The sequence below is a fragment of the Vitis riparia genome, unplaced genomic scaffold (assembly GCF_004353265.1).
Source record: "Vitis riparia cultivar Riparia Gloire de Montpellier isolate 1030 unplaced genomic scaffold, EGFV_Vit.rip_1.0 scaffold418_pilon_pilon, whole genome shotgun sequence".
Lineage (NCBI taxonomy): Eukaryota > Viridiplantae > Streptophyta > Magnoliopsida > Vitales > Vitaceae > Vitis > Vitis riparia.
Genome location: NW_023269676.1, coordinates 146,389 through 218,477, shown reverse-complemented (window position 1 = coordinate 218,477; position 72,089 = coordinate 146,389). Strand labels below are relative to the sequence as shown.

The following is a 72,089-nucleotide window of genomic DNA, read 5'->3' as shown; positions in this document are numbered from 1 at the left end:
CAAAGTAGCTATACAAGAAGCTTTTGACGAACTTTTTGCTACAGAAACCTTAATTAGAAGAGAAATTATAAAATATTATATTGATAATTTATATGCTAGCTCATCTAATTAAAACATATTAAAGATAATGAACCCTCATCTACAAACCCAAGAGGTAAAGCAGTTAAAATTTTTAGTAGAGACACAATTAAAAATAACAAACGAAGTATTACAAGAACAAATTCAGAAAGAAAACCAAAATAATATAGATATTTTAAAAGAAATCCAGAAAAGACAAATAAAATCAGTAGAAAAACTAAACACAGTCTTAGGAATTGGAAAAAGAAGTTGGGAGACTTTAAGAACTATAACTTGCTAAGAAATATAGTATTATTAGAGGAACAAAAATTAAATAACCTTATAAAACAATTTGAAAACTTTAATTTAGGAGAAAAACCAATAATTAAAATAGAAAGAAAAATAAATCCTTTTGAACCAAAAAATCTAGCAATAAAACCATGGAAATAGTAGAAACAATAAACCCTAAAGATAATGTAAAAGAATTTATTGAAGAAAAATTAAAATATGCAGTAAAGGAAGTAACACCTTACAAAAAACAATTAGTTCAAAATTCTAAAATAACTAGATTTTTAAATCAACATACTATAAGTTCAATAGGAAATATTGTATATTTTGACTTAGTATCTCCATAAACAAAACACAAATTATTAAAAAATAAAACCGATAAATATATGCACTTAGAAATAATTTTAATAGGAATAATAGGACTTCATCGTAAAGAAATTGGAGCACTTATAAATATTAACCTTTTAAATACTAGAAATAATACAGTAGGACGAGCCCTTTTAGCTAGTGCAGAAGTTAATATGAACCAAAATTACGCAGTCATTGGCTGTATACCTCAATTTTGTATAGATCTTAAGGAATTCACAGAAAAAATAAAAATAATTGTAAATACTAAAGGTTATGATATGGAATTAGGAAGTAAGAACCTTAGCATAGCTATAGGATTTATAGGAAAAACTACTAATGCTTTAAGTTTAAAATGTATGATGGAATCTGATGATATAGTAAAAACTTTTGGAAGTAAGACTGTAAATATGATAGAAACAAAACCCGTAAATATAGACTATTTAATAGGACGAGAGTGGGAATTACCTCAAATAAATAAACCAGTAATAAAATATCCAACATCCAGTAGCTTATATGAAAACCAAGATGGAAGTGCAAGTATAATCTTTGGAAATTATAAAACTGTAAATGTAAAGGTAGAGTCAGATAGTGAGATAGAAACTGTAAATGTTATACAAGAAGATATTTTACTAAACATTGAGACAGTAGAAAACCTATACAAAAACTTAGAGTTAGTAAATATAATGTTAGAGGAATTTAGCAATCCAACATTACTAGACGAACAAGTAGATCAAGAAAACTTTGTTAATATAATATGTAAAAACTATGCAGATGACCAAATAATAGAACAACTTTATAAAACCAATTTAATAAAAAAACTTATAGATATAGAAATAATAAATCAATTTACTATTCAACCAAAAGTTAAAGAAAACATAGAAATAATCTCAAACGAGTCAATAAATACAATAAATGAAGAAAAGGAATTTGTAAATGTAAAAAGTGAAATAATAAAATATAATAAGCCGTACAGCAAGCCAAAAGGACTTCAATGGAAAACTAAAACAGAACCTTCTAGTTATTTGCAACCAATATATGAATATGGAACAATATTAGATATAGATAGTGCTCAAGATCTTAGGAAAACCATAGAAAATTGGGAGCAATCTTTAAATTCAACAGGTGTGGTAGTATCCTTTGAAAACCAAGAAGAAATTTATGAATTTTGTAAAAGCACCCTTAGAGGAACTGTGCTACAATTTTTTAGAAACATGGAACAAAAAAAAAACAATTATTTTCAAGAAGTTAGAAATAATTTTAGCATATCTGTATTTATAAATCTAATAAAACTTTATTTTTTGGGAACAACTCAAGAAGATGTAAAAGAACCTACAATTAATATACCTTCATAAGTTAGAACAATTGAAATTATGTAACCTTTCATATATTAGGGAATATGAACAAAAATTTAGGAAATATGCAATCCTTGCTAGAGTAGATAGGACCCCTGAATATTTAAATAAATATATATTAAAAATACAAGGACCCGTAGGACTTAGACTATGGAATGAATTTACAACCTCCGAATATAAAAACTCTCCTTATATAGGTGCTAGAATAGAATTTGTAAAAAATTGGTTAGAAAGAGAATGTGTAAGCATAGGAGAAAGAAGTCAAATAAAGAAAAAAGACATAAATCAACAACTTTGTAGAAAATTACATATAGGCAAAAACCTAGATATAGGATGCAGAGAATATAAGTTTAGAAAACCTAAGAGCTATAATAAATTTTTAAGAAGAAAGTTAAGAACCTTTTATAAAAAACGACCATGTCAGACAACATATAAAAAAACTGGAAAATTTTGGATAAAAAGAAAAAGAACCTCAGAGAGAAAAAGACAGTGTAAATGTTATTTGTGTGGTTAGGAATGCCATATAAGACCTGAATGTCCTGAACTTAAAAAACCATTAAATGAACGAAATAAAAAAACCCAAGTAAAAATAAACCTAATAAATGAGTATCGGCTAGATAGTGAAGAAGAGGAACTTATCAGTGAATCAGATTTTGAAAGTGAAAATTCAAGTGTATATAGTATAGAAGATAGTGAAACTGAAAAAGAAGAAATTTGTATGATTATTGAAAAAGAGAAAAATCAAGCTAAGAAAACCCCTTTAAATTTAGAAAACCTTGTATAACCTTTAGAGAGTAAAATAAAACCTTATAATATATGGAAAGATTTACAAATAATAATCAAGGGAAAAAATTCAAAAGAAGAATAAGGTAGTTGTTCAAAACCTAAGGAAACAGAAGAACCAAAAAGTCCTGTAAAAGAATCAATAAATCCTGAAAAAATAACCATACAAACAATAGAACAAGTAAATATGGCAAATAAAGTTAAATATATTATTTTTCCAACAACAATTAAATTAAAAACCATAGAATTAAAGGTAGAAGCAATGTTAGATACTGGAGCCAATAAAAACCTTTTACTTGAAACCTTAGTACCTCAGGAAGATCAGCAAACATTAGTTCAACCAGTAGAGTTAATCCAATATAATCAACAAAAACTAATACTAACCAAGTATATTTCAAACGTACCAATTATAATTAATAACATAACCTTAGTGTTGCCCCAAACTTATCTTGTACCTACTATAAGTTTATATCCTTTTATTTTAAGTTTAAATTTTGCACATTCTTTACAAGAAGGGATAACAATACAAAATAACCAAGTTAGTTTTCATCCTAAAACCACAATTGTTTATACAAACATGGAAAATGTATTAAATAAAAATCATAATGTAACATCTCATCAAATTAACAAAGTAGAGGCACAAAAGAATAGCATAATTAATGACCACTCAGAACAATTAAGAAATGCAAATAGATTAAAAAAACCTTATATTAGAATATAAAAAAAAAATAGGAATTATAGGAGAAGACCCACAAAAACATTGGAATAAAAATAAAACAACCTATAAAATACCAATTAAAAACCTAGATTTAACAATAAAAATGGCAGATATAGCATGTAATCTTATAGATACGAAGGAATAAAAAATTCAAATAGAAGAACTGTTATAGAATAACCTCATAAAACCAAGTTTTAGTCCCCATAGATCCTCAACTTTTTTAGTTAGAAACCATAATGAAGAAAAAAGAGGAAAAACTAGGATGGTTTTTAATTATAAAAGATTGAATGATAATACATATGATGATGCCTATGAAATTCCAAACAAAGATTCTTTAATTAATTCTATTCAAGGATGTAAATATTTTTCTCAATTAGACTGTAAAAGTGGATTTTGGCAAATTAGATTAGAAGAGGATAGTAAACCATGGGCAGCATTTTCATGTCCTTGTGGATTATATGAATGGAATGTAATGCCATTTGGACTAAAAAATGTTCTTCAGATATTCCAACGAATGATGGATAATATTTTTGGTAAATATTCTTTTGTTCTTGTATATATTGATGATATTCTTGTCTTTTCATATACTCTTTAGGAACACATAAAGCATTTAGAATTGATTTTTGAAAAACTAATTAGTCATGGATTAATAGTAAGTAAAAAGAAATTGAAATTATTTAAGACTCAAATAGAATTTTTAGGATTAGAATTAGAGGATGGACAAATAAAATTGCAAGAACATATAGTACAAAAAATAAATAATTTTCCAAATAAACTCGAAGACTTAAAAACCCTTCAAAGTTTTTTAGGATTATTAAATTATGCTAGGCCATATATTAAAAACCTTAGTAGATTAGCTGGACCCCTTTATAGTAAAACAAAAAACACAGGGCAGAGATATTTTAACCAAGAAGATATTAAACTTATATAGAAAATAAAAGAACTTGTGAAACATCTCCCAACCTTACATTTACCCTTATAAAATGAATATAAAATAGTTCAAACTGATGCTAGTCAAACAGGATGGGAAGGTATACTTTTAGCAGTAACTAATATAGGAGAAGAAAAACTCTGTAGATATTATAGTGGAACTTTTAATGATTATCAAAAGAACCTTAGTTCTATAGACTTAGAAATTGAAGCAATAATATTAATCTTAGAAAATTTTCAATTATATTTTAACCAAGAGCAATTTACTTTAAGAACCGATTGTGAGAATATTAAAAAATTCTTTGAAAACAAAAATTCTTCAAAATTGTCCACCAAAAGATGGATAAAGTTTCAAAACTCTTTAATTGGTTTCAAACCTAAATTTGAACATATTAAAGGAAAAGATAATATATTAGCAGATTGGTTAAGTAGACAAATAATTAATAACGTTGATAATATTAATGATTGATTTCATGATTACAGCAACATGGCTAAAAGAAAACCTACTAAAGCTAGAACCTTTCAATATGGAACCATATGTCTAAACGAAGTGTTGAATCCAAATCTGAGGTTTAACTCTTTATTTTCTCAAAACCGTTTTGAAGAACATAAGGTTATTGTAGATAATTTTTTGTCTCTAAAACCACAGAGTTTTCCAAACCAAAATTTAGAATACGCTTATGAAAAAACAGTGTCAGCTTTAGCCCGACATTTACAAAACCTTCAAAACCAACTGATTGCTTTAGAAACCCAAAAATTCCAAAACCTCAAAATCCAAGAAAATCAGGAAAAACTGATAGAAGATTTGAAAACCAATACAGTGTCAACCAATCAAACTAGTTGTTCGAACAATCAACCTGAAGTAATTAGTTTAATTAAGAAATCAGCTCTTCTGACTAAACAATATGAAAAGCTTGTTGTTAAAAACCTAATTGGATTTGATAACTACTCTTTAGTCAAACCTTTTTCCTACAAACTCAATATAACAAAGTGTTTAAAAATCAAGAACTTTTGTATAAACATTTTAGAACCAAAAATGTTGGGATAAAAACAAGGTATATGGCATATCATGACCCTGAATTTTTCTTTGTTATAGATTTACCTTATGTAAATATGTCTGTTATAAATAGAGAAATTTTTTATTTAGTACCGCAGCTCATGGATCAGGGAATTTTAAAAAATGTTTTTATGAACCATATATCTCAAATCCCTGAAAATTTCCCATAAAAATTGACAGATATTTTAACTTATCTTTTTAAAACCAAAAAACATATAGTTATTTCTTTTGAAACCATTCCACATTTATTTCAAACCAATGGATCCGTAGTACCAGTCTATCATCATGTATATATAAAACATAATAAAGAACCACTCATCCTTCAACAAGAACCAGAATGAGAAATGACCCGTTCAAATGAATTTCCAGAATTTTTTACTCACTTTAGAGCTTTTCAAATCTATGATCTTAGACCAACCCGGAATAAATTATTTCAACTTATTGGTGAAACAAAAACCATGTCTATATGGAGAGTAAGAACACATTATTGTTCCAAAACCTTTTATATATATATATATATATATATATATATATATATATATATATATATATTATTTATGTGGGCCAATAAATAAAATAAAATAGAGTATAGATATAAACAGTGTTATGATCCCTAGTTTAAAAGGAACGTATTTGCTATTTTACTCATATCACATCACTGGTAAGGTTTAAGCTCTTTGTAACACATTGTTTCAAACATAGAAGACTATAAACCCCATTGTTGCATTCCAATTGATATAGGTATGTCTTTCTATTACTTTTCTTGATGATTTAGCATGAGATTCTAGCATGGTGAATAAAGTTTTTATTATCTATTAATTTTCTAACTAGTGGTATCAGAGCCACTCATGTTGAATCATTCATGAATCATTTAATAATTTATTTAGTTATTTATTAAATTTGATTCTTGATGGGTGGAGGCCATGAGCATGATTTCTAGTCTTCCACACTTTTAAGTGATGTTTTTTTTTATGTTGTAATTAAGTTTTTTTTCCATAATTTTTCCTGGAAAATCAAAGTATTTTGTGCAATAAGGATTTTTTTTTTCCAAGAAATTTAAATGTTTTCTGTTGTAAGGAATTTTTTCCATAATTTTTTTCTCAAAAAATCTAAGTGTTTTGTGTAGTAAGGATTTTTTTCTTAAATTTTTCTATGAAAATTTGGGTGTTTTTTGAGAATTGTTGGGGAACGAAAGAGATGGTTGCATGATCATGGCCTATAATCTCACCATTATTCGTTTTACATTATTATCTGATAAGTTATGGAAACAAAATTAGTTATTATCTTTTAGTTGTGAACAACTGGGCCTAAGCCTATTTATTGTGGAGTTATTTCTTTTAAGCTTTTGGGTCAAGTGATGGATTTGGGTATGGTTATTGGGTTGAGTCAAGTGATGGATTTGGGTTTAGGTTATTAGGTCAAGTGAGGGTTTGGGTTTTTGGTAATTGGGTAGGGTTGTGGTTTGATCGACCCGATTTCACTTTGATTAACCCACTTTGACTAACCCAATTTGACTTTAACCAACCCGGTTTAACTAGCTCGATTTGATTTTTTTTTAAAAAAATTCTTTCTTTGCATGATTAAAATCCAATGTTTCAATTATATGTTGTCAAAGCGACCTCTATTATGTAGATTTATTTATCTTGAAATATGTGGATTTTGTTAAGGAATTGCATAAAATATATCTAAATTTATGCGAAAAATAATCGGTCTAAAGGAATGTTATTTTTTTTTGCTAGATCATGGACACATGTAGTAGTAAATATGTGATGATTTTGGTATTTTTCATGCATGCCATAAGTCGATCCAAAGAAAGACATATTATTGGCAAGATTTATTGTTAATATTTATTAACTAAATTTTTTTTAAGAGTACTATTTGCAAATTGTTATTTCTATCTAAAGACTAAATATCAATGTTGTAGTAGGTATATTATAAGGGCCCACCTTATTGCATTTTATGTCTTGTATATACATGTAGTTAGTGTTTATTTACATCATATGTGTATAAGTAAATGACATTGTTGTTAATTGTGAGTTTTTTTTTTTTTTCTAGATATAGTCAATGCTTCTTCTATATCTATAAATTTGAACAACATTCCAGTATTCAATGGCACTAATTTCAAGAAATGGAAAGAGCACATCACCATTATACTTGGGTGTATGGATCTAGACTATGCGATCTAGACTAAACAACCTCCCGCTCTTACTAATGACAATACTGCATAACAAAGGGCTAACTTCGAAAAGTGGGAATGTTCTAACCACATGAGTCTTATGATTATGAAGCATTTTATTCCAAATACCATTTAGGGCGCAATGCCTGAGGAGGAAAGTGCTAAGAGTTTCCTGAGCCAAATAGCAGACCTATTCACTAGAACTAAAAAGGTTGAAATGAGCATTATTCTTGGTAAATTCATTTCAATGTGATAAAAAAGCAAAAGGAACAGAAAGGAGTACATTCTGGAAATGTTTAATCTTGTTACTCAACTAAGGGCACTAAAGTTAGAGTTGTTTAATAACATTCTTGTGCACCTGGTCTTGATCCCTCTCCCTACACAATTTAGCCCTTTTAAGATAAGTTACAATATTCAAAAGGAAAAATTGACTCTTAATGAGCTCATTGCTTAGTATGTGTAAAAGGAAGAAAGATTAAAATAAGAGAAGATAAAAAGTGCTCACTTAACTACTTCCTCTCATGACAATATAGCCAACAAGAAAAGGAAAAAGAATAGCAACAATAAAGGAAAATGAGTTGCAAACAATGGGTCTTCATAGCATAAGGAGCAATAGAAACATGATAAGGTCATCACTTGTTTCTTTTGTAAGAAAGATGGATATATGAAGAGGGATTGCCCTAAGTATGTAACATGGCTCGTAAAAAAGGGTAAACTTCTCAACTTTGTTTGTTTTGAAGTTAATTTGGCTTACCAAATCACACTTGGTGGATAGATACAGGTGTAACAACTCATATAAGTGTGACAATGTAGCGTTATCTAAGGAGTCGAGTTCCAACTGATGCTGAAAGATTTGCCTATAAGGGAAATGACAATAAAGCTCTTGTTAAGGTGTTTGGTTTATTTAGATTGCAATTATTATCTAGTTGTTATTTGGATTTAGATGAGACTTTTTACATACCATCAATTAGATGGAATTTGATATCTGTTTCTCATTTGAACAAATCTGGTTAATCTTGTTCATTTGGAAATGGAAAGTTTAGTCATTTTCAATATTCAAATAAGATTTGTATTAGTTCTTTAGTTGATAATCTATATAAATTGGATATTCATGTCTCACATATTAATGAATCATTGCATGCAAGTAATTGTGGTAAAAGCACAAATTCAGTTTGGTTCAATGCCTAAGGAATGAAATTGAGAAGAAAGAGATGGAGAACACTCATTATGCGTCAACAATGGGAAGTCTCATGTATGCTCAAGTTCATACATGTCCGGATATTGCATATGTAGTTGGTATGTTTGGCAGATATTTAAGTAACCTAGAAATGGCTCATTAGAAAGGAGCAAAACGGGTTATGCGATATCTACAAAGAATAAAAGATTTTATGCTCACATATTGGAGATTTGATCATTTAAAGATCATGAGGTATTCTAACTCTGACTTTATCAATTGCCTTGATAGCAGAAAATCCACTTTTGGCTATGTTTTCATGTTGGTTGGCGTAACTATGTTATCGAAGAATGTTAAGCAATCACTCATAGCTACTTCCACCATGGAAGAAAAATTTATAGCTTGTTACGAGGCATCTAATATGGCTGTGGAATTTTTTCAATAAACTACGTATTGTTGATGTCATTGAGAGACTATTAAGGATAAATTGTGATAACAAAAATGCAAAATTGTATTCTAAAAACAACATAACCTCTTCAAAATTGAAGCATAGTGACATAAGGTTTCTTGTTGTTAAGGAAATAGTTCAAAGTCTTCAAGTGTCCATTGACCATATTAGTGATTACTACTCAAAAAGTGATATTTCATAGCTTGTAATTAACTCTTTTAAACACTTTTAAGTAGTATTTATCACCTTTTAACCCAATTAACATATTAAGGACCTATGCAATCAATTCTAATCAAATTGTGTTAAGTTTTGGTGTTTTGATAGCTTTTTGATCACCAAAGCAATCCGAGATTGAGGAGAGATTCTTTGGAATCCATGGCAAAGCAATGGAAATTAAGCTCAGAAACATGAAGAACCGAATCTTTGAAGTCCTTTGCCATAAGCAAATCCGGAATACAAGGAGTAAAAGATGTCCGGACAGGGCGTCCGGATAGGATGGCGACGGAACAATGATCCGGACAACATATCCGAATAGAATATGCTATCGTCCAGGTGTGATGTTCACGAGTGTCGTGTGCTTCTCTCTGAGGGAGTCCGGATAGGGGAGCGCGCCACATGTCCTCTTGGGGAATTCGGATGAAGTTTATCCGGATAGCCTTGTGCGCTCTATGTCATCCGGGAGAGGGGTCCCTACACCTTGCACACGCAGATGGTCCCCCTTGCGCGGCATAGCTCATTCCACCCGGGGAAGAATTCTATCCGGCCGACTTTCCACCTTCTCCGGATATTTCATATCCGGAATTCCGTGCGCCGACATTTCACATCAGGAATTCCGTGCGTCGACATTTCACATTCGGAATTCCGTGCACCGACATTTTACATCCGAATATCTCACAACCGGATGGGAGAGGCGGACGTTTCAACTTCTCCGGATAGACATATCCGGATCTTCTGATAGCGCTTACCCAGAGAGTTTTCTCTCAGTATACAGTACCGCGGTGTTCTCCTAAAGCTTCCTGATATTTCCGACCAACATCTTGAGATATTTGCCACCGACTAAGTTAGATTTTTTCTCTCAAGATATTTTGTGTAAATTTCTATTTTCTCCTTGTAATCAGTCTAAGATATTATTGGGATATTTCTTAGAAAATATCTTCTCTATATATATCTTTGAACCAATGTAAAGAAAGAAGATCCATCGGAGATCCATCAGAGACGGATCCTTTGTACAGTTTTGGAAGGAAGTAAAATACAGAGCACTTGCTCTGCTTTTCATATATATTTTTGTTTTCTCGTTCTTTTTATTTCTAGCCAATCAAACTCTGAGGATTTTTCCTCAAAGGATGAGGGGCTAGGCTCTTTGTCTCTTGGAGTAAAGAAAGTCGGGTAAGTTTTCTCATGCAGAAATTGGAAGTTTTGTTATTTTAGTTTTTAATGAAGAGAAAGTGTGACTCGTTAATGGTTTTTATCTTTTTAGTTAACTTAAAACGCCTTTAAATCACCTGGGCCAACACTTGGTAAGGCCAGTGGTCTCCGTCCATTGAGATACACTAGTTTATCTCTTGCGAGCCTTTGGGAGGTGGTTTAAAGGTAGGATTTTCTAGAATAGCCAACACTTGGTAAGCTTTTGGACTCCACGGAGACATCCATTAGTTATCTCTTGCGAGCTTTTGACGGGTAATCCAAGGTTAAAGATCACCTTGAATGGCAAATGCTAGGTGAGAGGCACGAGCCATTGCAAGGTGCATCAGTGAGAGGGATTCATTAAAGGGGAGCATCTGTACCGCACCGATTAGAGAATTAACCATTTGTTAATTCTCTAATGCAAGGAATAGAAACAAGTGACCGGAACTCTCCTTTTTGTATGAGGAACCTGAGCCTAGTAATCTAAACTGCAAGAGACACTTTTCTTTGTAAGTAAAATCAGTTACTATTTTTGGTTAGCTTAAAAACCAACCTTTTCAAACATCTTTATGTTTTATTTTAGTGCTAACCTTGAAATGAAAAGGCACCAATTCAGCTCTTGAATTAATATCAATTGTGAAGTGAAAACTCATCCTAGTGAACGACCCTAGAGCCACTATGATATGCTAGCTAAGTGTCACGGACTTAGTCGATCACTAAGCTCGTGCGGCACTTAGACAAGCCAAGACACTTGATCTTGCTAAGTCAGCCTTCCTCCCAATGCTTAGCTTGCTAGGCTAAGACACTCGTGACTCGAAAGCTTAAGAAGCTTGGTAGGCAACTCCTTAAAGAATGGAAGCTTTCTATTACTCAAAGAAGCCTTTACAAGTGTTTTGGATGCTCACTTGCTTGGTGCCTTGGCCAAATGAGGCCCTCATCTATTTATAGGCACCATTGGAACTCTCTGGAACCTTGGAGGGTTCCTTACAACTCAAGACTATTCTAGAATGTCCTACACCATTCTAGTTACAAGCCTATATACAAGTATATACAAGAGTCTTCTAGACTTCTCTAGAACCTTCCACACCCTTCCCACTCTAGGAGTCTCCAGAAGCTTCCTGGCTCTATATAAGGCCATGGGGAGGCTCATTTGGATAAGCTTGTGACACTCTCCCCCACCTATGCTGCCGACGTCCTCGTCGCGCCTTCTGCCCGGAACCGCTCGATCTGCTCCTGGAACTGCCATAGTGCTTCTGCTGGCTCCCAGCTAGCTTCGCTTTCTGGTAGTCCCTTCCATTTCACTAAGTATTCCGTAGCAGGAGGTACCCCTCGTCTCCTGACGATCCGGTCTGCGAGGACGTGTTCTACCTCCTTATCATAGGAGGTCACGACCGCTGTAGGTGCCCTCTTGGACAACCCTCGGCTTGGATCATCCTTGTCTCCGTGATAGGGCTTCAAGTAGCTTGCGTGGAAGACAGGATGAATCTTCATCCTCGGTGGCAGCTCGACTCTATAGGACACCTTGCCGACCTTCCCAAGTATGGGGAAGGGTCCTTCATATCTCCTCACAAGGCCCTTATGCACCGGCCTTAGGGACTTGAATTGTTGAGGAAGGAGCTTGACAAGCACCATGTCTCCGACCTTGTACTCCGTGTGTCGTCGCTTCTTGTCAGCCCACTTCTTCATTTTCTTAGCGGCCTTGTCCAAGTATGAGCGTGCTATGTCAGCTTGCTCATGCCACCCTTTTGCGAACTTGAAAGCCGCTGGACTTCTCCCCGTGTAGCCGATCGTTAGAGTGTGAGGAGTTAACGGTTGCTGCCCTGTGGCTAGCTCGAACGGACTCTTGTTAGTCGCCTCACTCCTTTGTAGGTTGTATGAGAACTGGGCTATATCTAGCAACTTAGCCCAATCCTTCTGGTTGGCACTCACGAAGTGCCTCAAGTATAGCTCCAATAACGCGTTCACCCTCTCGGTCTGCCCATCCGTCTGTGGGTGAAAGCTTGTGGAGAAGTGAAGCTCCGAACCCATAAGCTTGAAGAGCTCCGTCCAAAACTTCCCAGTAAAGCGCGGGTCGCGATCACTGATGATAAACTTAGGCAACCCCCAATACTTGACTACGTGCTTAAGGAATAGCCTCGCTGTTTCTTCCGCCGTGTAGTCAGTCGGGGCTGCTATGAAGGTTGCATACTTAGAGAACCTGTCCACCACTACTATGATTGACCCACTGTCCTCTGACTTGGGCAGCCCGATGATGAAGTCCATGGTGACGCTGTCCCATGGGCGCTCCGCTATGGGTAGTGGCTCCAACAGGCCTCTAGGCTGTCGTTGTTCCACCTTGTCTTGTTGGCACACAAGACAAGTCCTCACATAGGCCTCAACCTCGTCCCGTATCTGAGGCCAATAGTAAGCCGACTCAAGTAGTGCCCTTGTGCGTCGTTGCCCAGGGTGCCCAGCCCACTTGGTGTCATGGCACTCCTTGATCAGGTTTCGCCTTAGGTTCCCCCACTTAGGCACGTAGAGTCGTCTCCCCTTGGTGTAGAGTAAGTCGTCCTTCACCCAAAACCGCTTGGTCTTTCCTTCATGAGCCAGGGTGATGAGGCTCTTAGCCACTGGATCATGTTGCAACCCCTCCCTTAGAAGATCCATTATGTCTCCTTGGGGCTGACTCGTGATAGACGCTAGCTCGGCTTTGCGGCTTAGGGCATCGGCCACATGATTAGCACTTCCTGGCTTATACTCCAGCGTATAGTCGAACTCGGCCAGGAAGTCTTGCCACCTAGCTTGCTTGGGACTTAGCTTCTTTTGTGTTTGGAAGTAGCTAGTGGCAACATTGTCGGTCTTCACTATGAAGTGAGACCCCAGAAGGTAATGCCTCCAAGTGCGCAAGCAGTGGACGATGGCAGTCATCTCCTTCTCCTGCACCGTGTAACGCCTCTCCGTGTCATTTAGCTTGCGACTCTCAAATGCGATTGGGTGCCTCTCTTGTATAAGGACTCCCCCAATAGCAAAGTCTGAGGCATCTGTGTGTATCTCAAAGACCTTGGTGTGGTCGGGTAGTGCCAACACTGGCTCCTCAGTCACAGCCTTCTTCAGATCCTCAAAGGCTTGTTGGCACCTTTCATCCCACTCCCACACCTTATTCTTCTTAAGAAGATCAGTGAGAGGTGCGGCCCTTGCTGAATAACCCTTTATGAACCGCCGGTAGTAATTAACTAAACCAAGGAAAGATCGGAGTTGAGGTACCTTGGTTGGTGGATCCCATTCCTGGATGGCTTTTACCTTGCTGTTATCCATCATCAGCTTGCCATCCTTGATGCGATGCCCTAGGAAGCTCACCTCTTTCTTAGCAAATGAGCATTTCTCCTTCTTCACGTACAGCTCGTTCTGCCTCAAGATCTTAAAGACCTTCCTTAAGTGTTCTACGTGCTCCCTCATAGTGTTACTATAGATGACTATGTCATCCAAGTATACCACCACGAATTTGTCCAAGTATGGGTGGAAGATCTTGTTCATGAGGGTGCAGAACGTTGCTGGGGCATTGGTGAGTCCGAAAGGCATCACTAAGAACTCATATGAGCCATACCTGGTCACACATGTGGTCTTTGGCTCATCTCCCTCCGCAATCCTGACTTGGTAGTAGCCTGACCTTAAGTCCAGCTTTGTGAAGTACCTTGCCCTTCCAAGTTGATCGAACAAGTCAGCAATGAGCGGGATGGGATACTTGTTCTTCACCGTCACCTTGTTGAGTGCCCGGTAATCTATACACATTCGTAGGGACCCATCATGCTTCTTTTGAAATAAAACCGGTGCGCCATAGGGAGCCTTGGATGGTTGGATGAACCCCGCATCTAGTAACTCCTTGAGTTGTCTCCTTAGCTCTTCCAGCTCGGGTGGTGCCATCCTATATGGCCCCATAGCAGGGGGCTTGGCTCCCGGCTCCAACTCTATCTTGTGATCTTCCTCTCTCCTAGGAGGAAGTCTCTTAGGCAACTCGGGCGGCATCACGTCCTTGAACTCATCAAGGACTCCCTCTATTTCCTTAGGCATGGGTTCTCCCGACCCATCATCCTTTTCTTCTTTCAGGGTCGCGAGGTAGGTCACCTCTTCCCTCTTTAACCCCTTCTTTACTTGCATAGCGGATAGCATAGGGGTCTTGAGCGTACCTTCAGTGACCGTAGGGACCATGCATGGCTTCTCCTCCTCTAGGATAGCCATTGAGCGTAGGAAAGGCAGTGGCACGGCCTTCACCTTCTGTAGGAAGTCCATTCCTAGCACCATCTTGAAGTCATCCATGGGTGCCACTGTGAAGTCAACCCTTCCTTCCCACGAGCCGATATGCATAGTCACCCCGCGAGCTACTCCATGTGATGGCTTGGCAGCTGAATTGACTGCCTTGAGCCATCCTCCTTCTTTGGATGCTTGGAGCTCCAACCTTCTTGCCTCATCCTCTGAGACAAAGTTGTGGGTGGCACCTGTGTCCACCAGGGCCTTGGTGGTCTTCCCATTGACAAGGGCTTCCACATACATCAGCCCTTTGCTTTGAGGCGTCTTAGGCAGCGGCTTGGCCTTAAGGGCATTTAGGAGCTGCAACGATCCCATCTTAGCATCGCCTTCCTGCTCCTTTTCCTCAATCATAGCATTTAAAGCCTTTCTCTTGGGGCAGTCCCGTGCCCAGTGCGGACCATCGCACAAGAAGCAATTGGTCCTAGGCGTGAACTCCTTCCGCTTGTCCTTGCCTTTGCCATCCTTGCCACTAGGGCCCTTGCTTGACCCTTCCTTAGAAGTTTGGCCTTTCGACCCCTTGTCTCCCCCACCTTTGGCCTGGTTACCCTTTGATGGTGGCTTGGGCTTGGAGGAGTCTCCCCTTCTATAATCCACCAAGGACTCAGCTACTGCCATGGCCGTGGCTAGGTCTTGGACACCACGTCTCCTCAACTCATGCTCAGCCCAACTTTGTAAGTTATCCATGAAGTTGAACAGTAGCTCCTCCTCGGCCATGTTAGGTATCTCAAGCATAAGAGTAGAGAATTCTTTGACATACTCACGGATCGAGCCCGTGTGCTTGAGACGCTTTAGACTCTTCCTTGCTAGGTAAGCCACGTCTTCGGGATAGAATTGCCTCTTGATCTCCCTCTTAAAGGCGTCCCAGGTGTCTATGGTGCACGTCCCTCTCTCTATGTCGGCAAACCGTCGACGCCACCATAGAGTAGCATTATCAGTGAGGTAAAGGGTCGCGGTGCGTACCTTAGTGGCTTCATCCGTCAATGCAATTGCCTCAAAGTAACGCTCCATGTGCCACAGGAAGTTGTCTAGCTCCTTAGCATCCCTCTTGCCACTGAACGAGTGTGGCTTGGGCACCTCCACCCTTGGTGCCTCATGAGTGGCCATGACTCGCGCTGACACCGCCGTCTTGTATATGGCCAACTCTTGACGGATTTCTTGGTCTCGGGCATCCATGCGTGCAGCCAAGGCCTCCATCCTTGACTCCACACTAGCGAACATGGTCATGACCTTGTCTTGGAAGGACATGAACTCCTCGTGCGACACCGGCTGAACTTGTGAACCTAGCACGCCCTCGCGAAGGTCTTGGATCTGCTCCCTTAGATCCTCCAGGCCCTTCTCCATGCCTTGCTCAATCAAGTCCACCCCTTCCCGGGTGTCCGCCATGGCTAGCTCCACCTTGGCTAGCCTTGCCTCCATGTTGGCTAAGGCGTCACGAGACTTATCCTTCCTGCCTCGGCCCCGTGCGGTATGCTCCATCTCCCGTCCACGGGTTTGCTCGCTAGTCTCCTCCACGTTAGAGCCCGACATGCTTCCTTTGATTATGCCCACCTCTTAACCGTGCTCTGATACCACTTGTCACGGACTTAGTCGATCACTAAGCTCGTGCGGCACTTAGACAAGCCAAGACACTTGATCTTGCTAAGTCAGCCTTCCTCCCAATGCTTAGCTTGCTAGGCTAAGACACTCGTGACTCGAAAGCTTAAGAAGCTTGGTAGGCAACTCCTTAAAGAATGGAAGCTTTCTATTACTCAAAGAAGCCTTTACAAGTGTTTTGGATGCTCACTTGCTTGGTGCCTTGGCCAAATGAGGCCCTCATCTATTTATAGGCACCATTGGAACTCTCTGGAACCTTGGAGGGTTCCTTACAACTCAAGACTATTCTAGAATGTCCTACACCATTCTAGTTACAAGCCTATATACAAGTATATACAAGAGTCTTCTAGACTTCTCTAGAACCTTCCACACCCTTCCCACTCTAGGAGTCTCCAGAAGCTTCCTGGCTCTATATAAGGCCATGGGGAGGCTCATTTGGATAAGCTTGTGACATAAGGCTATCCTAATACATGGTGTAATAGGTTATAAATTTTGTTGATTACTCTCTTCTGAGGACCATAATCAAGGGACACCAGCTAGACACGAATCAAATGACACCACTGTCAGGGACCATTGAGAGGACATGAATCAGCTGAAACACCAATTGGAAACGAATCAAATGGCGTCGTTGTCGGGGATGGTGCCACTTTATAGTGATATGACCTTTTCAGAGTACTTGTGATCTTCATCACAAGTTTGGTGACTTTTCTTTTCTTTTTACTAACTCTTTTTATTTGTTTTTGTTTCTTTCTTTGTTTATATTTTAGTATACCTTTTATTTAGTTTTTAGTTTACCTTAATTTTTTCTTAGAATTGTTTTTCTTTTATTTTCTTTTGTTTTCTCTGTTTTTAATTCTCAAATTGCTAGTTGTGCATGCCATATTGAATACGAGATAGCAAAGGAAGCCATGAACTTCATAAGATATGCGGTTGAACTTTCAAGATGATGGAACCAACCGAATGCTCGAAATATGGGAAGAATGACGTCTCAACCTAATGCTAAGAGTGAGATGTATATTTTGAATAATGGCATAGACATGAAGGCAAAGATTGCAGCTATGGCAAGGAGATTGGAAGAGCTAGAAATAAAGAAGATGCAAGAAGTGCAAGCCATCTCTCAAACACCATTGCAACCTATGTCTTGTGCCATTTGTCTATATTATAAGCACTTGGTGGATGAGTGTCCTACCATTCCAACAATGAGAGAAATGTTTGGTGATTACAACACCTACAATTCCAATTGGAGGGACCATCCAAATTTCTCTTGGAAACCACAACCACCTCAGTACCAGCAACATGCTCAAGCACCTCAGCAAGCCTCAAACCTTCATCAAGCAATAATGAATCTCAGCAAGGTTGTGGGAGATTTCATTGGAGAACAAAAATCCATCAACTCTCAACTCAGTCAAAAAATTGACAGTGTAGAGAATAGGATGGATGGGATGAAAAATGACTTATCTCAGAAGATAGATAATCTCCAATACTCAATCTTAAGGCTCACTAATTTGAACACAGTGCAGGAGAAGGGTAGATTTCCTTCTCAACCTCACCAAAACCTTAAGGGTATCCATCAAGTGGAAGCTCAAAAGGAAGAATCTTCAATTGTGAAGGAAGTTAAAATGGTTATCACTTTGAGGAGTGGTAAAGAGGTTGATCTACCCACATCCAAGCTAGAGCATGAGGTAGACAGTGAAACAGAGAAAGAAAAGAGGGAGGAAATCAAAGGAAAGAGAAAGGGGAAAAGGATAAAGAAAGATGACTATATAGATGAAAAACCACAGAGGATAGTCATCAAGGAAGAAATGATGAAGAAACACATGCATCCGCCTTTCCCCCAAGCTTTGTATGGAAAAATCATACTGAGCAATTCTCAAGTGAGGGATGCAAACTTCATATGGGATCCAGGCAAGCTAAATCAGGATCAAATTTTTTTATGGACTTAGTCTTTCTAAATACTAGCTAGTCCATACCTTTTTGTTTTATTTATTACTTGTTTTAATTTTGATTTCAAATGCTTTAATTTTGATTTCAATGCTTTAATTCTAATTTGTTTTGATGTAACATAGGCTTTTATATTATCAAAATCAAGAAGAAGTTATGGTCGTTTGAAGACTATGCAAATAATGAGTTGAAATGTCGCATCCGCACCCCATTTCGCCATTGTAGGACACAATTTTTGAAGCACTTCCTGGGGCTCAAATTATGCATACCATATGTCATTTCAAAGCTTGGGAAGTCAGGAGTCCAATGCTTCAAATGGTGCGCAATTTGGAGTTGAAACGAAAAAGTTATGGCCATTTGAAGACGAACCATGCAACCATGCATCTAAAGAGGAGAGCCCCGCGCACCCTGAGATCACGCACGGAACCTCTTACTCCATTTCTTACCTCCTAAAACCATCAAAGCCCATAGCTCCAGCTGAGGAGACTATGACATCTAAGGAGACTACCAGAATAGAGGTTAAAGTCCTAATCCAACCCACTCAAGAGGCCACCACAAATGTATCAGCTCCACAGGACCCTACCATTACTTGATCATCTCTTTACTTTTTTGTATTTACTTATTATATTAGTATAAATAATTCCATGTTTTGATGTCTTATATTCTGGGATTGGATGTATTACTGATGATACATCATATATAAACATCATTTTTGTTTAAACTTGGCATTTTTTTATTTCCTCTACTCACTAACTCTTTTGTTTTTTTTTTAAACATGTGGTTTCTCCTATACGACTTAGACTCCATGTCACTAAGGAAGTACCACTTCCTCCCTATTTTTCAATCGCTTGTGTCACATTGAGGACAATGTTCAGCTTGGTTGGGGAGAGAGTTGAGGAAGGAAGTATTGTTAATAATGCTACGTTATTTTGGCAATTTAGTTGCTTTTTGCTTAATTTTAAAATTTTTTAAGTTTTTATTTTACTCTCAATGGTTATTAAGGAAAAATTTTCAAAATGAAATGAGAGAAATTGAATTTTTGTTTTTCACTTGACTTAGAGTTTGTATTATGCTTACTAAAGTTGATGAATTGTTGAAACTTTTATTGAATTCAACCTTAGTTCTTCCACTTTAAGCTATTCACACACTGTGCACAATAGGTTCCGATTATAAGATGAAAAACTATTTCCCTCTTGACTTAGGAAAATTTTAGACTTGGTACCTTTGACCTCATTTAATAGTGTTGGGACACCTTATAAAAGGCCAATGAGCCTTTGAAAAAAGAAAAAAAGAAAAAAATGGTTTACTTGCCTTGAAATCCGAGCAAGGTCCGAGGGGTATATGGTGAAAATCTTTAAAACCTGGTGCCCTAAGCCTTCATTGGTTGGGAGTCACCGACCTCAATGCTCGTTACAAGGGTGAATAGGTGGAGTTTAACATACTGTAGGTGCTTGGGTATTAAAATTCATTCTCAAAAGCCCGGGATAAAATCCGAGAAGTTAGTGGTTGAAAGATCCTTAAAGCTTGATGCTCTAAACCTTAATTGGTTGGGAGTCATCGATGGACCCCCGTTACATGGACAATTTAGAAAAGAATACCTTTAGCCTTGTACTCCTACAATGAAAAAAAATTGTGAAAAAAGAGGTGCGTTCTTAGCCTATTGGAGGTTGATCAGTTTACTAAGCTTTGAAAAAGAACTAGGTTGGGGGGAGAGATTAGTTCAACATACTATATTCGGAAACTAATAAATAACACTTAGATTTTTGTGGAAGAGTAAGGTTTGACCCTTTGGGAGTGGAAACTCTTTTAAAGCTTAAATTTGCATAATGTCTTCTCTTTATGAATTATGATTAGACAAGTTATTTGATAACTCTTGTTGAAGTTTGAGTTTTATTTCTTTAATGTTCCATGTGAGAGTTAGATCATCATGCCACTTGAAAATTGTTTTTTGATCAGCATGATGTTGTAAATTATAATACTGTTTATTTTTATTTTTCTCTCCTTCATTGCTAAGGAACTAGCAATATGTCGGTTGGGGGGAGTGATTACTACTCAAAAAGTGTTATTTCATAGCTTGTAATTAACTCTTTTAAACACTTTTGAGTAGTAGTTATCACCTTTTAACCCAATTAACATATTAAGGACCCTTGCAATCAATTCTAATCAAATTGTGTTAAGTTTTGGTGTTTTGATAGCTTTTTGATCACCAAAGCAATTCGAGATTGAGGAGAGATTCTTTGGAATCCATGGCAAAGCAATGGAAAGCTCAGAAACATGAAAAACCGAAGCTTTGAAGTCCTTTGCCATAAGCAAATCCGGAATACAAGGAGTAAAAGATGTCCGGACAGGGCGTCCGGACAGGATGGCAGCGGAACAATGATCCGGACAACATATCCGGATAGGATATGCTATCGTCCGGGTGTGATGTTCACGAGTGTCGTGTGCTTCTCTCTGAGGGAGTCCGGATAGAGGAGCGCGCCACATGTCCTCTTGGGGAATCCGGATGGAGTTGATCCGGATAGCCTTGTGCGCTTCGTGTCATCTGGGAGAGGGGTCCCTACACCTTGCACACGCAGACGGTCCCCCTTATGCAGCATAGCTCATTCCACCCGGGGAGGAATTCTATCCGGCCGACTTTCCACCTTCTCCGGATATTTCATATCCGGAATTCCGTGCGCCGACATTTTACATTCGGATATCTCACAGTAGGATGGGAGAGGCGGACGTTTCAACTTCTCCGGATAGACATATCCGGATCTTCTGATAGCGCTTACCCGGAGAGTTTTCTCTCAGTATACAGTACCGCAGTGTTCTCCTGAAGCTTCCTGATATTTCCGACCGACATCTTGAGATATTTGCCATCGACTAAGTTAGATTTTTTCTCTCAAGATATTTTGTGTAAATTTCTATTTTCTCCTTGTAATCAGTCTAAGATATTATTGGGATATTTCTTAGAAAACATTTTCTCTATATATATCTTTAAACCAATGTAAAGAAGGAAGATCCATCGGAGATCCATCAGAGACGGATCCTTTGTACAGTTTTGGAAGGAAGTAAAATACAGAGCACTTGCTCTGCTTTTCATATATATTTTTGTTTTCTCGTTCTTTTTATTTCTAGCCAATCAAACTCTGAGGATTTTTCCTCAAAGGATGAGAGGCTAGGCTCTTTGTCTCTTGGAGTAAAGAAAGTCGAGTAAGTTTCCTCATGCAGAAATTAGAAGTTTTGTTGTTTTAGTTTTTAATGAAGAGAAAGTGTGACCCGTTAATGGTTTTTATCTTTTTAGTTAACTTAAAGCGCCTTTAAATCACCTAGGCCAACACTTGGTAAGGCCAGTGGTCTCCGTCCATTGAGATACACTAGTTTATCTCTTGCAAGCCTTTGGGAGGTGGTTTAAAGGTAGGATTTTCTAGAATAGCCAATATTTGGTATGCTTTTGGACTCCACGGAGACATCCATTAGTTATCTCTTATGAGCTTTTGACGGGTAATCCAAGGTTAAAGATCACCTTGAAGGGCAAATGCTAGGTGAAAGGCACGAGCCATTGTAAGGTGCATCAGTGAGAGGGATTTAGTGTTTGAACCCATTAAAGGGGAGCATCTGTACCGCACCGGTTAGAGAATTAACTATATGTTAATTCTCTAATGCGAGGAAAAGAAACAAGTGATCGGAACTCTCCTTTTTGTATGAGGAACCTGAGCCTAGTAATCTAAACTCCAAGAGACACTTTTCTTTGTAAGTAAAATCAGTTACTATTTTTGGTTAGCTTAAAAACCAACCTTTTCAAACATCTTTATGTTTTCTTTTAGTGCTAACCTTGAAATGAAAAGGCACCAATTCAACTCTTGAATTAATATCAATTGTGAAGTGAAAACCCATCCCAGTGAACGACCCTAGAGCCACTATGCTATGCTAGCTAAGACTATCCTAGTACATGGTGTAATAGGTTATAAATTTTGTTGATTACTCCCTTCTGAGGACCACAATCAAGGGACACCATCTGGACACAAATCAAATGGCACCACTGTCAAGGACTATTGAGAGGACATGAATCAACTGAGACACCAATTGGGCATGAATCAATTAGTACAAACTTTTTTATTACGGAAGGATTTACCACCTAAAGTGTTGCATGAGCATGTGGCTTATATTGGTATGATTCATCTTGGTGATATGCTTGTCTAGTAGGAGTTTATTAGTTGATATTCATTTGTTATTAACATGTTTTTTATTTATTTATCAAACTTAAGTATTATTCTTGTTTTGTTTATTGAAAACTCAAAAAAAAAAAATTATATTCTTTTAATTGCAATTGTGCATAAAGTTTGAAAGTGTGTTGTTTAACTCTTATGAGTTATAAGTACGACCAGTTGGAAATAGTCATGATATGGGATCATATTACATAAAATTTCCATGCTACACATCTATATTTGATCCATGTCATTAATTGTATTGATATACTGGTCATTGATAGGTCTAGTTATGAAAATTATGACAAAGATCGCTTTGATCCTATATTGATATTATTGATGGACCATATTGTTTATAGGTGTTTACAATTAAGATACCAAATATTGAGCTCATTAAATTTTTTGTAATGTATAACTGTTTGATGACATATGTGGCCCAAGTGGGAGATTATTGGAAAATTTTTCCAATTATGAGCCTACATATTAACATTAATTGTACATGTGTGTTATCTATTATTAACCTATTAAAAGTGATTAAGTAAATTAATCCATTTATTAGGCTTATAACACTACTACAAAAAACAAAAATAATAATGATGCTTTCTTCTTTGTCGCTTTAAAAAAATCGTCATTATTTATTATTATGCCCAAACATTGGCACTTGTTTACTATGATGCGTCTACAAGCATCCTTGATATGTATAAATTAAAGAATGTTGGCGTTTATTTTAAGTTTCATTGGATATATAATATTTTTGCATTCTTGGCACTTCTAAAAAGCGTCATTATCCTACCTAGTATATATATTTACCTAAAACATACCTAAAATTTCCACTCCCTCCACACGTTTTCGCCACCCACCAAAACACAATTTCCCTTTGCAAACCCTGGAATTTTGCATTCAGAGCATCAAAAACCCTAAGTCTTTCACTTGCCTAGGATGTATTAGTGGTCAATTATCGAAGTTGTGTTTAGACTTTTCCTCTGTGAAGTAACTAGAAGCAAGATGAGATTTAAATGTTTTCATTTCAACAATAGAAGTAGTTGGTCAATGTAGTTGGGATTGTAAGACAAATTGAAGTGAAGAGTCCACGATTGGAAGAGTAAGTTTTGCACATGCACGGTTTCTGGTGGGTTTTTCTTCTTCCAATCTAAACCCTAGTTTTTTTCTTTCATTTTCCATTTAGCCAAACCCTATTTTCTCTGAAGTAGTGAGAAAAATAACTCCAATTGTTTAGAAGGGAAACAACTTGGGACCAAAAGACATTTCATCGTCTCCATCCACTTAGAGATTCAAGGTAAAGTCCCAATTTTTTCTTGGTTTTTATTAATTTTATTAAAAATTATGTTAATTTTTTATCACCTTTGATATTTTTATGGTTTATTAAATAAAAATGTGTTACGAACCAAAAAGAATCCTATGAATCTGGTTTATGTCTCTTAACAAAGTAAAACTTAGTATCTTTTGACCAAAAATTTTGGGTATGAGTTAGGGTAGATCATGCCTAAAGGTTCTACATATGGGGCTCTTGGCAAGATGGGCCAATCTTCAGAGTGGTTCCCATATTAAAAGTGCTATGGAATTATCCAAGTCGAATTCTTATATTTATATAAGGTATTTGAGACCAAGACATGAGGTATTTTTTAGGGTGGTTAGGTGATGGGGATAGGGTGTTATTTACTATTGAATAGCTCTAACAATGAAGAAGTCAATGTCACTAACAATTTTATTGGTTTTGTGGCTTTAAAGTTAATTGAAACAGAGGACTTCATAATCAAATATGTGGGTTCTTAAAACCTTTTAATTTTTATCATTGGAGCCTTGGAAGTGAATCAAGGTGTGATAACTAAGGGAATTATGATACGAGAATTGCTCTATTAATACAATCAACCATGGAGTAACATGGCCATAGATGTTCATGTTACTATCATCAAAACATCATGCAAAAAAAGTTTTAGTAATTTTCCTTGAATACCTAAGTACCCAAAGATAGCACTTTTTTCTTAATCAAAGTTTTAAGATAATATGTTGATCTATTTAATGTCTTCTTCTTAAGTATCTTACATTTCCAGCATTACTAAGAGGCATATTGGAGATGTTCCTACTAAAATGTAGGGACCCATCCCTGATGACACGTGGCACAAATCCATTGATGACACATGGCACGCGATCCTATCCGAAGTATCCTCATCCGGATTTCCTCAAGAGTACACATGACGCACTTCTCCTATCCGGACTCCCTGAAAATAGAAGCACACAGGACTCGCAAAGCATCACATCCGGACCGCCGCCATTTCTCATCCGGCGACCTTTCATATTCTATCCGGATATGTTTGTCCGGATCATCGACCAAACTAAGCATGCCTTACTACGTCATTCTGACATCCTGTCACAATTCACATTCTGACGCCTGCAGAGTGAAAAGATAGAAGTGACGGCAAGTCACTTCCCACGATCTCTGACAGTCACGGCGCCTCCCACGATCTCTGACAGCCGCCCGTAGGGTGAGGATGTCCTTGCCACCACCTAGTGGCATCATGGTAAACCAAAAAGCCTTCCATCATTTATGGAGGAGAGAGAACTTCTGATACTATATATATGAACCTTCGCACGAAGAGGGAGGTAAGCTTGCAATACCTAGTAAAAGGCCAACTGATTATTCTCTCTAACCATGGCTAACAAAACCATCGGAGGGTGTGTCCGGACACCCTGTCCGGACGCCTTTTGCAGGAACAGCTGAACCAGAAATCTATATTGATTAAGATCGTACGTCCATCCATTTGGCAACTACGTGGATCATCAAGGACGCGAGGCCTCAACATTGGCGCCGTCTGTGGGAACTTTTTCGCTGATTCAGTCACCAGCAAAAATGGTCACACCTTCCCAAAACCGTTCATCTGGTAGAGGAGAGGAAGATAATCCTGAATGGCGCCAAGCCATCGAAAGAAGGCAGTTAGCAAGCAAGCGACAACTACAAGCTCTCCTCCAAGAGACGACAAGGTTAAGAGAGGAAAATGCAATATTACGTATCCAGGCATCATCGATGGGGTCTCCCCGTCGTCAGCATTCAAGAGGCCAAGTAGCCAATTCAAGACCTCACCCAAAGTAGATATGCCCTAGAACAGTGGAACCAATCCCTGAAACATGCAACGCTGGGCCACACGAGCCACACACACCCATTCCTCGAGCTCCCCGTGAGGAAAGCTCAGACTCCACTCATTTCTCATCAAAGAGACAACATGACAGAAGATCCCAGTTGTCGGGCGCTATGCATGCAAGATTGGGCCCCCAGCAACCTGGCAGGCCAAGGCCGCCAATACCCTCCACACGGGGTGTGCACCATGATCCTACGGTCACCCCTATACCACAGAGCGTTCCCCCGCACCATGACCCCTTGGGCACCCTTATGGTGCAGAACGTTCCCCCGTACCAAGCAGTACGACAAACTGGGAGAAATCCCCCAAACGAGCCACCCATTGGCTCCATCAGCAAAAGGCTAGACGACATGCTCTCCACTCCTTTCTACTCTCATATCATTCATTACGAGCCCCCAAGGGGATTCCTCGTACCAAAATTCTCCACATACGACGGGTCCAGCGACCCCTTCGACCATATCATGCATTATCGACAGCTCATGACTCTCGATATAGGCAACGACCCACTACTGTGCAAAGTATTCCCCGCCAGCTTACAAGGGCAGGCCCTCTCATGGTTCCATCGCCTACCTCCCAACTCTGTCAATAATTTCAGAGACCTTTCAGAAGCCTTCGTGGGACAATACCTATGCTCCGCTCGGCATAAACAGAACATCAGCACCCTGCAAAACATAAAAATGAAGGATAATGAATCCTTGAGGGAATTCGTGAAGCGATTTGGCCAAGTTGTCCTACAAGTGGAGGCTTGCAGCATGGACGTTGTCCTGCAGATCTTCAAGCGAAGCATCTGTCCAGGCACCCCATTTCTTGAGTCACTCGCTAAAAAGCCTCCTACGACGATGGATGACTTGTTTCAACGTGCGAACAAATACTCAATGCTCGAAGATGATGTACGGGCAGCCACCCAGCAAGTCTTGGTTTCCGGACAACCGTCCAAGGGTAGTACAGAAAGAAGTGCCAAACTTCCGGATAGGCCAAGGCCATCAGATCGAAGGCAGGAAGGGCCAAGTCGCTTGGAGATGCCACCCCTTACACCCATTTCCATAACTTATGAAAAGTTTCTCCCTATGATCCAAGGCATGTCCGATTTCAGGTGGCCTAGACCCCTCGAATCGGACCCGTCCAGAAGGGATCATAACAAAAAGTGCGCCTACCACAAGGAGCATGGCCACACAACGGAGACATACAGAAGCCTCCAATATTTTGTGGAAAGGCTTATAAAGGCAGGACACTTGAGGCAATACCTCCGCTCAGACGCCGGAGGCAGAGGCGCTTCCTAAAATCATAACTCTGGAACCTCCACGGTTCCAACTGCTCCCAAAGCCGTCATAAACTACATCAATGGAGGCCCATCGGATGAGGAGCTCAATTCCAAACGAAAAAGGCAGAAATTGTTGTGAGAAGCAATGGTGCGTGAACGTGTCAACTCCATCCGGCCTGGGATAACTAGGGAGGGCCCCCGCCCCATAGACGGAACAATCACTTTCCCACCAGTAGACCCCACACGGATATTGCGGCCACACCGTGATGCCCTCATTCTATCCTTAGGAATGGACAAGTTCGACGTAAGACGCATCTTAATTGACTCAGGCAGCTCAGCCGATCTGGTGCAAGCATCGGTCATAAGCCACATGGGACACAATTTAGTTGGTCTCGAAAACCCTGGAAGGATTTTGTCCGGATTCAACGGGGCATCAACTATTTCCTTGGGAGACATCGTGCTGCCAGTCCAAGCTGGCCCAGTCACTCTCAACGTTCAATTTTCGGTGGTACAAGATTTATCACCCTTCAATGTTATCTTAGGGCGCACATGGCTGCACTGCATGAAAGTCATCCCCTCCACGTATCATCAGATGGTAAGCTTTCTTACTAAGGATGGGCAAATCAACCTGTACAGCAGCCAGCTAGCCGCCCGCCAATGCTACCAGATAGCAAGAAAAGCAGGGACCAGTCAGGAGAATGAACCCCTCCTTGAGTCCACTCGCGCACTTTACCAATAGCAGTCACTGTGTCCGGCGGACAGAGATCCCCCGATAGCAAATCCCTTGCAAACAATCCAAATTTCGAAAGAGGATGCTCACCTTAGTCATATCAGTTCCCTCTTAACACCTGAAGAAACCCAGAACATCCAAGACGCCCTCCGACAAAACCATGACGTTTTCGCGTGGGCGCACTCTGATATGAAAGGAATTCACCCCTCAATAGTTTCTCATAAACTTAACGTTTTACCAACAGCGAAACCCATCCGGCAGAGGGTTAGACGTTTTCACCCGGACAGACAAAAAATCATCCGGAATGAGATTGACAAGTTGCTGGAAGCCGGATTCATCAAAGAAGTGGAATATCCGGACTGGTTGGCAAATGTAGTAGTGGTACCCAAAAAAGAAGGCAAATGGCGGGTCTGCGTCGACTACACCAACCTCAATAAAGCATGTCCAAAAGAGAGTTTCCCTTTGCCACGAATAGATCAAATTGTGGATTCCGCTGCTGGGCAAGGAATGCTCTCCTTCCTGGACGCTTTCTCCGGATATCACCAAATCCCCATGGCCCCGGATGATCAAGAGAAGACAGCCTTCATAACGCCACATGGACTTTATTGTTACAAAGTCATGCCATTTGGCCTCAAAAATGCTGGCGCTACTTATCAGAGATTGATGACAAAGATATTCAAACCTCTAATCGGCCGCACAATAGAGGTATATATTGATGATATCATGGTTAAAAGCAAAACCCGAGAGGAGCATGTTCTCCACTTGCAAAAAGTTTTTCACCTCTTGAGGAAGTTTGACATGAAGTTGAATCCTTCTAAGTGCGCATTTGGCATAAGTGTTGGAAAATTCCTGGGATTTATGGTCAGTCAAAGGGGGATAGAGGTTAGCCCAGATCAAGTCAAGGCAGTCATGGAAACGCCGCCCCCCAGGAACAAGAAGGAATTACAGCGCCTCACAGGCAAGCTTGTCGCCCTAGGGCGTTTTATAGCCCGCTTCACCGATGAACTACAACCCTTCTTCTTGGCGATACGCAAAGCAGGAGCGAACGGATGGACGAACAGCTGTCAAAATGCTTTCGAAAAAATTAAGCGTTGCCTCATGCAACCACCCATTCTAAGCAGCCCCCTCCCCAGAGAAAAATTGTATATGTACCTGGTTGTGTCAAAGTGGGCAATTAGCGCTGTTTTATTCCGCTGCCCATCGCCCAAGGAGCAGAAACCCATCTACTACATCAGCAGAGCGTTAGCAGACGTAGAAACCAGATATTCAAATATGGAGTTAACGGCCTTAGCTCTTCAAAGTGCCGCCCAGAAACTCCGCCCCTACTTCTAAGCCCACCCGGTGGTCATGTTAATTGACCAACCCCTTCGCAATATCCTACACAAGCCGGACCTTCAATGGGCCATAGAATTGAGTGAATTTGGAATCGAGTTCCAATCCAGATTGTCCATGAAAGGCCAAGTGATGGCTGACTTCGTGCTGGAATACTCCCGAAGGCCCATCCAACACAAGGAACCAAGTGAAAAACAATGGTGGACTTTACGGGTTGATGGGGCCTCCCGATCGTCCGGATCCGGAGTAGGGCTCCTATTGCAATCCCCAACCGGAGAGCATCTGGAGCAAGCCATCCGGCTAGGATTCCCCGCCTCTAACAATGAAACAAAATATGAGGCCATCTTATTCGGATTGGACCTCGCTTTGGCTCTATCCGTCTCCAAGCTCTGGATTTATAGTGATTCCCAACTCGTGGTAAGACACGTCCAGAACGAATACGAGGCCAAGGATGAGCGCATGGCGCGATACTTAAACAAAGTAAGAGACACCTTGCAGCGATTCACCGAATGGACGATTGAAAAAATTAGGCGGACTGAAAATTCACGTGTCGACGCCCTAGCAGGCATAGTTGCTTCTCTTCCCATCAAAGAAGCTATACTATTGCCTATATATGTGCAAGCCAAACCTTCCGTCATGGAAGCCTCCACTTGCAGCACCATTAAGGCAAATGAAACAGACGACAAAGGCTGGATGAAAGCCATCATCAAATACCTCCGGACAGGCACCCTACCCGAGGAACCCAAGCAAGCACACAAGATCCGAGTGCAAGCCGCCCGCTTCACCCTGATTGGGGGGCACCTGTACAAGCGATCCTTTACAGGTCCCTACCTCAGATGTCTAAATCATTCAGAGGTGTTGTATGTATTAGCTGAATTGCACGAGAGAGTATGTGGAAATCATTCTGGAGGTCGGTCTCTGGCGCACAGGGCCCATTCGCAAGGTTATTACTGGCCTACGATGAAAAAGGATGAGGTGGCATATGTCAAAAAATGTGACAAATGTCAAAGGCATGCCCCCATTCCACATATGCCATCAGGAGAATTGAAACCAATCTCAGGACCCTGGCCCTTTGCACAGTGGGGTATGGACATAGTAGGACCTCTACCAGTTGCACCCGCCCAGAAAAAATTCCTGCTCGTAACCACGGATTACTTCACTAAATGGGTAGAAGTCGAAGCATATGCTAGCATCAAAGATAAAGATGTCACCAGATTCGTATGGAAAAACATCATCTGCCGCTTTGGAATCCCCCAAACCATCATAGCCGACAATGGTCCACAGTTTGATAGCATCGCATTCCGGAATTTTTGTTCGGAACTAAACATCCGGAATTCATACTCCACACCACGTTATCCTCAAAGTAATGGGCAAGCAGAGGCCACAAACAAGACTCTAGTCACTGCCTTGAAGAAAAGGCTCAAGCAAGCCAAAGAGAAATGGGTGGAAGAGCTACCCGGCGTCCTATGGGCTTATCGAACCACACCCGAACGTCCAACAGGAAATACTCCCTTCGCCCTCGCATATGGTATGGACGCAATCATTCCTACTGAAATAGGCCTACCCACTATCCGGACCGAGGCAGGAAGGGAGAATGATGCAAATGCAGAGTTAGGAAGAAACTTGGACTGGACAGACGAAATAAGAGAAACTGCAGTCATCCGGATGGCAAACTATCAACAAAGGGCATCAGCTCACTATAATCGCAAAGTAAGGCCCAGAAGCTTCAAAAATGGTACGCTGGTCCTTAGAAAAGTTTTTGAAAATACTGCTGACGTAGGAGCAGGAAAGTTCCAAGCCAACTGGGAAGGCCCCTACATAGTGTCTAAAGCAAGTGAAAGTGGAGTCTATCATCTACAAAGGCTAGATGGAACCCCATTGCAGCAACCATGGAATGTATCTAATCTAAAGCAGTATTACCAATGAAAGATGAGACAAAAGATAGAAACGCAATTTGAACAAGTATATTTTTATTGATACTTGTGAACAATTACATACAAAAAGGTCTCCGGACTACAAAAATATAAAGAGAAGATAGCAGTAAAAAATTACAAAAAGAAAAGCTCTCATTGAGCAGGCTTGTCGCGCAGCTTCTCCTCTTCACCCGGAGGAATTGAAGGAACGTCCCACTTTATGCCATGTTTCTTCATACAACAGCGATAGCCGAAGAAGTACATTTCATCAACTTGCTTCTGGTAATCCGCTTCAAGTTCCTCCCTTTCCGCAGCAAACTCACCCTCCAACTCTTCTTTTTGCGCTGATAAGCACAACTGCAACTCTTCTCTCTGCCTCTTCTCAATGGACACCTCTGTCCGGAGGTGCCTCACCTCCCTCCTCAAAAGAGCCATCTCGTCCTCCGCCTCAAACAGGCGGACTTCCATAAATTCCTCCCGGCTCTTTGCCACAGCAAGCTCTTCTCAAAGAGCCTCGTTGTCCTCTCGAGCAGTGGATAAACTGGCTTCGGCCTACTCCAGTCTCAAACGCAACTTCTCTTCATCATTTTTGCACTGAGAGACGAAGGACTTTGTATAATCAACAGTCTCCAACAGGTCAGAAAGAAGATCACGTTGATGAGCCATGCCGCGAAGGCCACTCACCAGCTGCAGAAAAATACTCAAACAAAGAAAAGGAAAGTTACAAACCATGTGACAAACACATCAGTATGACAAAGAAATCAAGAGGCGAATCATACCATCTCCACTGTCTCGAACATCTTCGCTGAGGGCACAGCAACGTCTGAGCCAGATGGAATCTATTTCAGCTTTTCTTCCAACTCCGCGTAGTTGAAGAGGCTAGTGGAGATGCAAGCTGCATCATCAACAGGACTTCCCCCAACAAGGCAGTAGAGCTTCCTCCTCAGAGACAGCGACCCCATCATTCTCGACCGGCTGGGTCTCGCCGGGTGAAACCCCATCCGGGACCAGCACTGGGGTGGTTGGGTTCTCTTCTGCCATCTCCGCCTCACTGCCCTCCAGGTGACCCTCCTGGATGGACGAGCAGCTCACTTCGATGCTTTCCAAGAACCGATCCTGAAGCCGCCCAATGAGGCCAAACTTCAAGTCGCGTGTCGGACGCGACCTCCTTCTAGCTGGCCCCTTCACCGGTACAAAGGCACGACGGCTCGGTCCATAAAAAGGTAACCCCTGGCTGTCTGCCCCCATTTCTTCTGTTGGGGGTGCCGAGGAAGGCAAGGTTGCAACATAAGAGGCCCTGGTTGCATCCGCATCCGGATGAGGAGATTCGGGTTGATTTATGGAAGTCGCTTCCTCAACCAGAAGGGCCAGGCATCCGGCTACTGATGGCCCTGAGTGATTCAGACCCGCGAGCCGTCTGGAGCCGCTTGAGATAGAAGGCGGGAGGGGGTTTTCTGGCTCTCTTATTGTTACTTCCTTTTCATAACCTATAGGGGGTGGTACAAACTCCTTCAGAGGAGTTGGGACTTTTACTGCTTTTCCCTTATTCTTGACCAGCTTCCTCTTCTTTTTCGCTGGAGCACCAGCAGGTGGAGAGGACGCGGACCGTTTCCCACCCGGAGCCTTCCGTAGGAGCCCTTCTTGTCTTTTCTTCTCCCGCTTGTTGAGACGGGCCTTGCATGTCTGGGCGTCTGCCTTCCGCGCCCCCTCGTAGAAGGGAAGGTCTTCAAGAGTGAAATGCTCCCCAACCACCACTTCTTCAGGCAACCGCCTTGGGAGTATGTTCAGCACATATGACTGAGGCTCCTGGACGACCAAACGAAGGTTCTGCGCAGAAAGAAGCAACTCACAACTCCGCTAGGCTGACGCAATCTCGAAAAGCCTGTTCAACCGGTCGAATGAGGCCTTCTCCACCCACTCCACCAGTTTTCCCCTTTTATCCTGGCCTGCACCCAAACAAGCAAAATATGTCAGCCGCCTAAACAATGCTGACTTACAAACCATGCAAAGACAAGAAGTAACTTAGTTATACTTGGAACCTTCAGCGACTGGTTGGGGGCAAAGGGCCTATCCGGATGCTCCGCCAAACCCGCCCATAAGCCCTTGACCAGCACCTGTCCCTTGGCGGCCCCCTTGGTCGAATCCGGCAGGCTGATCACCAACTACAGGGATGGAAGGCTGGCGACGAAGCTAAAGATATTATTCTTCACCTTCTTGATCGAATAAATGAAGAGAACCTCTAGCAGCGAGAGGACCAAATTAAACAACATGCTCAAGATACTGCACCCCATCAGCACCCAAATCATATTGGGATGAATATACACCGGAGGAATCTGGGTGAAATGCAGAAATTCCTTGACCAAAGACGAGAGGGGGAACCGGAGCCCAGCATTGAACTGCTCCTTGGTGAAAAAGATTACGTTATCCTCCAGTTTCTCAGGCAACACGCCCTCTCCATCAACAAGTTCAACAGACACACCATTGGGAATACAAAAGCGCTCACGAAATTCCTTCACATTCAACTTTTCCACAGATTTCTCGGCACGAGCATCGCCGGACGAACGAGGTGAGGTAACTTCCTTGTTAGCAGACATTTTTTAGAAACAGAATCTGCATGGAAGAATTCCAACAGTCAAACACAGTAAGCCAACCCCACAAACCTCAAACCCTACCCCAAAGAAGATTCAATACCCCACCAAAAGCGCAGGGGGGCAACAGAAACCCCAAACACACTAAAAAAAACAGACAAAAACCCTAGAAGCCAACATCAACACTCAGTCGCAAGCAATTTGCCCAAGCAAACCAAAAACAAATCAAGCAAAGCAGACACAAGAAGGAGAAAAACAAGAATAGCACACGTACCAAGTGTAAACTTGAAAAATAGGGTCGAAAACCGCAAATGCAGTCACCGTCTCGATGTGAATATTGCCGGTTCAACTCAAAAACGAAGGTACGCAGAAGGTAGAAGAAGCAATAACAGAGAAAATGCAGTAGGAAAAATGCAACAGGAGGCCACAGTCTGCTATTTGTAGGGAGACAGCCCTTCGGTATTCCAAACGCTCAGCTACGCTATCATTGAAACGACATGCTGCCTAGGGAATACCCAAAGACGACGACTCATCATAAATGCTCTTCTGTCTCTTCGCCCCCGCTCGCCACGTGGTCCAATGAGCACAAAAAGCAACCTTAGTTTCAAAAAGCGATTATTTTTTAACCCGCCCATTTTGCTCAGGCAAAATCGACAAGTTAAAAAGGGGGGCATTGTAGGGACCCATCCCTGATGACACGTGGCACAAATCCACTGATGACACATGGCACGCGATCTTATCCGGAGTATCCTCATCCGGATTTCCCCAAGAGTACACATGGCGCGCTTCTCCTATCTAGACTCCCTGAAAATAGAAGCACACGGGACTCGCAAAGCATCACATCCGGACCGCCGCCATTTCTCATCCGGCGACCTTTCATATTCTATCCGGATATGTTTGTCCGGATCATCAACCAAACTAAGCATGCCTTACTACGTCATTCTGACATCCTGTCACAATTCACATTCCGACGCCTGCAGAGTGAAAAGACAGAAGTGACAGCAAGTCACTTCCCACGATCTCTGACAGTCACGGCGCCTCCCACGATCTCTGACAGCCGCCCGTAGGGTGAGGATGTCCTTGCCACCACCTAGTGGCATCATGGTAAACCAAAAAGCCTTCCATCATTTATGGAGGAGAGAGAACTTCTGATACTATATATATGAACCTTCGCATGAAGAGGGAAGTAAGCTTGCAATACCTAGTAAAAGGCCAACTGATTATTCTCTCTAACCATGGCTGACAAAACCATCGGAGGGTGTGTCCGGACACCCCGTCCAGACACCTTTTGCAGGAACAGCTGAACTAGGAATCTATATTGGTTGAGATCGTACATCCATCCATTTGGCAACTACGTGGATCATCAAGGACGCAAGGCCTCAACATAAAACATTTTTATTCTTATGACAAATTATACAAAAGCCACTAAAGATGGATATGTCAATTTTGTAGTTTTTAAGCATTTAGGAACTGAGTTTTCTCTTGTGAATTCGATAAACCATTTGTTTGATGGGAAAGAATAGAAAAAGAAGGAAAAGGAAAAATTTTGGTTGAAAATAAAATATGAAACTTGATTCAAATACTTTGATTTTACTTTTCTTTCTTTTAAATTTCCTCGATTTTCACATAAACCAAACAAAAATTATAGTAAAATTAGCAAAAACATCATATTGGAAGGCTAAAGATATTTTTCATGGCCTTCTACTTGCCTTTGTCATCAAATAACTCAAACTTCAAGATTATTTTCTATTACAACTAAACAAAGAACACCTTGTGATATAAGGTAATCAAATCAAAGCTTGTGGTTTTAAAAAAAAAAAAAGTCGAACACCCACCAACAACAAAAAAATATATCAAAAGACCTAAAAGATTTTCAACTTTGTAAACCCAACTAAAGCAAGAATATGAGCTCTAATAAAGCAAAAACCTATCAAATTTGTTCAAATTCTTGTAATGGTAGAAAAGAAGAGTTATAAAAAAAAAAACCAAAAGCTATACAAGAGAAACAACAAACTTTTATCTCCATCGAGTTATAGGAATGATATCAACCTAGGCCCTGAAAAGAAAAATATTGGAAAAACTTTACTAGAAAATAAAATTAAGGGTTTTTTTATTGATGGAAGGATAAATTGTTATATAATAAATTATAAAACATAAAATGAATACAAATCACATTAAATTAATATTAATTAATGGATTTTTGGGTAAATTGTTTTGGTGATTAAGGATAATTTTGGAAAGAAAAAGTTGACAAACACCTCATACTTTTATAGGTAGTATAGATTATTGTATCATTCAAGTAGAGTATACAAAACTAATTGCATATTTCAAATACTTCTATATTGAATTCACAAGAATGTATGACACAATATGGTGTTTTTTTTTTTTACGTAATTATTATTTTATGTTTTTACAACATCACTTGATTTTAATTATTCATATATTGAAACTATGTAGAAAAAGTTAATAAATTAATAAATATTAACATTCATGTGGTTAGAAGTTATCTAAAAAATATTTTATTATAAATAAAAAATTTGCATAGCACAAAAAGTAAGTCCAAAAGGAGTTTGTTATTGTATCACCTGATGTCTACATTGTTGTGCCACTTTTGGTTGTAGCCAAGAGAATACTATGGTCATAAGTGCAGCCTTTTTAGTTGCGGAAGTTAGTCCTCCTCGGCCATAGATCTATAGTCACAAGATTACTTCTGGTCATGACCATAAGCTTTATCAGCACCACCTATGATGACACTTTGTTATAGTCCTTTTTATAGTCGATTGACCGTGAGCATAAACCTAATCCTCTTATGGTCAAGTCCTAAATTTTGTTTCCCTCAAATTCTTCTAAAAAGGAGATTGTTTTTAACATGGATTTTGGGGAAATTTGTGAAGAGAGTGGAGTCCAATTACCTATATATTGAAGAACACAAGGAGATTGCACTAACTTCCTAGTCCGATTAATCTCTCATTTCTTCATCCATCGTAGTACTCATCAATTCCTTTGTTAAAATTAAGCAGTTGTCAACTTTTCATGCATTGTAGATAGCTAAGGATTGACATTTCATATCCTACATGAGATCAATATAGCCTCAGCCTTTGTGCCTCCGTTACAACTTACAAGAGCTTCCATGCTCTACCCCCATCCATATTAAACTTCTTTAGTCTACCAAAAAACATGGCAAAAATGAGAATTATTTTCCCTTCATCGCTCCATTTTCCCGAGAATCCAAACCATTTACTTTGGCAACTACTATCAGGCTTCATCAACCGTTCACAGCTGTAGCCTGCTGTGAACCCAACATTTCCATAGGCACTGCAAATCATTTGCAACATGTAAGTATAGATTCACATATGCATGCCCATATAATATGCAACTTTTTCATACTAACTAATTTGTTTATCTTGAGAGTCAACATTAGGAATGGCAACGGGGTGGGTTCGGGACGGGTTACCCCCATCCTAACCTCGCCTTATTTATTCAAAACAATTCACATCCCCGTCTCATTTAAAAAATTAAACAAGGCAGGGCGGGACGGGTATGATAAATTCTCATACCCACTCCGCCCCGCCCCGTTTAACTTTTTTTTTGAATTTTTTTAAAATTACTTTAAAAATTTTTAATTACATTAAAATAAATATATTTATAAATAATTAAATTATTGTAATTTTTGTAACTTATTTTATTAAAAATATTTTATTATTATCTATATATTAAAAATAGTAAAATTAAATTAAATTAAATTAATTTTATATATAATCGAGCGGGGCGGGACAGGGTAATACCCAAACCCACCCCGGGTTTTAAAAAAAAAAATGTCAAACCCGTCCCAAACTCATTTATTAAAATTGAACCATGTCCCATTAGGGGTGAAGCAAGTACCTGAAAAAACCTGCCCCATTACCATCCTAGTCAACATTGATTTGTTTTTGAGGTGGTGGATGACAGAAAGATTTACATAAATATTTGAATCATAATCATATATACATGAGGCTTTTGGAGTGAATAAAATCCAAAACCTCAAACACTAGGAATTGGATTCTCTTCAAAGAAGACGAGCGGTCTTGCAAGCTACCCTTGGTAGGTTCCCCAACATTCTTTGTCCCGATATATTTAAGATGAATGCATGTATTTCTCAGCTAGGTGAAAATTTGAAATCATGCCCAAAAGTTGGACGTTGAGAGATGGATTTCCATAGATTATGTGAAGGGATTCAAATCATACATTCTTGTAACATGTTTTTGAAGAAACAACTTGGCTATGTGGCTTTTTAATGATTTCTAATGCTCATTAATCATTTTTCACTGCCTTTCTGAAATATTAATAAATATAATCACATGTTTTCATATAGATAATCCATGTAAATAATACTAGATGAATGACATGCATCGATAATCAAGAAATGATGAAATTGCAAACTATACCCAATTATTACTTCAAGAAAAAACAAAACCAAAAGGAATGACAAAACCTTACCTGATCACTTCTATCACAATATTCAACACAGTGAAGTTGAGAGGATCATCTTTCATCTTTTTCCTCTCCGTTATGCAGATAAGGATGATGAAGATGGTCAAGTACGATAGCTGTGAGAATATTAAATTCTCCACAATCTTTCCCCTTCTTCTCTTCCTCCCTCCATTGCATATTTCTGAAGACTGTTCATCACCTTTTATGGGTAGGAAAGAAGTATAAGTAGGAAGGTACCTGTGGATTAAAACATTAATTAATGCCATTGCAAAGCATGAATGGAAATTTTTGGACAAATTTTTATGGTAAAAGTTGGTTTTGTTTTTTTCTGGGGTGATGCTACAATACTACAAATTAAATCTTATCCAAATTTATAATAAATCAAATTATCTTACAAATGTGAATAAATTAATTTGGGGATGTCAAAATCACCTGTTAATTATGTCATATTGCCAAATGCACCTCATACATCTTTTATTTAATTCTTATGTTATTTCTGTATAACTAAAGGTGTTTTCGAGAATAGTTTTTTATTCTCTAAAATAAAAATCCAGAAAAATATATTTGACAATAAAAAATTATTTTTTGTTTTTTGTTTTTAAGAACATAAAATACCATATTTTCATAAAACATCTTTAAGTTGTTTTTTTATTATTTTAACATATTTTCTAAGGGTTGTTTTAAAAAATAATTATACAAATATGTAAAATGATTAAAAATAAAACACTAGACAAAAAAATTATTTTTAAAAATATTAAAAACAGATTAAAAATATTTTAGATTTCCAAACAAACCATCGTTTCACAGAACATCAAAGAATAGTTTTCAAAAATAATTATCAAATATGTCCAAATGTTTCATACATATAAATAAATTGAATGTTTGACTCAAACGTGAACGAGTGTTTGATTTGACTTCACATGTTAGATTATATAAATGAATATAATTGAGTTTGGTGAAGCAAAAACATATATTAATGCAATGAATATTTCTCATAATGCAATTTATATTTTGTAAAGTTCTAAAAATATCAATTACTAAAATATTAAAACATATGAAACATAGAGTCCATATCAACTACTCATCATGAAATCCATCTATTTTCCCTTAGTTTCGGACTCCATTTGATTGACTTCTTTTCTTTTAAAATATTTGCATTAGCCAGCCAATAAGGCAATAACATCTTACCAGACTGAAAAAAATGAAATAAAATAATTCTAATTAATTTATGATAGAGGAAATCATAATTAATCACAATAATTGGATTAATTTTTCTTCCATTTGACTTGACATGGTTATTTTATATATGAATGATTGGTTTTCTTTTCTTTTAAAATATTTATGTTAGCCAACCATGCAATAACATCGTTTCACATAACATCAAAGAATAGTTTTTAAAAATAATTATCAAACATGTCCAAATGTTCCATACATACAAATAAATTGAATGTTTGACTCAAACCTGAACTAGTGTTTGATTTGGCTTCACATGTTAGATTATATAAATGAATATAATTGAGTTTGGTAAAGCAAAAACATATATTAATGCAATGAATACTTCTCATAATGCAATTTATATTTTGTAAAGTTCAAAAATATCAACTACTAAAATATTAAAACATATGGAACATAGAGTCCATATCAACTACTCATCATGAAATCCATCTATTTTCCCTTAGTTTCTGACTCCATTTGATTAGCTTCTTTTCTTTTAAAATATTTATGTTAGCCAGCCAATAAGGCAGTAACATCTTAACAGACTGAAAAAAATGAAATAAAATAATTCTAATTAATTTATGGTAGAGGAAATCATAATTAATCACAATAATTGGATTAATTTTTCTTCCATTTGACTTGACATGGTTATTTTATACATGAATGATTGGTTTTCTTTTCTTTTAAAATATTTATGTTAGCCAGCCATGCAATAACATCTTAACAGACTGAAAAAAAGAGATAAAATAATTCTAATTAATTTATGGTAGAAGAAATAAGGTCAGTATCTAACATTTTCAATTGTTCAAACTCGTTTTAAAATTGTCAAAATCTCATACCTTTAAAATATTTTAATGTGGAAGAAATACAAAATAGAAATATAAACATCGAAAAATATATTTCTAAGAGGAAGAAGTAAGGAGTTGTTCAAAATAAAATATTTTTCTATGTAAGAAAAGTGCGTTTGAAAATGATTATAAAAATCATTTCAATTCTTTTTATCACTTAAATGATAAAAAAATTTAAGTATTAAAAATATTAAAAATACTTGCTAAAATAAATGTAAAACGGGTCAAAATATCAATCAGCTTTATTTTGTTTCGGAGATAATTATTTTCCTTTTGAAGCATAGAACCCAATTGGTTTTCCTAACTAGATCCTATTCTAAATATTTTACTGTTTGATTGATGATAATTTTGACCATAGATAGACATGTGATGGGTAACCAATTAAATGAAAATGGTCAATGGTCTAGCATGTGAGACTGAATCAAATATCATGGGATAAGGGCAGAAGAAAACCCCAGAAATCGATATTTTAAATTGCAAATAATACTACAATCACGAAGCAATAATGTAGGTTTCAAACCTGCGTCAAACCGGTAATAATACAATCTATATATGTTATGTTATTGAAAGTTTTCATATGCAAGCAAACCCTTAGAGTTTTAGTATGATACGTTAACTCATCATATGGTTTGATTTCAAATTTCATCATGTATAAAATTTATTTTTTAAAATAATAAAATTAATTTTTAGAGAATTATTAAATATATTTATCTAAAATATTTTTAAAATATAAATTTTATAAATAAAGAAAAAAATTATAAATGAAAGATAGAGACGGGAGACTAACATCATTACGACGAATAACACCAAGATGGCAGGTGAGAGAATTGAGATATCCACAATTGTTTCGCCTGTATGCCTTGAGTTCACGCTCTGGAACAGGGCACCGATGATTTTCTGATAAGAATTCAGGCCATTCAACCCTTCTGAATTCCAGTCCATGGAGCAAAGCAAAGTGAACTGTACTAGGATGAAGCCCAGAACAGTAGGAACCAAAAGAGTGGAATGGAGACTAGGAAGCAAGTGCAGAAATCCAATCTCCCTTGCGTTCATCAGCAGGTAATTGGACTCGGCTTTGTTGAAAAACTTCCCCAGAGTCCATATGGAGAAACGCAGGCAGGATGGAAACAAGGCGTTCCCTAGAAGGACCTGAGGAATGATGATAAGAAGCAGGCCAGAGTTGCTGCTGAACACTATCATGTTTTCATTTGTTGGGACAAAACCGCAGCTTGCAAAAGTAGAAACTGTTGTGAAGAGTGAAAAGGTGAAGAGCTTAAGGCCCTTTTGCTTTAGTACATCTCTGGCACTTGACACAAGGGCTATGTAAGCTGACACTAGTGCGACTCCAACGACATGAACTACTACGAGGTACCCCATCACCACAAACCCTAAAAATTTGATTGAACGGTATTTGAGAGACTCACTAGTAGACAATGACTCAGTTTGGCCCTCAATTTGTCTCTGAACCTGCTCTGTTTCTAGTTTTGAATACTTGTCCGTACTAGGAACGGTTACCACCCGCAACTCAACTTGACCAAAAGGTTTTCCAGGACTCAGAGGAGCACTGCCATTAATGCTAGTAACGGAATCGATTTTGTTTTCTGCTATCCATGGCTTCTCAAGTTTAGACCTTCGCAAGTGGAGTTCTACCATCGAAGTGAAAACCTCTCCCCCTACAAACATGAGAAGCGTCAAAATCAGAAGCTGGTTGTTGGAAAAAACCTCCATTTCCACTGTGGACATGCTAGAAACAGTGGCTGCCGACACTGAGGTGAAGAACAAATCCAAGTTCCTAGGCCTAAAGGAATGAGTCCTGGGCTTCAAAGCCTTGAGGACCAAAAATCCCTGAAAGGAAAGACATGGGAAATAACAAAGCTGAATCCAAAAAGGGTTGACCCGAAGAACTACCAAGCGGTAAAAGGATGAGACTAGAAACCAGATTGATCGGCCAAGACATTCTAGTTTGAAAGATAAACAAGTACAAAGACGATGAAGTCTCTTGCCAACGAAACTAGCAGAGATCATCATCTTTAATTTCATTGCGGAGGAAAACTCTTAATTCCCGTGTAATTAATGAAGTCTGCCTAGGCCTGGGGCATATATATATACGTGTGTGTGTATGGGCAAATGCGTAAATGAGATAATTGCTAGGAAGTTTCACTCGTAGACTAGGTGGGTTCAGCTATATATATATATATGTATGGGCAAATGCCTAAATGAGATAATTGCTAGGAAGTTTCACTCGTTGGGTTCAGCTACGTTGACAGACATAATTTTCAATTCAGGCTGATGGACAACTGTCATATGGGAATGAAGAACACATGGGCAGCAGCAGCAGGTGACATGGGAAACCGCCCCATATGCTTGTAAGTTGTAACTTCGGGTCTTTGATTTATTGATCAATTGAAGGAATACTCAGGAGGCTTGAAAATTGAAATTCCTGGTCATAATTAATTGGCCATTTTCCTTATGTTTTTCAAGCTTGATGTGTCTGGAAAACTCAAAGATGAAAACATTTCAGCATTTATTAAGGGGAATAGAGAGAGAGAGAGAGAGAGAGAGAGGGAGGTATGTGAAATAAATGATGAGTAATTGTTATATAAAATACATTCTCCCTAATTTTTTTTTTCTCATAAGTTTTCCCTTCTCGCTAAAGCATGGAAATATAGAAAAGTACTTTAACATAACGATTAAAACAAAGATAAAAAAGAATCGACTTGGTTTAATAAAACATATGGTAGCATGTTGTCTTAAAGTTACTATTGCCTCCATGCTCATTACTTTCCGGAAATTTGTGTTATAAATTGATGGTCACATCCATGAATATATAACAACCAAATTCATCAATTTTTCAAGGGTAGAAACGTGTGTGACTGGAAGAAGAAAAACCCAACAAGCGTCAATGTATGATATTTCACCTACTTAAGATGGGGCCTCAAGCCTTGTAAGAATGCATGCACTAGGCAGTGGAATTAAAGGGCATTTGGAGCGGACCTTTGTTTTTGGGTCAGTTCGTGGGAATCAAGCTAGTCTACTTTTTCATCAAAAGGCAAAACCCAATTCAAATAACTTCAATAATTAGTCCTCATGCAAGGAACTAATCCATGCCTTAAACTTTGAGCTACAGTATTTTCTTTTTAGATTTAAATTTAGGCCCCATCTAAAAGCTTTGATGGTGCATGTGACTTCAAGATTACACTGCCTATAACACTCCGAAATATCAAGTGATGAAGATATACAAGCCTTTAAATCTCATACTTGTCCTAGCATCCTTTCAAGGAATAGTTAATAGTCCATAATGATAAAGTGTCACTCAAATCATATTTCTTTTACTAATACATATTAGACGCATGCCTGCTCTCAATGGAAAGCTTCTTTCTTCACTAATTAAATAGATGAATGAAAGCACAGATTGAGCAAAGAATCTCAAATCAAGCTCTGGGAATGGCATATGTTGGAGAATGGTAGGTGGGCAATGTTCCATGTTAAAATTAATATGCAATTATGCATTTTCAGGTCAGATCTTTCGACAGGATGGTACCTCTCATCTACAATTTTGTACTTGTCTTATTCTTAATCCTACCAATAAAATAAAACAAAATAAAATGACTTCAATTCTTCAATCATAAATCTAGGTGAGACCCATAAGTTATGGGCCGGTCCCAATTCTTAATAATGTCTATAATATTGTATAATGACAAGAGCAAAATGCAACCCACCCAGATGATGTTGGTGCAGTTTACAATACATGAAATCCAAATAATTTGTTGGTACCTCGGAACCACAAACTGCTAAACCGTCAAGTGGTGATGATGTTTTCTATGGAAAATAATGCTAAGTCAATCACACCTAAGTTATTAAAGAAAGCATCTGATTTAAATAGAACAAATGATTTCCACTAGAATAATGATAATAGTGCCTATAACGGTGGAAAAACAATAATAAGATTATCGGCATCATTTGGTAGTTCTGTGTTTTCCATTAATATATGTAATTTTTATTTACAGAGAAAAAAAAATTGTGAGCCAGTTTTGTTTCAGCCTCAGTTAGAGGCTGGCATGGCTTCTCAAAGAGCTAAGGGGTGAATAGCATTTGAAATATGTAAATGTAATTGTGAGTTTGTAACTGCATAGAGTCGATCGTATGCTTTGCCACTTTGGCAAAAAAAATCTTATCAAATTAATATGAGGTTTGATTTGAGAGTCATACGTATCCTAAATTCATCAATAAAAGCTCTTTAGTTGTTTTAGAATGTAAGCAATCAATAAGAATGGGAGAAAATGAAAACAATTGAGTGAATAAACATTAGAGTTATGTTTGGTTTAGGTAAATTTGAGAACAAAATAAAAGTGAGAGAAAGAAAATGGAGATAAAAAGTAGAAAGAAAAAAAAATTAGTTTGAAAGATAATAAAAATGTTTTTACGTTATTTTAAACTCATTTTACTTATTTTTCCTTCTATATAAAGATTAAGGCTATGTTTGATTTCCAAAAAATTAGAAGCAAAGAAAATGGAGAGAAAGACTTAAAAAAAAATAATATATAGATTTAAATCTAATAAATTATTTTTATATACAACTTCAAACTCATTTTACTTATTTTAACTCATTAAGATTAAATGATTTAAAATTGTATGAATTTTCAATTAATTTTAATTATATTTAATTTTCTTTCATATTTTTCATGATAAAAGCAAACTAAAAAAAAAATATTTTCCTACATATTTTCTTCAAAAAAAAAATAGAATAGATAATAAGAAAAAGCATAGAATACCTCAACACAAAAATTGGTAAATAATAGGTGAAGAAGTACATGGAACATTGGAAGTTGAATATAAAGAAAAGGAATGACATGTTTATCAAATAGAAAATGTCTTGAAATTTATATTCAACTAAATTATGTATGTTTCAAATTCTAATTTGAATAAATTAGAAAGTCTTTGATAATTTCCTAATAGCATATATTCTTGTAAGAGAGTTTCCTATTATCATAAAGGAAATATCCTATTATGAGATCTTCTTTTAGAAATAAATATCTTTGAAAATTATACAGTTAGTTTCCTATAAAGAATCTTCTTATGTAATTAGGAAAATACATATAAAGAGATTTTGACTTAGAGAGAGTCTCTTTTCAAGTGTAATTAGCAGTACTTGAGATTTGAGAGCTATAGGACTATAATCTTCTCAATAATAATGGAAATTCTTCTTCATCTTCGCCCATGGATATAGGCTTTAGGGTGAACCATGTAAATCGTTCTGTTCTTTTGTATTTTTTGTTTTCATTCTCTTATTCTTTTCTCCCTATTATTATTCTTTATCATGATTTTTTTCATAGGATCTAGAGGCCTAGGAAGATTTTCATGCACCTAACCTAAGCCTGGGATAAGAAACAAAGTGATTCAGTATTCCCTACATCTCTCAATCTCTTTGTAGAAGACAATGATGAAAATGCCAAAAGCCTAAACCCTAAACCCTTAAAGGGGTTTATATAAGGTTCCCTACGGGCTTAAGTAACTTGAGCTTATCATAGTATCCACCCTTCCAAACACCCACTTTTGGAATGTCAAGATCAAGGTAGATGGAAAATCTTAGGTCTACAAGAACCTCTCGATATTTCAGGCTTCATCTTCATTACACGAATTTGATTTGGAAACATCCAAATCTAAGATAAAGGTTTCTATAACACTTTAATCTAGATTCGTTTTTTTTTTTAATGTCTTTTTGTTTTCATTACTAAGATCGAGAGCTTTAGGAAGAAAATCATACACCTAACCTGCTCCTAGGATAGGGAATAGGGTGATCTGAGATTCCCTATATTTGATTCATCCACTAGCCAATTTAAATGGGACTCATACCTCTCAAAAATTCTACTAAAGCATCTACTTTAAGTGTGCCTTGATTTTCTACAAAAAGTGCATTGGGTTAGTATATTAGAAGAGGCAACAAAGTTAAGAGTTTCCCCCTTGCCTTAACAAAGACTATTTTTCAACGAATCTTGTTAGTGTAACTAAGAAATCTCTTATCTACATGCGACTTACACTTATCAACTATTTCATTCAAGATTTTTGTCTTAGGATGAAAGATCTCATTTTTTGAAGAAAGGGATTTTATTTGGTATTTAATTTATTGAGTTAAAGCATAATTATTTCTCTCAAGAAGAGATTTATGCTCAATCTTAAGAAATCAATTGTTTTCAATATAATTTAACTTTTCTTCGTTTAGCATACCAAGATCCTTTTTTGTGATTTATAAGCAATAGTAACTTCGATGCAATTGTTTAATAAACACTGATATGCTTTACCTAAGTTATTAAGAAAAGAAGCAGTATCATCAAAATTACTATCACAGTCACTACCTACATCATGCTTAGAATCAACAAAAATTAATAAACGAAAGATAATAATTTTGATCATACCTGTGATCCCCAAAAGTTGTGGAATCACTCTTATTTGAGTTCATGTCACTCCAAGTTACCTATGTAGACTTTTTAATATCCTTGGGACTAAGATAGTCAAAAGACACACGTCCTAGTCCACCATAGTTAAAGCATTCAATATTTTTATCTTTAGAGAAGCCTTTATCTTTTTCTTCAAAGGTATTTTCAAGTCTTTTACACTTCCTCGAGTCTTGTTTCCTATAGGTATTTTTATGAAATTTCATGGCAACTTTATTCGTGTAGACATTAAAGCAAGCTCTTTTATTTCTATGTTTTTAAAGTTTTCGTTCTCTCCCTTTCTCATTCTTTGAAGCTTTAAAAGTAGACTCTTTAGACTTCTAAGAATCAAGTAGAGTCATCTCATAGGTTTAAAGATATCGTACAAGTTCATCAACTCTCATAGAATTGACATCTCTTAGGAAAAGACCTTAAAATCTTCCTTACAACATTGGACTCAGGTATTCCTTCTCCTAGATTAAAAAATGAATTCACAATATCACTAAGTTTTGAATATAATGCAGAGAAAGTCTGATCCTCTTGTATTCTAATGCTCTCAAATTTTGAGGTAAGCATCTAAATCTTGAACAACTTCATAGTAAAAGTGCCCTCATGGGTTACTGAGAGAATATCCCAAGCCTCTTTATCACGTTTACATGTGGCTTTTCTACTAATTTGTTAGGACTAACCCCATTAAAAGAGAGTTCAAGTGTTGGCCTCATTACCTTCATTGTTGATTTTATCTTATTCTTGTTTGTGCTTTAGTTTATTGGTTGATATTCCAGTTACATATAATTTTAATAAGGTCCCCATCCAAATTCCACTACATTCCAAACCCATTTTCCTTGCATTTTGAGAACAAATTCCATTCAAGTTTTCCAGTGAGGATAGTTATCCCTCTCAAAATATGGTGTATTATTTATGGAAGATCCCACCCACTATTGCTACATACTAGATTAGAAGAATTGAAAAAAAAAATTCAATTAGAATTTATGCTCTAATACCAATGAAAAACCAAATATATAATAAGGTGACACCTAGAGGGGGGTGAATAGGTGTTTTTATTCTTAATCACCTAAAAGTTGTATTTTTTTTTTTAATCCAATTAATTCCTTAGAGTATGGAAAAAATAAAAAACAAGCCAACACACAAGACATAACATTTTTTATGTGGAAAACCTCCACACAAAGTGTGAAGATAAAAACCACATGATCAGAAACCTCAAATTAACAATCCATCATTTGAGAAAGTAATACACAAAATTACCTAATTGATGCTACCCTTAGACTTACTCTTAAGAACCTATAATACAATCCACTTCCACGATGCATCACCTCATGTGCTCATAATAAATCTCACCTTAGCATTTGAGGGGATGCAAATCTCTTTCATAAACTGGTCAAAGTATAGGAACCTTCTTTGAGAATTTTGGAAATGGGAAGACAAACCAAAGGCCTATTTGGGAAGTGTTTTTTAAAACAGTTTTGAAAACAGTTTTTAAGAATGGTTTTTTGGTGTTTTTAAAAACAAAATTGTGTTTGGAAACTGGATTTTAAAAAATAGTTTTTGTTCTCAAAAAAAAAAAAAAAACATGTTTGGATAAATTAATAAAAATAATTTTTAAGAACAAATAAAACAAAAAACTTGTTTCAAAGTTGTTGTTGTTGTTGGTTTTCTTTTTAAAATTGAGTATTTTCTTTATTAACTTGATATTGTAAATATATAAATAATTTTTACATTCACACTTCATCAAAAAAAAATGTTCCATTTTGAAAATTTTTTGTATCAGTTTTAATTTTTTTAAACAAAAGATTACTTTGTAAACATGTGTAATTATGTTTGATTTCAATAACTGGTAAACTATTCGATCAAAATATCATAAATTGGTAAATATCAATGATTGGATTTTATGAAGATAAAATTTATGATATCAAACAATAATGCATTATACTTGGAAACTCCTGATCTTTTTTTTTTCTATTTTAAATGTAATTAATAATATAAAAAAAAATTAACTAATGATGATATATTTATGATAATTTTTTGTTTAAACATATTTATAATTTTATTTAAAATTAAATTTTATTTTATATTTAATTATTATACAAAAGATAAAAAAATCCTAAAATAAATTAAGTTAATTTATGTATAGAAATTTATTAATTTTTACTATTTTACATATGTATAATATCCATGTCGGGATGGAAATCAAGATCAATATTTTTTTCGTTTCTTTCCTTATATTTTTTAAGTCCTCTATCTCCTTATTCTCTTTCCAGTCCTCTATCTCCTCTTGTTTTCTATTTCTTTTCCAAAATCTAAACTTTTATTCACTAATGTTGAACTATTTCTCTCTTTTAAGATCAAAATATTACTCATTGAGGCCAAAATTCAAATCTATGGTTGTTGCAGGGATTCTTGGTTAAGGTTTTATTTTTTTTAAATTTTTTAATTTTTGCGTTCTTGGTCTTTTGTGTTATTGTTTATGTTTTGTTTGGTTTAAGAGAAATCCTAGAATTTATGGAGGTTTTGGCTTTGAAATGCATCTAAAAATTATATGGGGTTAAAATTTTGAAATATTGAAATCAGATAATGTTGAATTTTGGGTTGAATTTTTGTTAGACCGATTTTCTGATTTTTCCTCACAATGCAAAGAATTTTCCCTCATAGTACAACGCAAGAACACTGATTGAAAACAAGAAGAGCATCGGTTTTTTTTTTTTTTTAGAACAATGGCAAAAACATGAAAAACACCATTTTTTTCTCTAAAAATTGGGCCTTAAAAAACACAGAGAACGCTTGAGAATAAAAAACATTCTCTTATCAAATGTGGTTTCTATGTTTTTTGTTCTCAAAAACAAAAAATAGTTTTTGAAAACACCAACCAAACAAGCCCTAAGTTTTTCAAATATTTGTATCAAACTCAAAATACCTATTTAGTCAAAGTACATATAGGCTCAATGGTACATATAATCAATTATGGAAGAACCCAAAAATAAAAACTTAAATATATACTTTTAGCAAAAGGTCTTAAACAATTTTTAAACTTAAATAATATGAATCTACTCATTACACCAATTTTAAAGCTTGAGAGAATTTCCAACTTCTTAAACCCTTAAATGGTAAAAATCAATTTTTAAGAGTGTTTGGATAAAATTCTTAAAATTACTTTAAATATAATTTTTTTAAATATAAATTGAATTAATTGTATAATGAGAACAACCCCTTCAATTATTTTTATTTTTAATCATTATATTGCTAAAAAAAGGTCAAAGATTATCTATGATAAACCTTGATAGCTTTTATTGAATTTGTTTTTTCTTGACTAAAATTCTTGAATTCAAAAGGTGAAAAAGAAAAAAAAAATTATATTTTCAATTCCTTTTAAAACTTTTAAGCTATGTTGGTTCTAAAAATTGTTAAGAAAAAAAATATATATTAAAGAAAATTATTTTTTTCATATTTAATTTCATTATAAAAAATACAAAAGAAATTTAAATATAATTTAAATTAGTTAGAAATTTATATATTTTTAAGAAAAATGATTTTTCTCGTATTTGATTTCATTGTAAAAGAAATTGAAATATAATTAAAATTAGTTAGAAATTTATATATTTTTAAATTATTAAATTTTTATATAGAAGAAAGAAAATAAGTAAATTGAGTTTGAAATAACATCCAAAAATAATTTATTTTTTATTTTTCTTTCATTTTATTCTCTCCTTCGCATTTTCTCATAAACTTTCTTGTAAGCAAACATAGTCTTATAGATAAATCTCCCATTCTAAAATATGCCTTTAAAAGTTAAAACGAAAATGTTACCAAGTAAAAAGTAATTTAATGATATATGAAGACATTATAAAGATGATGTGGGGACACTTGTCATCCAACAAAACCACATAATTCAATAGTACCCCGGAATAGAGGAAACTCAACTACCAGTCACCAATTATATTGTTTAGATCACTACTTAGTTGTTATACTAAGAATACAATTTAAATATAGTAATCATTCCTAATATACTAATAATAACAATGTAGTAGTAGTAGTATCAATAATAGTGATTAAATAATAACAAGAACATCGTCATATGTTCGTTCTATGTTTTAAGTCGTATCAATAATTGTGATTAAATAATAATAAGACCATCATTATCTATTCGTCTTATGTTTTGATGTATACCAAATAATGGAAGACTCAAAGCATAGCATGTTATTATATATATATATATATATATATATATATATATATATATATATATATATATATATATATTATTGTAGGATGCACAAATGGTGATTGTTTTATTATTATTTAATTATTATTATTGATATTATTATTATTATTATTATTATTATTATTATTATTATTATAAAAATATAGTCTACGTTTGGTTGACATGATAGAATAAAATAGGTGTAGACCTCAAAATTTGTCCCAATTTTATTTTTACATTAATTTTGAGCCCAATTTTAAATTTCGATTACATGTGTTATTTTAGGCCCACTCATCCTTTAATTTTTAGTCTTTATTATTTTGTAAATTATTTTTTATTTATTATTATTATTATTTTATTATTTTATTTTTATTTATTCATTTTATTTATTATTATTATTATATTATATTATATTTTTATATTTTTATTTTATTTTATTTTTTTCTCTCTCCTCTATCTTCCTTTTTTCTCCTCCACCTACCTTCACCTACCCACTCCTTCTCTCTCCTCTCATACCCCTCACCACTAACCACCATCAAAATCTCTCCCTTTTTTATTTTATTTTTTATTTTCTTTTATTTTCTTTTCCTTTTCCCCCCATTTTTTCCCTCTCACTCCCTTACTCCAACACACTAGGGGCCCCCATCCTTCTGCTCTTCCCCTCATTTTTTCACCCTTTTTCCATCTCTATCCTGCTCCCAACTCTACAACCCATTTTTTCTCCAACCCTTTCTCTGCCCAAAAAAGACCCACACGGCTCTCGCCATTTTTTTTCTGCTCCCCATATTTTTTTTCTTTTTTTCTCTCTCCCAACAGAACACACTCGATGACCATCTCTCCAGCTCCTCCCTTCCAATTTTTTTTTCCCCTTCCCAACAGCACACGCCGACCCATTCTTTCCTCTCATTTCTTCTTCTCCCAACTTCTTTCTTCCATTTTCATTTTCATTTATTTATTTACTATTATTATTATTTTCTTTTTCCCTCCTTAAACTCTCACACTGTCGGCGGTGTGACGCTGATGCCTTTTTCGCGCCCTCTCCCCTCCATCCCCATTTTCTCCCATTTTATTTATTTATTTATTTTTATTTATCTTTATTTTATTTTATTTTTGTTTCCAAAAATCTATCCACTACTGCATGCAAGGTCATTGGTCGGTCACCACCAGCGAGCCCCAGTTGGTCGACGACCTCTTCCCTTTTTCTCTCATTCTCTCACTTTCCCGTATCACTCATTTTCTATTATTATTATTATTATTATTATTATTATTATTATTATTATTATTATTATTATTATTATTATTGTTCTTGTTATTATTTTATTTTATTTTAATAGTAATTGTTGTTTGTGAAATTTGGATTGTTGAATTAATATGAAATTTGAGGTTAATTTGTTGTTGGTAGATTAATATGTAATTTGGTTTAATTTATTGTTAATGAATTAATTAGAAATTTGTTAATTTGGGTTTGTGGGTATACTAGATTGAGCTTAGTACATTATTACCTTTGGCCATATATATTATTAATGTGGGCTTGTTAATTAGATATTTGCTTGGGCTTAATATATTATTTCTTTTGGTCATGTGTATTATTAATGTGGGCTTGTTAATTAATATGAATTTTGGGCTTACAATGTGAGTGAAGTTTGTTGGATGACTTGAATATTTGATGTGGGTTTGGCCAATTTGGACATGGGACAATTATGGTGTATATTAAAATTGGGCTTGGATCATGAGATATTAAATTTAGGCCTAATGAGATTTATTTTAATTTATCATATTTTGGGTTTGATTAATTGAGCTTATATTTTGTCTATTAATTTAAAAATTATATATTAGGACTTATGACATGTGAGATACTTTTTATTGAGTTATATTTGTTCATTTGGGCCCATTTTTGAAATTTGTTGAACTAATTTGAAACTTGAATAATTATTTTGGACTCTACATATTTTTTTATATTTACATTTGTGTTATTCTTGTTTTTGCATGGACCCACTCTACAATCTTGTTGGTTGAGTACGAATTAATTACACGTGGAACTTGTTGTAAGTTTATTTGGGTACATATTTTATTTCTCACTTTTATTTGGTTTTATTTTTATTAGTTCTTGTAAGTATTCGTTTGTATATATTTATTGAGTATATGCAAAATTGAACATCGAACAAACTAAAATTTTTGTTTAAATGAGGAAAAAAATTCAATAAATATGTTTTAATAAAACAATAATTTTAAAATATTATTTTTAATAAAAGAAAGTTTTTTTTTCATTATTTATAAAAATTCAGAAAAATGCATTTAGAAAAAAAAATGTTTTTAATAGAATCCGAAAAATTGTTTTTAATAACATTGTCCATAAATTTCTTTGTTTAATACAAATTGTCCAAAAAAAAAAAAATTGTTTTGTAAATAAAGTTGTCCCGAAAATTAATTTTTAATAAAATTGTCTAAAAATTTTTTTTTTTTTCCAATGAATCCTTTTTCTTTAATTAAAATGGGATTAAAAGTGTTTTTAAAAAATAAAGGATTTAAATCTTTGTTTTATTTTTTTTAAAATAAAATTTCTTTTGCAAATAAAGTTATGTCATTATAAATATTTTGTAAAAATCACTTTTTTTTTTTTAAATGAAAATGAATCTAAATACTTTTGTAAATAAAATTGTAAAAATTCATTATTTTCTAATAAAAGTAAGTAAAAATAGTTTTTGTGCCCAAATTGAAATTTTGTAATAAGTTCTTTTGATACAATTAGTGTAAATAGCTTTTTTGAAAATTGAATACAAATGAAATTGAGAAAATAAACTGATTCTTTTTTGTAAGTAAATAAATTGAAATCATTAATTCAAAATCATTTTTAATAAAATCCTTTGAAATTTCTTTAAAACCCTTTTTAATATCTTTTATTTATTTAATTCAATAAATCATTTTGCATAATTCTCTTATTATTTATTTTGTGTATTTTTTTAATTAGATTTCATCATTGTTTTTGTGTATATTGATTTTTATCATGACTTATACATTGATTATTTTTCTTGGTATCCATAATTAATTAATTAATTGTCACAATTCCCTTAATTAGTTTAGTAGAGATCGTATGTATACAGGCTTAGAGGGGTGCTACGGCTCACCACCGTACCTTTCCAATAAGTAACCTGACCCCCATACCCAAACTCGATTTTTCACAGACTTGGTTTTCCTTTAGGAGTCACACTTAGGGTTTTTCTTTCTTATTTTGTTTTTCCCTTTAAAAATAAAACAAAAATAAGTGACGACTCCAAGTCTTTTTCTAAAAATCAATTTTTCGCCAAATAAAATAAAAAGCAAGTTTTGCCATCGAATGGGAACGCATCGAGCAAAAATGCGGGGTCCATAAAATGGCGACTCCATTGGGGATTTTTAGAGGCTCAAACTTGAACTCGAGTTGAGGGGAATGTGGCATTTGATTGGTCAATCAATGGATACCCCTCTCTATGTGTCTTGGTATGATTGGTTGTTGATTACACGTTGAGAGCTTTGATATGTTTGTCTGTAATATATGTTTGGCTGTTATGTTCATTTGTGATGTTGACATGTTGATTACATCGATTGATTTTCTTACCTACTTTAGCATAGTGACTCTTCTTGTTGTATGATTATCTTGCTTTCCTGGACATGTATATTCTCATTTTTGTATATCTCATTCATCTTGGCATGATTGATTTTATTTGTTGTATATTATCTTGTTTATCTTAACATTTTGTCTATTCTTGTTATATTCCTATCTTGCTTATCATATTCTTACCTAGCTTGTGTGTAGATATGAGTTATATACATGTTATTTGCATAACTACTTGGTGCATGACTGATATTCTTTTATGTGATGCATGTATTGCTTGTCTGGGTGGGACACACATCTATCCTCTTACCTCCAACTCCCTAGACTTGGTCGACCTTGTTTCACTTGATCTCGTATTTGATATGAGACTTATTACTTTGTTTGCTCTTCGACCGAGCTAACGGTTAGGAGTAGGGTCTAGTGACGGGCTATATCGATGTTTGGGAGCATTCTGGAGAAGGCCGACACGTTGATGCTGATGGGAGTCCGATATTTGAAGACCTATATAGCCTAGAGCTAGGATTCATGGATATTTATGTGATCAGTGTGTTTCTTTTTTCTACTTTAGCTTCATAGGATTTTCGAATGCACCCACACCACTCACCGTGCACTTTAGTCGACTATTGAGTGTTGAGAGTTTTGAGAGGTTTCACCATAGGAAACCCCCTTAAGATGTCGAGGTAGTGCATGTGTGGAGGTGATGACCACCTTGCATGGAAACGTCCCGTCTCTTCAGAGGCATGCAGAGGGTTACGTACCATCAGAGGGTATAATCGCTTCTATTAGGGATCTTTTAAAGTCTACCCTTATCCTTTTAGAGCCACCTTAACCTTGTATGTTGAGCCATAGATCCTTCGATTGGGACTTCCTCCCTACACATGGGTACATCTAAAGGCCTTCAGAGCCTCTTTGGTCATAGTTTGGATTCAGTATTCCCTATTTTAGTCTCCAATTGAGGGTGTACCAAGATCAGTACAGGTTTGGGTTACAATCGGACAACCCTTCTACACTTTGATGCTTTGCTCATTCCGGTTCAAACTAACATTTCTTCCATGTTTTCACTATGCATACCATATCTCGTGCTTCATGCTCTTCGGGATTGGTTTTTCATTCTCAATGTGGATTTACCATCTTGGGTCTAAGTAGAGGAGAGCTTAGTTCGTTTTTCCGAGAGATCAAACATGGATCAGCGGGTTGTCACAGTTGATTAGTTCATGACCGCCATGCTTCTATTCAGAAGGCCTTGGCCGGTCTTAGACAAGAGATAGACAGTCAGCAAAGTAGACAGCTTATAGTTCAGGATGAGACGCCTTATAATTCATTGCCACCTTATTTATTACATGGTCATTCTGAGGTTGCCTCACCTGCAGTAGTACAGACCACAGTCCTTGAGGATACGCATGCATGGATCGTATTAAGCAGCGTATCATGTAGTTGAGGGTATCTGACAATTCATCAGCTTGGGATGATCTTGATAGTATACCAATGGCCAGTCTACCGGCTAAGTTCAGGATGCTTAACATTGAGAGGTACACGGGCGTTGGTTGTCCATGTATTCATCTTCGACTCTACAGTACTGTGATGAGGGACCATGGGTTAGATGAGTCACAGATGATCACCATGTTTTCTTTATCTCTGAGTGGCGCAGCCTAGTATTAGTTCACATATTTGGAGTCCTCGCAACACAGGACATGGGATGACCTAGCTTAGGAGTTTTTGTGACAGTTTTCATTTAGTACTGTCGTAGATGTGTCGAGGAGAGAGCTTGAGGGTTTCAGACAGAGATCAGATGAGTCCATTTCTTCCTTCATCTCCCACTGGTGGTGGGAAGATAGTACAGATTGTTGATTGACCATTATAGAGAGGTGACTTAGTCTTGAGGGTCATCAAAGGATTGGTTAGAGATTGTAGAGGGAAGTTTAGACCCAGCTGGAGCGGACCTTATTTCATCAAGAAGTTGACCCCAGAGGGCATTGCATGGTTGATGGATTTAGATGGAAACCAATTCTTGGAGCCGACCAATGTGGATCAGCTAAAGAGGTACTATGTTTGAGACCATGGTCGCAAGATGGGTGGCTATCATTTCGGTTAGTCATATACCTTGTTATTCCCTTTTGATATATAGTCCGTTGCTCGTCCATTGAGTCTCGCATGCACATTACAGTCTTTCTTTCTTATTTCCTTACTCACATTTTTCACACCAGGATAAGACCCCTTTAGTGTATGCATTCATTGTTTGGGAGTTCCATGAGCCTTGGACCTAAGGGCACATTCTTTTCATTATCTTTTTTCATCACTACATCACTACATTCCATCGTATCTCATTGATTGTGTTCTTCATCTCTTCTTCTTTATTCTATCTACTGCTTGTTTTGCTTCATATTCTTTCCACCCTGAGTGGTGATCCTCCTCAGTTTATTACATGGAGGGTAGTCACATCATTACCACTATCTATCCCATGGACACTGGTTCAGAGATTCTTAGTTGAGAAAGTCATCTTGTAAGAGAGAGTTTTTGTTACCTTAGCACTCGACAGCGTGTTATGCATTATTGATATCATATTTGGGGCTTGTTTTGTTCATGTTCAGGGTGTGTACATTTGAATATGTAAAATAAATAAATAAATAAGAAAAAAAAATGAAAAAAAAAATGAAAAAAAAAAAACGTATGTGTGTATTATTTTTTATCATTGAGTGTGTATATTGATGTTCAAGGGTCACTTGATTGAGTATGTTTGTTGATGAGAGTTCATATGTGAGCTTTCCGAGACCCTCCATACTTTGTATTCATTTTTATTGTATATTTTGAGAGTGAGATGAGTGACATTCTCTTAGGAGCTCTAGGTTATTGTCCATTCCATCATTACGTTCATTGTTGATGTGATTTCACTCCATGTCTGATTTGAGTTGATCACTACTCCTCTTTGTGTTATTTGTTTCATCATCATCCTTGTTTTCGCTTCTAATTCATCATTTTCACTTCACACCTTATTCTTTTCTTTCAGCAACCCATCTCGAGTTTGATACTCTCTTCGCATCATCATTACACATATCACTATCAGTTCATTTTGCTTCATTTGTCTCCTCATCGACATCATATTCATGTTAGGTATCCTCAGGTCCATGGCTCACGGGATTCACTATACATGTTGCATTTCATATATGAGGGCATGGATTTTTTATCCTTGGGTATTTAAGCCTAGTTTTCCTTCATTTCTATCACCCTATCACCTTAGCCTACGTTATGTCCCGTGTCTTAAGACCACCCTAAGGCCATGGGATCAGATGCCGTTTTCGACAACCTCTACTTGGACAGGTATTTGAGATATAGTTGATATTTAGATATCGTCATACTTCTTCTTCTAGGAGTCGCCTCTTTGATGTTTAGATCTGATTCAACTATGCTTGGATTACCGAGATCATGCGATGATGATGGATGATTTGATGTCACTTGATTTTTCTGATCTATCACATATTCGATGTCATATTGGGGCACATTTCGTTTCGGGCAAGATCTACAGATCTTCACGGAGTTGCATGCTTATTCCCACTTGCAAGATGTATGCTGAGATGATTGATTGGTTCGCTATTTTTTGATGATCCCTCAGTGGAGCCTCTGTGGAGCCATTCAGCCAGGCCCACATTTCTCAGCATTTGGTTGCTACCATGTTTCTTATCCTAGGAGACGTTCCCTAGTTGTTTAGATTTGATTTGCATCACGGAGATCACATGTTCGATGATAAATGATTCCATGTCACCTGGTTTCTGACCTACCGTACATTCAACGCCATACTAAGGCATATTTTCGTCTTGGACAAGATTTACAGATCTTCACAGAGTTGCATGCTTATCCCCACTTGCGAGATGTACGTCAAAACGATGACGTGTTCATTATTTTATCATGATCCTTCAGTGGAGCCTCTCTGGATCTCTTCAGCCAGGCCCACATTTTTTGGCATTTGGTTGCCGTCATGCTTATTATTCTGGGAGACATTTCATAGATGTTTAGGTTTGATTTGGATTATGGAGATCACCCATTTGATGATGGGTGATTTCATGTCACCCGATTTCTAACCTATCGTACATCTGGTGCCATACTAGGGCATATTTCGGTTTTGGATGAGAGTTATAGATCTTCATGGAGCTGTGTGATCACCTCCACTTACGGGACATGCACCAAGACGATGACCTGTTTGTTATTTTTACGATGATTCTTCAGTGGAGCATCCTGGGAGCCATCCAGTTAGGCCCGCAATTCTTGGCACTTAGATGCCATCATGCTTCTTCATCCGAGAGGTACATCTTGGATCTGTGGGTATGATTCAGTTATGGATTTGAGTGACCAGGATTGCATAGTTGATGATTGATGATTTGATGTCATTTGATCTTTCCAACCTATCACACATTCGATGCCACACTGGGGCATATTCGCCCTTTCGGTCGAGATTTGTAGATCTCCATGGATTTGCATGATCATCCCTAGTTATGAGATACACGTCAGGTTGATGATTCGATTGCATTTTGTCTCGATTCTCTGGTGGAGCCTTTATTGAGTTTTTTAGTCAGGCTCATATTTTTCGATATTGTCGTGATTCTTGGGTGGAGTTACTCTAGGCGCATAGGTTCCCACATCACCATTTCAGTGGAGTACATGTCAAATCTTTTATGCATCCCCATGGAGTTATTCTTGAGTTATCAGGATAGATCGGGTACATCTAATGCCATGCTGGGGCATATTCCTTCCTTTAGCTATGGAGATGATCGTTCTCTCATAGATCTGTTACAGTTTTCATCACTTGGCCGAGAGATACTATATTTGCTTTACTGGTCACTATTCCTGTGATTTTCATCAAGATGAGCTTTCAGTGAAGCATGACATTCAGGTTGTGATTGTCCCGCTATCCATGACCCCATAGTAGATTATTTTGATGAGATCGTGGTAGTTACCCTAGCGGATTATTCTCTTGAGACTCCCTAGTGGATTACCCATTTGAGATGACGATGGATTCCTCCAGCAAAGCATTTCGAGATAGAGACGTCTGACTCATTGTGACATCTCATCAAGCCTCGTGATCCAGACGGATGGGTTGCGAGACTGTGTTTATAGTTGATTTGATCATTTCGACTCGCTAGCAGAGCATCTTTTAAGGCTCATGAAGTCTCTTTTATACCTTCTTAGAGGATGGAGAGTTGTGGTGGCACGCTACACTGGGGCATATCCCCCCCCCCCCCCCCCCCCCCCCCCCTCATCGTTTCCTTGCCGTTTAGCATTCAGAGCCGCCATCCATTCTCGGACACAATGTATAGAGTCGTCCATTTTCAGCTTGGCGTTCAGAGCCACCATGTCTTCTCAGTCACGATGTTCAGAGTCATCTTTCTCAACCTAACATTCCTAGTTATCAGTTTAGTTAGGCATTCAGAGCCATTGTTTCTGATTGGAATTCATAAATATTATTTTTATTTTGGTGTTCAGAGCCACCATTTCTTTGCAGTTTGGCATTCAGAGCCATGTTCCTAGTTCAGCATTCAGGGCCATTATATCATTTTCAGTTTGGCGTTCAGAGCCACTACCTCTTTTCAGTTTGGCGTTCAAAGCTGTATTTTCATTTTGGCATTTGATGACACCATCTTTCTTTATTTTGGTGTTCAAAGCAGCATTTTCAGTTTAGCGTTTAGTACCGCATTTTCATTTCGACATCAGAGTTACCACCTTTTTCGTTTGGTGTTTAGAGCCATTGTTCATTTTCTGTTTGGCGTTCAGAGCCACATTTTCATTTTGACATCTAGATCCTTGTTTTTTTTTTTTTTTTTTTTGCATTCAGTGCCACATCTTTATTTTGGCGTTCAAAGTCGCATCTTCAGTTTGGCGTTCAAAGCCGCATTTTCATTTCGACATCAGAGCTACCACCTTTTTCGTTTGGCGTTTAGAGCCGTTGTTCATTCTCCTTTTGGCGTTCAGAGCCACATTTTCATTTCGATATCCAGATCCTTTTTTTTTTTTTTTTGTTCGGCGTTTAGAGCCACATCTTTATATCGTCGTTCAAAAGCCGCATCTCTAGTTTCGGTGTTCAGAGTCACCATCATTCTCAATTTCGGTGTTCAGAGCCATCATCATTTCACAGTTTCGGCATTCAGAGCCGCATGTTCCAATTTGGCATTCAGAGCCACACCTTCAGTTTGGCGTTCAGAGCCACACCTTCAGTTTGGCGTTCAGAGTTGCATCGTCATCTTGGCGTTCAAAGTCGTATCTTCAGTTTAGCGTTCAAAGCCATTTTTGTCTTTAGCTCGATATCTAGAGCCATTTTCAGTTTGGTGTTCAAAGCCACACCTTCAGTTTGACGTTCAGAGTCACATTTTTCAGTTTCAAGGTTTAGAGTCATCATCATCACTTCTTAGTTTGACGTTCAGAGTCACATTCTCAGCTTCGGTGTTCAAAGCCATCATCGGTTTTCAGTTTGATGTTCAGAGTCGTATTTTCAGTTTCGGTGTTCAGAGCCATCATTACTTCTTAGTTTGACGTTCAAAGCCATCATCGATTTTCAGTTTGACGTTCAGAGTCGCATTTTTCAGTTTCAGGGTTTAGAGTCATCATCATCGCTTCTCAGTTTCGGCATTTAGAGCCATCACTGCTTCTCAGTTTCGGCGTTCAGAGCCATCACTTCTCAGTATTGGCGTTTAGAGTCATCCTCATCACATTTTCAATTTCGGCGTTCAAAGCCATCATCGCTTCTCAGTTTGATGTTCATAGTCACATTCTCAGTTTCGGCGTTCAAGAGCCATCATCACTCCCCAGTTTGACGTTCAGAGTCGCATTCTCAGTTTTAGCGTTCAAAGCCATCATCAGTTTTTAGTTTGATGTTCAGAGTCGTATTTTCAGTTTAGGGTTCAGAGTCATCATCATTCCTTCTCAGTTTGACATTCAGGGATGTCAGTTCTCAGTTTAGTGTTCAAAGCCATGCTTTCAGTTTGGCATTCAGAGTCGCATCTACGGTTTTGCGTTTGGAGCCATCATCCTATCACGATTGGGCATTCATTGCCATATTTTCCACGTTTAGAGCTACGTTCCTAGCATTCAGGGTTGTCAGTTAAGTTTAGGCATTTAGAGCTTCGTCTTTAGTATCCAGTGTTATCAGTTTTTTTTAGTTTGGCATTCAGAGTCATGTCTTCAGTTCGATATTCAGAGTCATCATGTCTTTTTTCAGTTAGGCGTTTAAATCCACCATATCTCTTTCAATTCAGTGTTTAGAGCTGCATTTTCATTTTGGTGTTTAGAGTCGTTGTTTGTTTCAGTTTGACATTTAAAGTCGTACTTTTAGTTTGACATTCAAAGCCATTGTTTAGCTTGGCATTCAAAGCTGTCATTAGAGCCATCGTATCTTTAGTTTGGCGTTCAGAGTCATCGTTCACAGTTTGGCATTCAGAGTCGTTGTTCACAACCAGGCGTTTAGAGCCACCACATCTCCACAGTTTAGAGTCCAAAAGTCATCGTTCATAGTCAGGCATTTAGAGCCGTTGGTCAGCTTGGCATTCAGAACCATTACATCTTCGATTCGACATTTAGAGCCATTAGCCAGCTTGGCATTCAAAGCCATCATATTTTTAGTTCGACACTTAGAGCCATTGGTCAGCTTGGCATTTAGATGCCACCATATTTCTTCAGTTTCGCATTTAAAGACATTAGTCAACTTAGCATTTAAAGCCACCATTTTCCTTTAGTTCAGCGTTCGAAGCCGCATTCCTAGCATTTAGAGTTGTCATTCTCTTTTAGTTCGGTGTTTAAAGCCACATTGCAAGCATTTAGAGTTGTTGTTTTCTTTTAGTTTAGCATTCAGAGTCATCTTCTTCACTTTAGATGTTTAGAGCCCTAAGCTCACAACCCAGAGTCGTTCTTTTTATTTGTGATCTAGAGTCATTCTTTCCATTCAAAGCCCTAAGCTCATGACATAGAGTCGTTTTATTTGTGACCCAGAGTCATTCTTAGCATTCAGAGCCCTGAGCTCACGACCTAGAGTCGTTCTTCTTATCCATGGCCTAGAGTCATTCTTAGCAGTTAGGGCCTTAAGCTCACGATCCAAAGCCATTTTCAACCTGTAGGTGTCCAAAGCCACCATTTTCCTTCATAGTCATTTTTCCTATTTTAGGCGTTAAAAGTCATTTCTTTCATCAGTTTTAGGCGTTCAGAGCCACTTATCTCTTCTAGTTTCGGGCGTTCAGAGCCACTATCTCTCCATAGTTTAGTTTTTCGAAATCGTTTGTCCCAATCTTGGTGTTCAAATCCATATTTCAAGTGTTTGAAGTTGTGATTTTCCAAGAGTTTGTCCCTCTCCATTATGTGTGATATGGCCTTTTGAGCTCGTAGCTTGTGTCTTGATTGTATTGTTAGACACCCTACACCCTGTGTCCTAGTATGGTGCATGCATGGTTTTTCCCATTGTGCTTGTTCCGATGCTCTTTGGTGGTTTGACTGTTACTCAACTTCAATATCAATTTTTCGAGTCACCTGGGTTTTAAAGCCTCTTTGTTCTTGTTTTGGTTTAAGAGAGCCCATGTTATATTGGGACAACTTTGGTGGTCTTTCTTGTTATTTTCAAAGTTCACTTTGTTTCGTTTGTGTGTACACTCACTTTACTCGTGAACTCTACCGAAGAAGGGCATATTTGTAGACCCCAAAATTTGTCCCAATTTTATTTTTACATTAATTTTGAGCCCAAATTTAAATCTCTGGAAGAACACCTATGGGCTGAAAATGGGTATTTAAAGTGAAAGAAAACCCCGATGGCTCAATTCAAAAGTACAAAGCCAGGTTAGTGGCAAAAGGGTTTCATCAAGTTACTGGTTTTGATTTCACATAAACTTTCAGTCCAGTTGTTAAACCTGCAACTATTCAAGTTATGCTTACTATAGCTTTGTCTACAGGTTGGTTAACTCATTAGTTAGATGTTAATAGTGCTTTTTTGAATGGAGTGTTGCATGAGGAAGTTTTTATGGGACAACCTCCTAGATTTATTCAACACAACTAGTCTCATTTTGTTTGTAAATTACATAAAGCTTTATATGGCTTAAAACAAGCACTAAGGGCCTGGTTTGAAAAATTAAGTACAACCCTATATTCCTTTGGTTTTAACTCTGCCAAGTCAAATCATTCTTTGTTCATTCATGTGAGAAAAAGTCATTCTACCTATATTCTTGTATATGTAGATGACATTCTTATCATCGGTAGTAGTGAACAAGTTGTGATGCATTTTATTACCAGTTTGAATAGAGAGTTTGCCTTAAAAGATCTTAGAAAAGTCAATGACTTTTTAGGGATTAAAGTGAATCATACTTCTAAAGGTATTCACATTTCTCAAGGAAAATACATAACTGATCTATTATGCAAAGCCAAAATGCAAGGTGCCAATCCTATTTCTACTTCTATGACCAATGAACATAAACTTTTAGGCTATGGAAGTGAATCAGTTCAGGATGTGAAGTTGTACAGATCAATTGTAGGAGCTTTGCAATATGTAACAATTACTAGGCCTAAAATTGCCTATAGTGTTAAGAAAGTTTGTCAATATATGCAAGCTTTATTAGAATCTCATTGGAAAGTAATCAAAAGAATTCTCAGATACTTGAAAGGCACTCTTCATCATGGATTACATTTAAGAAAGTCTCCTACTCTTGATCTTGTAGCATTTTGTGATGCCAATTGGGTCTCTAATCTTGATGGCCAAATATCAACTTCAGGATTTTGTGTATATTTTGGTTCAAATTTAGTCACTTGGTAGTCAAAGAAGCAACATACTGTATCTAGATCAAGTACAGAAGCCTAGGTAGTTTGGTTGCAGAAATCACTTGGTCACAATCTCTTCTCTTAGAAATTAAAATCACTTTACCTACACCACCTATTATTTGGTGTGATAATCTTAGCACTGTTATGTTAGTTGCTAATCCAATATTGCATGTCAGGACAAAACACATTGAATTGGATTTATATTTTGTCAGGGAAAAGGTTCTGCAAAGAAAGGTTTCAGTCCAACATGTGCCTTCCATTAATCAAGTAGCAGATGTCTTGATGAAAGTTGTCTCAAGCACTCGGTTTGTAAATCTAAGAAACAAACTCAAAGTAGAACATTTTTCTACCTTAAGTTTGAGAGAGAATGTTAAGAAATGGTTTCATATGGTTACAAGATGTACATGTGTCATATGCTCATTGGTTTTCTTCTATTATTGTTTGAGAATTTGCTAGTTAGGCTTACTATATATATTACTCTATAAACAACAAAATAAAGAGAGAGAGAAACAAAAAATCACTTTACTTTCTCTTTGTCACCTTCCTTTCTTATCTCTATTACTATTATGCATAAAGGACTACACACTTCCCAATATATCTTACTTATATTTTAATGAGCTAAAAGACTATGTTTTCTTTAATACAAGTTTGTTGTGAAAGTAAACAAGGAATATTTTCAATAACTAGTGTTTGTTTCGGAGGAAAAAAATTTCAAATAATAATAATAAAAATATCTAAAAGGAAAATATATATATATATATATATATATATATATATATATTTACGTGGAGGAGTCTAATTATCAATTGATGTTGATGACATGAAAAATAATTAGATAACTCATTAAAAAATATATGTATTTCAAATTATCTTTAAATAAAAGAAGATAATGCTGATTTAAATAATTTGAGGTTATTTTTTTCATATATTTTCATCATCATCATCATCATCATCATCATTATTATTATTATTATCGCTCCCATCCTAACTACAAAGGAGATGTTGTCTTTTCCTTCTAATAACATCTTATTCCACTCCACAACTCTGCATTTGTTGGCATCACCTACATTTTATTCCTATCCACTTGGGTTGGAAGACCAATGGAATTTCTTTTTATTTCTTACAATGAATCCACTGATACAAATCTCCTTCACCTCTATGTTAGACCCCAACTTCCAATTTTACAATCAAACACACTCGACATCATTTTATAGTAATTTTAGAAAGCAATTTTAATTTTTTAAATATTTTAAAAAATTATCATTCAAGTATTAAAAAATTTAGAAATATTTTATAAAATCAGTGTCAAACGCACTTTATATATGACTTTTTATCATTTAAAACGTCTTTCTAATTATGAAAATTTGATTAGATATTCATTTTTAAAGCAAAAGCGATTTGAAGTTCAAATTTTTTTTTGAATCGACATCCTTTTACACAAGAGTTCTCATAAAGATAATTAATGAGATAATTTCTAATTTATTTAATTTAACCACATTGCTATTACAATAAAGATGCCTTTTTTGTATTGTATGCCTAATTTTCATAAATTTAAAGCATTTTTGGTCATGTGATTAAAAAATAGTTTTTTATTTTTAAAAACAGAAATTTGTTTTTAAAAATTCATAATAGATTTTTGTTGTTGTTTTATGTTTCTAGGTTTTAAAAACAAAGTGAAATTTAATATAATTTCTAGAGAATAAATAAAAGTTGTTTTCACAGATTCTTAAAAACAAAAAAAAAAAAAGCATAAAGAAAATTTTTAAAAACCATAAAAATGAATAAAAATTGAACATGGTATCATTCTTTTTCTCTTACCATGATCTAATATCAATATAAAAAAAATTCAAATTTGATTTTTCTTTAAATTACTCTTGCTTTTTTGAATTTCTTTTAAATTCTTCAAAATTTTCCATTAAGCAAATAAATTTCAAATCAAACTATACTTATACGTAAAATTTACTAATTTTCAAAAATAATTTGAAACCCTAAAACCAATTTAATTAGTACTAAAAAATCATGAAGCTTAATAACATTAGAATGTTATAGATCAAATTTTAATTTAAATACTTTAACTAGTTTCTTTTTTACATATATCATATTTTTACAATTTTTTTTATTAGGCAAATAAACTCCAATTTTTTGTAGAATAAAGTGGGAGGAGAAGAAGAAAACAAAAAAGAGAGAATAGAATGCACAAAGAAAATATATTTTTAAGGGTTTTTTTTTTATAGGGATTCACAAAGAGATATACATCATTATAGATGATCATCCATAAGTTCTCACAATGCTACAAATTCTCATATTTTATAACACTCTCCCTTAGATGATCATAAGAATATGATAACTGTCTCGTTAAAAACCTTGCCAATAAAACCTGGTGGGACAAAACCTGGATGAAAGAAAAAAGAGTGCAGTATATCCATATTAGTATTTTCCCCTTCATGTAGACATGATAATGATTTCTTCAACACTTCAATTGGTAGATTTCTCAATATTTGCATTTCGATATCATACCTTAACTTTTTCAATGTTGTCAAAGGTAACACCTTTGTGAATAGATCTACTAGATTATTGCATGACCGAATTTGTTGAACATCAATTTCACATTTCTCTTGAAGCTCGTGAGTATAGAAGAATTTAGGATAGATATGTTATGTTCTGTCACCTTTTATGAATCTTCCTTTAATTTGTGCAATACAAACAACATTATCTTTATGTAACTTGGTTGCATTGCCTCTGATGGAAGGTGATCCACATGTTTTTTGAATAACTTGAATCATTGACCTTAGTCATATAGATTCATGAATTGTAAGAATTTCTGAATGATTGGAAGAAGTGGCTACCATTGTTTGCTTAACTGATCTCTAAGATATTATTGTACCACCATAAGTAAAGACATATCCTATTTGAGATCGAGCTTTATGAGGATCTGAAAGATATCCTGCATTTGCACACCCAATCAATTGTAATTTTGATTCTTTTGAATAATATAAGCCCATGCCACTTGTTCCACGAAGGTATCACAATATATGTTTAATCATATTCCAATACCTTCTAGTTGGGGCAAAATTCTATCTTGCTAGCAAGCTGATAGAGAATGTTATGTTTAGTCTAATATAATTTGTAAGATACATTAGTGCACCGATTGCATTGAGATATGGTACTTCTGGACTAAACAATTCTTCATTTTTTTCTTTAGGACGAAACGAGTCTTTGTTCACTTCTAGTTAATGAACAACCATATGGAAATTGAGTAGATGTGATTTGTCGATATAAAATTGTTTTAATACTTTCTCTATATATGTCGATTGATGGACTAATATGTCATTTAAACAATGCTCGATCCACAAGTCGAGATAATATCTTGTTTTTCCCAAATCTTTCATTTCAAATTCATTCTTTAAATAATTGGTTGTTTTTGTGAGCTCTTCAAGAGTCCTTATAAGATTCAAATCATCCACATATATTGCAATTATTGTAAGCTAAGTTTCCAATTTATTGATAAAAAAATATGGATAAATTGGATTATTCACATATCCTTCTTTTAATAGATACTCAATCTAACGATTATACCACATGCGTCCGAATTGTTTTAATTCATATAGAGATCTTTGTAGTTTGATTGAGTACATGTTTTGAGGTTTTGGATTAGTTGCTTTAGGCAATTTGAATCATTCAGTGATTTTCATATATATGTCAGTATCTATAGACTCATATAAATAGATTGTAACAACATCCATGAGACACATATCTAGTCCTTAAAGACTATTAAACTTATCAAGTATCGAAATGTGATTGCGTCCATTATAGAGGAATAACTTTCCTAATAGTCTATACTAGGTCTTTGAGAGAAACCTTGGGCAACAAATTGTGCTTTATATCTTATAATTTCATCATTCTCATTTCACTTTATGTTTTTAGGTGTTTGAACTATAGGTCCAAATATCTTTAATTTTGCTAACGAGTTTAGCTATGTTTTGATAGCTTCTTTCCATTTTGGTCAATAATTCATTTTTCAACATTCATCCATAGTTTGTGGTTCTCAATCTTCATCATTTTTTATGATGTCCATCATCACTTGGAATGCAAATATATTATCTATGATAATAATTTCACTATGGTTCCTTGTTTCTTCCATGTGACTCATTGAGATCTCTTCAATTCTAGATATCAATATTTGATCAATTTGTACCTCTTCAGGGGCTAACTGTTTATCAAGTTGGGTTTCATCATTTGACCCTTTCATATTTGTAAGCTCTTCAAGAATACCAAGTTTTTCATATGTTGTTCTTTTTCTTTTTCCAAGAATTGAATCCTTTAAGTCAATAAGTCTACCACACTTCAAGTGTGTCTTAGATTCACTTGTTATGACATTCTCCAATTGTCCTTCAGGGACATCAATATGTGTCAGGATATTCACAATTAGTACGTGTGACTTTGTTGCTTTCTTTATATCTGTGAAAGCATCAAGTAACTAATTTGCAAGTCCTTACAAAGGAATAATCCTTTGAACTTCTAGTTTACACTACCTTATATGGGGATCGAGATGAGATAAGGAAGATACATTCCATGTAATGTCTCACCATTCTTCTGGAATCAACTTGCCTTCCCCTAATGGTGGAAAAACATTTTCATGAAAATGATAATCGATGAGGCTAATCCATTAAATTTCTAACATATACTAAAATAGTTTTTTTTTTAATAAAAAAACTCAAAATATGATTTTATTATAATATTATTATTGATGTTTTACTAACAATAATTTATTTGTAATTATATTTATTTTATTTTTAATAAAACTTGAATTATATTTAATTAATATTATATAAAATCAATTTACATTTTTTTTTATAAAATTAAAATATAAAAAAAAATATAAGCAACTTATTGAAACAAGTTTTTTATTGTTTTATTCTTAAAAATAATTTGCTAAATACCCTTATTTTTATAAAACTCTAAAAACCTGTTTTTGTTTTTCAACTTAAAAATATTTTTTAAAAACAATAATAAGAAAACATGGCTAAACCTTCCTTCATTTCTAATTTCAAAAAAAAAAAAAAAAAAAAAAATACAACTCTTAAGATGTCTTTTTGTTTTGGTAGTTTGATGTTTAGCACAGTGTGGAAATAAAAAAAATGTACAAAAACAATAATTTTAAAAAAACTATAGAGGAAAATTTTATATATATCAATTTTTGTAAATATAACATCTACCATATCTGAGTAGATGTTTCAAATGTGCCCTAATGTGGCCTAATAAGCAAGATTACTGATCACAATTTTGACACATCTCGGTAGAGTTAGGGGAGAAAATAGAAGAAGCAGAGAGATGCTTATCCACTTCAGAGGAGCTACTGCTCGCCACCACCACTTCATGGCTGTAGCCATTTCACTTGTTCAATCCACTCTCTTCTCCAAACCCTCCATTTTTCTCCGCAGAAATGCCCTCAATGGCTTTTCCTTTTCCATTCCTTTCTCCTCTTCTTCTGCTCAGAAGATTCAGAGTCACAAGTGGAGGCAACCGGTGGTCTCGGTTCTGGAGCTCGGTGGAGTTGAGATTGGCAAAGATGGTAACATCCCAAATTCCAGAATCGTGTTTGAAAGGATCTGTAGCTTTGATTTCGTGTGCCTAATTTGCGTTTTTGCAGAATTTTGCACTCAACTTGTGTCGTTTGTTTGCAATTTCACAATCTGATTTCTTTTCTGTTGTGCTTTTTTATTTATTTGTTTTTTGTTTGGCGACATTGGAGTTGATATGCACGCTTAGCGGGTTACGTTTCTGTTCTATTTGTTTTACTGTTGGAGGAGTTTGGTGCATTTATGTAACTAGGCTTGCAATTTCGCCCTCTGATAAAGGTTAAATTTTCTCTTTTTTTTTTTTTTTATGGTGTATTTATCCTGGGTATATGGAGAAATTGGGATTCTGTACTGGGTTTCTGGTATTTTTTCATTGGGTTTGATATATATGAATGTGGGTTTTGTAGGGAAGGTATGCAATTTGCCTGAAACTAAGAATGCGATTACAGTTTTGATTTCCTTTATATTTTTATCTTTTATACTTTTCTGTGTATTGGTTGATATCAAAATTCATCTAATAGGTTGTTTTTGAATGCTTTAGATTGCTTTAATGTAGTTGAATGGGGGATTTTGTTTCTAAAACTTAGTGTCAATTTCATTTTTATTTTTTTTCAATTTGAAGACCTGGGAGTCCATGTGAGTGAAATTGATGTACTGGAGTTTTTGGATTTTGCTGATTGCCTTGATAAACTTGGCTTGCAGAGCCTTAAAAAGTAAACTAGACTCAGTAAGCTATATCTCAGATGATACTTTGTCAGGGTGTGAAATGCAACTTGGAGTCTTTGTATTTTTTTAATTTTTTGGGTTATTTTATTCTGGATATTTGGTAAAATTAGAATTCATGTTCTTTTGATTGGCTTGATTCATTTGGTTGTGGGGTTTGTAGATGTGGTGAGAGACGATCCAACAAACAATGTTCCGGATGAAATTTTTTCAAAACTTGGAATGCAGCTTCACAGGAGGGATCAACACCCAATTGGAATTCTGAAGAATGCAATATATGATTATTTTGATGCCAATTACTCAAACAAATTTGATAAGTTTGACGACCTTTGCCCCATAGTCTCCACAAAAGAGGTTTGACCATTGAGAAATAAAATAGAAATTGTATGCTTGCTTTTTTTTTTTCACTGTTTTGAGCCATACGTTGCACTATTTAGAACTTGTATTATCTATTATTGGTGCTTGAAATTTTGTTGGTGTCTTCATTTCTTTTGCTGCCTATTTCCTGTTGGTTTTTGTCTTCTCCTAGGTGTTTTAATTCCATCTACTATGTTGTAAGTAGGGAACCTGGCATCCTAACTTAAATATCAAAGAAAGTCCAGAACAGGCATTCAGTTTACCAGGTGTATCAGTTCTCTACAGTGCTTATTCAACTCTTAATTGCAGTATTCTAGACTTACTCCAAATTTGAAATTCATTTGGTGAAATAATGGCATGATACTTATAGTGGTCTCTTAAGGGAAAGGTTTTCTTTGACCTAGCTTTTGTACAAAAAAGTCAAGGATGGTCTTGCAGATTTGTTATTGTATAGGTGTATATTTCTCTATCATGATACATGCAAGAAAAATTGAAGGAAAGTTTTTATTTATTTTATTTATTTTTTTATTTAAAAAAAAAAAAGAAATTGAAAGTTAATTTATGTTCCGAGAGTGACAGTAGACAACATAGGATTCAAAGGGACATATTGTCTCTTAGGAAAGTATAATTCATAGCATGTTTCAATCACTTACAGGTTATTTTAGTCCTTTTAAATTGGTTTATTTAATTTTGTTTTCTTTTTAGTAGGCAAGCAGAAAATATATTTATAATACCTATTATTATCATTATTTTGGTAATTAGCGTTGATGGAAATTGTAAAAATTCTCTAATAGTATTGGAGGGGAAAAAATTACTTAGGAATTTTTGTTAAATGCAATTATCATAATGATAATAATTAATTAGAATAATATAAGTTTGTAGTTAGAAAAATTTTAAAAAATAAAAGCTTTTGGAAAAGTCTGGATAGGATTAGAAAATTCTTGGATTTCAAGGAGAGCTCAGGTGGGATCTAAAGCATGGGGTTGTTAGTTATCTATTTCAGTATTTGCTGCTCTTCTCTCTTATAGGTGTTCAGTTGCAGCTTGTACACTCTGAGCATACTTGGGTTGTGCCCCCTTTTGTGTTCTTCAATATAATCTTCAGGCACATTAGTAGCGCAATTTCTATTCAACACTTCTCACTTCAAACAACATTCAGTAAT

General features: G+C 36.1%; 4 protein-coding genes across 5 annotated transcripts in view; 3 read left to right on the top strand and 1 right to left on the bottom strand.

Moving 5' to 3' along the window:
* The first annotated feature begins 26,011 nt into the window (after positions 1 to 26,011).
* LOC117909836 lies at positions 26,012 to 27,178 on the top strand. Its single transcript, XM_034823884.1, has one exon. The coding sequence runs from the start codon at positions 26,012 to 26,014 to the stop codon at positions 27,176 to 27,178; it is 1,167 nt and encodes a 388-aa protein (XP_034679775.1).
* A 126-nt stretch (positions 27,179 to 27,304) lies between these two features.
* LOC117909835 lies at positions 27,305 to 27,898 on the top strand. The gene has a single exon (XM_034823883.1). It carries the CDS (start codon positions 27,305 to 27,307, stop codon positions 27,896 to 27,898), a length of 594 nt encoding a protein of 197 aa, XP_034679774.1.
* An 8,844-nt stretch (positions 27,899 to 36,742) lies between these two features.
* Positions 36,743 to 42,365, bottom strand: LOC117909845 (sodium transporter HKT1-like). The gene is made up of 3 exons (XM_034823892.1): positions 41,043 to 42,365; positions 38,199 to 38,429; positions 36,743 to 37,037 (listed from the first exon to the last, which is right to left on the bottom strand). The coding sequence occupies exons 1-3, from the start codon at positions 42,293 to 42,295 to the stop codon at positions 36,839 to 36,841; spliced, it is 1,683 nt and encodes a 560-aa protein (XP_034679783.1). The 5' UTR covers positions 42,296 to 42,365; the 3' UTR covers positions 36,743 to 36,838.
* A 27,188-nt stretch (positions 42,366 to 69,553) lies between these two features.
* LOC117909844 (phenylalanine--tRNA ligase, chloroplastic/mitochondrial-like) overlaps positions 69,554 to 72,089 on the top strand; it is a 10,602-nt gene continuing 8,066 nt past the window's right edge. Inside the window, exons 1-2 of one of the 2 annotated variants that reach the window (XM_034823891.1) lie at positions 69,554 to 69,840; positions 70,734 to 70,924. In XM_034823891.1, coding sequence (XP_034679782.1) covers positions 69,600 to 69,840; positions 70,734 to 70,924 — 432 coding nt within the window. In that variant the 5' untranslated portion in view covers positions 69,554 to 69,599. The remainder of the gene's footprint in view (positions 69,841 to 70,733; positions 70,925 to 72,089) is intronic. The other variant, XM_034823890.1, reaches the window with a different exon arrangement.

Coding starts and splice junctions, on each gene's coding strand:
- LOC117909835 (XM_034823883.1), top strand. CDS start 27,305: ATGGTGCGTGAACGTGTCAACTCCATCCGGCCTGGGATAACTAGGGAG.
- LOC117909836 (XM_034823884.1), top strand. CDS start 26,012: ATGCATGCAAGATTGGGCCCCCAGCAACCTGGCAGGCCAAGGCCGCCA.
- LOC117909845 (XM_034823892.1), bottom strand. CDS start 42,295: ATGAAATTAAAGATGATGATCTCTGCTAGTTTCGTTGGCAAGAGACTT. Junction 38,430..41,042: donor GTGTTATTCGTCGTAATGAT/GTTAGTCTCCCG, acceptor TTTAATCCACAG/GTACCTTCCTACTTATACTT. Junction 37,038..38,198: donor ATTGTGATAGAAGTGATCAG/GTAAGGTTTTGT, acceptor AATGATTTGCAG/TGCCTATGGAAATGTTGGGT.